The sequence below is a fragment of the Astyanax mexicanus genome, chromosome 5, assembly GCF_023375975.1.
Source record: "Astyanax mexicanus isolate ESR-SI-001 chromosome 5, AstMex3_surface, whole genome shotgun sequence".
Taxonomy (NCBI): domain Eukaryota; kingdom Metazoa; phylum Chordata; class Actinopteri; order Characiformes; family Acestrorhamphidae; genus Astyanax; species Astyanax mexicanus.
The window spans coordinates 31,825,296-31,886,243 of record NC_064412.1 but is presented as its reverse complement, the minus strand read 5'-3'; the positions used below and the strand labels follow the sequence as shown (position 1 = coordinate 31,886,243).

Sequence of the window (60,948 nt, the reverse complement as noted above, 5' to 3'; positions counted from 1 at the left end):
TGTCAGATAATACAGTCAAGATCACATTGTAAAACAAGTTATACCTGCGGCAGGTTAGTTCTTGTTTTTCCTATTTTTTGTCCAAGGACTAGATGTCAAACAGCATTTTACACTGAGGTTGTTACTGTTTATCAGCAGAGTATTTGCTCTGTTGGAGGCACAGAAGCTGATAATGATGATAATGAAATAGTGGAAGGCTGATATCAGTTGCGTATCTTTTTGGTTCCGCAGACTGGCCAACTGTAAAATGTGTCTCATGATTTTTGCCATGTCCTCTGCAGGCTAAATAATGCTGCACTGATCTGTAGGATTTGAGTATGGCGCCTCCTGCATTGCATGTGGATATGATTTTTCAAATTTTACCTGTTTACATGGCCAATTTTAGCCAGATGCCACCAGTCAAGATCATTATTACTCACTTGGCGGTCCACCATGAGTGGTAATGCCTTCTGTTATGCATTCCTGATGAAGGATGCGATGGTAAAACACCCTACGCTCAACTTTGCAAATGGAACTTACCAATTAGTGCCATATGCATGCTGGCCAGAGTTTAGCCTCATTCACAGGTGAGGATGTTCTCAAGCTATCCCCATAGATAGCATCTCATAATCGCGACTGAAAGCATGTAGCTTTTATATCAGCAAAGTTTTGTATCTGCTCTGCTGGAGGCACAGATGCTGATAATGAACTAATGAAAAGCTGATATCAGCTGTGGTATCTTTTTGGTTATGCTTACTGGCTAACTGTAAGACACATTAATATGCAACCCAAACAACCCAGCAATTTTTAAGTTTCATCTGTATGTTGATGTCTTGCATCATCTATAAACGCTAACAAGACCCCTACTGCTTATACAAATATGACCAAAACTCCTCAGTCCAGCCAAAGACCCAGCTAAATGAATTTGACCGCTAAATAGTAAAACATATAAAATGGGAGTAAAAATGTCTAGAACATCTACAAAGCACAGGCTATTCCAGTGTATTAAGAGGGAAATCAGTCATACACTGATAATACATCCTTTATTGCAATTAAGGTACAAAAGTTTTCAGACCTAAGGCACTTCATGCAATAAATAAAAATGAATATCATTCAATAATGATGATTGCTCATCTCGAAGCTCAGTGTTCTAGAGAGGACTGGCATTGTGATTTGATTGCAGTGCAATTCGGGACTTTTCAGATTTTGGTTCTTTCCTAAGCAGAGATCTTTAAAAACATGTTAAATGAGTTAAACACATTCATTCTAACTACTCTACCATCTTACAATGCATTCCAAAACCAGCCCAGTGTTTAAGTCAATGTAATCAAGTCAATTATGTCTTTGCTTCAGAACCTCTGTAGTAAGGTAAGCTACATTCAACAGACTGGTGAGTTTTAAACACAAAGGTCACATACTGTATATGAATCATCTTTCACTCATACTCCGTTTGACCTCAGAAGGCAATGAGTCAAGCAGGCTGCCCTCCACGATCAACCCAGTCAATTTCAGCAAACCACAGTCTCCTATTTCCACAGGCAACGACTCCAACCGGTTCCCTTTCAGCTCCAGATTGATCAAATGAGCCAAGTTCCCAACTCTTGGGGATAAAAAGGCAATACTATTATTGCCCAGCGCCAGCGTCCTCAGCCTTTTACAGGAGAACAGCTCATCTGGTAGAGCTTCCAGGGAGTTGTATGCTGCAGAAAAGTGCCAGAGGCTCTGCAGGATCCCAATTTCAGGGGGCAGAGATGTTAGCTGGTTGTGAGAGATGTCAAGATGCCGGAGTTTGGTGCAGTAGCAAAGCCGCGGAGGCAGATTCCGGATTTTGTTCCAGCTCAGGTCCAGTGTTTCCAGGGAGCGCAGTTTGCTAATTTGCTCAGGGATGAAAGTGATGGAGTTGTGCCAAAGTTTAAGCGTGCTCAGTCGCCGGCAGTGCTGCAGACTCAGGATCTCCTCCACTGTGTTCAGCCTGTTCTCCTTCAAGTCCAGTTCTTGAAGGTTGCTCAGGCTAAAGACAGCACTGGGCAGGCGCTCCAGTTGGCAGGAGGTCAGTTCCAGACTGGTTAGGTTCACTAACTTCTTTAGGCTGCTGAAGGCTTGCAGTCGGCTGCCCTCATTATGCACGCACAGGCTCAGCAGCTGGCCTGCCAAGTCTGCCACTGCAGATGGGATTTTGGTCAGTTTGCTGCGCAAGGTCAACACTCTGAGGTTCTTCAGCTCACGTAATGTGAATAGATATGTGTTGCGGGACAGCTCACTGGACAGTGGACCACTTATATGGAGTTCCTCCAGGTTCTGCAAGGTGCACATCCATACTGGTACCTGCTCCAAGTTTTCAAAGTTGATACGGAGGACTTTCAATGTTTCTCGTAAGTGAGTGAGAGCTGCCAGCTGAAGTTTGACGGGACAGTGGATGAGGCAAAGTTCCTGCAAGGCTGTAAGTTGGGTAATAGTTCCAGGGATCAGGACATTGTTTATCAGTTCCAGTTTCAGAGATTCTACTTCCGGAAGTTCAAACACAGTATCCGGTAGCCCTGGAAGCATGAACAAGTGCAGTTCTAAGCGGTCACTTGTGTTCTTATAGAGACGTCCACGAAGTTTCTTGACAGGCCACTCATGATTGAGGGTCACCTGGCCCAACCTGCTCTCGCTTACCTCAGAAAGAAAGACAGCAAAGCGTTTAGCATATAGGGGGTCATATTGGTCACTGAGGTGAAGAAGAAATGCGAAGTCATTTTTGACGTCTGGGATATCATTGATCCCGGTCTCCAGACGCACTTGTTCGAAAGAGTACTCCTTTAGTGGCCGATGGAACAGCCAGTAGAGGGAATAGATACAAAGAAGTCCATACACCCCAACAAATGAGATGTAACAGTAGGCCAGTTTGGAGAAGAGGTGGGCTTTATTGTTATTGCAGCAGAACAAGCTAAAACCAGTCAGATCAGGCGGGACTATGCAAGTGACCACAATCTCAATGTTTGGCACCAAGATGACATTGTAAATGGTGATAGCTGCAAATTTGAAGACCTTGAGTGATGTCTGGAGAACATACATGAGGTAAAGGACATCTGCCTCCTCTACATGTGTCCGAAACTTCTTCACCTTCTCAAACAAAGCTTTGGCCTGCTCACCTTCCTTCTTGTCCAGGACGGACGTAGCCTGCTCGGACTCATCCTTTTCTGTGTCAGACACCACAGATGTGGACCGGATAAAAGCTCTTGATTCGTCTTCCCCATCAGGGCTTTCCACAGCTGATGGTCTCGCATTGGTGTTCTTTCTCCACACGACTATCCGCTCGTCCTCTCTCTCCTCAGACACCTCACTTATCGCTCGTGTAGTCCAGGGTGAGTCAAAACACTTCCCCAGGACTGTCACAAACAGCTCAATCTTGGATGATGTACCAGGAAACTTGAACCAAAAGTTGCTAGCCACCATAAAGATCATGGTATGTATAACAACCAGGTAGGGAAAGTACTTGGCGTACCAGTGCACAGCCCGTTCATAGCAGATGCTGTTGATGAAAATGTACTGGTGGATGTCCAGGTCATTCTTGCGGCCGAAGACCTCCACAACGTTGGGGGCAATCTGCTTGGTGATGGCGTGCTCCCACATGCTGTCATTCTCTCTGAGCTGTAGAAGATGATTGCAATCCATGTTTTCGTCTGATGTTTCACTAATGCGGTCAGGGAGGCAGGCGATCTTTTCCTGAGTCAGCTACAAAAAGAGGAACATTCATGTGAGCTTTCAAATCTGACATGACAAATCCACAATGTTAACAAACACCAAAGTTTAAAGGTTTGCAGTTACTTAAAGTTTAAATGGATTTAAAGGTAAACATTTGAAGATGTGAAATAAAGACATCCTACTGACTTTATTTCACATCTTCACATTTTTTTCTAAGTTCTAAACTTTTGAATTTTAGTTTAGATACTAGAGGTGTAAGAAAATATATCAATATAACGAAGCATTGCAATAATTTGTGTTGCAATACTCTAATTTTAAGCCTCACTCACTAGACAGCAGTGTGTACCACTAATATGACTTGTTAAAAAGTAAACTTCTCTTTTACTCAGATTTTATAAATATGATAGTGTGTTTTTTTATACTATGACAGTTTCCTAAAACTTGACTTAAACAATCACAATATATATCTATACATTGAATTGTATAGATGTAATTGTATTAGATACAGTGCAGTGTAGAAAGTATTTGCCCCCTAACAATTTATTTTGTTTTGCTTTTTCTTTTATCATACTTACATTTTTTCAGATACTCAAACAAACTTTAGTATCAGACAAAGATAAAGCCCTTTTTAAATGATGATTTCATTTATTAAGCGGAAAATACATTTTGCCAGAAACATGGACTCACTTAAATAGAATCAGTCGGACAGGATAAAAAGCAGGATAAAAGATTTAAAAATATAACACATTCTGAAGAAATTCAAAAACAGATAAGAAACAATTGTCATTTATCAGTCTGGAAAATGTTACAAAGTAATTTCGAAGGCTTTAGGACTTCAGCAAGCCACAAAGAGAGCTATTATTCACAAATGAAGAAAACTTTAAACACTGGTGAACCACACCAGGAGTGGCCAAGCTACCAAAATTACTCCAAAGGGACATGAACAACTCATCCAGGAGGTCCCAAAAGAACCAAAAACAACACCTAAAGAACTGCAAAGAACACAAAGGCCTGTCTCATATTTGCCAACAAACATCCAACAACCAAGTTATTAGGTTAAGTTTTTTTTTTCTTAACAGATTAAATTAGTTGTTTTTTTTATATTTACTCAGGTTATCTTTTATGACATTAAAAAGTGTTTGTGAATCTGAAAAATGCAAAAAAAAAAACTGTAGGGGGCAAATACTTTTTCACAGCACTGAACATAATCTGTATTTGATTAATAGATTATCATCAATCAAGCAGTGTTTATGAATAAGAAGAGTTATTTAAGAGATGTTACCAGTGAGCAATGAAAATACCATCCGCAGACTAATGGAAATGTGTCCAACACTTACCAGCTATCCCTTTGAGTACCAATGATTGGAAATAATGAGTTTGTCCTGCTCACTTAGTCATTTGGTGGTAAAGCTCTGGAGTGTCTGAGCAGAGGCAAGCATGGAAAGGCTGACATAAGATGGTTTGAATGAAATACTAAGCCCTGGAGAGTCACTAATCCAATTCTATTTGAATCTGGGTCAGGACAGTGCAAAAACAGGCAAGACTGTTATGCCTTTCTCATACTTGAAGGTCAGCCTCACTGATAAGTATAACCTGAATAACATGTTTAAGTAGAGAGAGTAGAACTATCTTGGGAGGATGCTGCTCAGCAGAAGATACTGTGTTTTGTTTATTTCACTCTGTGCTTTAATTTGAACAGTGCTGCCCATTCTTCATTGTGAGACCACCCTCTGTTAATCAGTTGCTAATAACAGGTTAGCCTGGTCACACAACTGGTTTAAAAACCAGGGTGAGAAATGTCTTCCAGAGGCAGCAGAGAAGTCAAATAGTCTCCAATTAGCATGACTTAAATTACACTATACCTGGTGACTACTACAATATATGGACAAAAGTATTGGGAAACCGGTTTAATCATTTTTCTTTTGACCAGATTACCAGCTAACAAGAACGTTAGAAGAATTTCTATGAATCCTCAACTCCCCAAACCATACAAATGTGTTTGATGGAGCACCATCATTTCAGAGAATACAGTATCACTGATTCACAGCTCAATACTTGTGGCTTTAAAGTAGAGGTGTGCCATATCTTATTGTACACAATAAAATTGCCAACATTTTTGAATATCATGAATGATGTTATAGCCTGAAATATCGTGCCATATTACTCATCCCTAATTACCACATCAGGGTACTACTTTTTCTCTTTTTAGCAAAAAGAAAAAATTACACTTTCTATTTCTCATTATATATCTACTAGAGACAGATTATATCTATCCAGTATCATTTATTTTACTTCAGTCCAGGATATATGGAGATATTTGGAGTGCATATAATGACATTCTGGATCAATGACTTCTGTTACAAATCTGATAAAATTCTTATTTTTTAATATCTCAATTAGGGGTGTGCCATATCATATTGTAGAGAATAGTTCAATGTAATTTTTTTTTTTTTGGTGTATTTGGTGAAATATTTTTTATTCATTGTTTGTTCATATGGCCACGAGTATAGTTTTAATACCAGGAAAATATCATGAAATATTGTGATATTATTTTATGGCCATTTTGCCCACCTTTACTTTAAACCCCTCTAGTCCACTCCTTTCATTAAGTATGGTGCCCACAGCTTCATGCTTCATTAGTATTATTTTATCTGCAATACTTCTCTACAGAGATCTTTGTCAGCAATATGTGCAACTTGCAAACAACTGACAGAATGCATTCATTAGGAGGGGTGTTCCCAAACATTTAGAATTATAGTGCAGCTTCCAGTCACTGTTATCAACATTAGCATGCATGCTTGTCTGACTGCCCTCTGTAAATCAGTTGCTTATAACAGGTTTACCTGGTCACACAACTGTTTTAAAAATCAGTATAAGATGTTTCTTTCAGTGGCAGCAGGGAAGCCAAATAGTCACTGATTAGCAATTGCTAATTGGTGGCTAATAGCTTTCACTGTTTGTTAGCAGCATTAGCATGTTTGGTTGAATTGGCAACTTCACCAAAGTTATTTCACATGTATTTTATGCTGCATGTCATTTACCTGGGATGCTGTATATAGGGCTGCAACAAACAATCCATTACATTGACTAGTTGGGTCTACAGTGAGTCATGAGTAGTTAAACCAAGATTTGTTTCATTCTTAGTAAATGTACATCTTACTTACATTTAGCAAACAGGTTAGCCCTAACATTTTTCCCTTCCACCTTAAATTCCACCTTAAATGTGTTAGCCTTACCAGCAATTTCAAAACAAGACTCAGTTTTAGTCAAGCTAACGTTAGCGACAAGTTCTATTTTTCCTCCCACTTAGTGTTACTAGAGCCTGCTAGTGTAAAAACAAGCCTTATTTTTAGTAAATTTAGGTTAGCTATCTCACTCGTGTTTAGCAAGTGGTCCCTTCCACCTTAAATTCTACCTTAAATATGTTAGCCTGACCAGCAGATCCAAAACAAGACTCAGTTTTAGTCAAGCTAACGTTAGCAACAGGTTCTATTTTTCCACTCAGTGTTACTAGAGCCTGCTAGAGTGCTTAAACCAGTCTTATTTTTAGTAAATTGAGGTTAGCTACCTCACTCATGTTTAGCAAGTCTGTTCCACCTTAAATGCAGCTGCAGTTAACTAAATTCAGAGTAAAACAAAATAAATCCAATCATTGTTAAATAATAAATTGAAAGACTTTTTCAAGGTCTTTTCTTAGTCTGATGGTGTGTGGATGTGTTTGAGAATCACAGCTAAGTGTATATTTACATTACATACATTACAATAAATATTCCTTTTTATCTGATTAATAATTAATTGGTCGAAAAAATAATCAACAGATTAATTAATTATAAAATTAATAGTTATAATCATTAGTTGCAGGCGTAGTTGTATATCAAAGTTGGGAATGCGTTCCAGTGACACATTTAGATATCAGATATCACTGTTAGCACTGTCTCAGATTAGCATTGTTAGCGATACTAGTTGGTAACAAAGCATTATACGGTACTTTGCACATCTAAACACCAATAAAAATTGCCTACAGGTTGAAGCTGGACTGAACTTTGTGCACTGTTGCTTTAACAAGACAAAAATAGATTTAAGTGCTAATAAACTAATATAAACTGCTTTTACTGATCTGAAAAAAACCAACAACCTGTAGGAACATTTTAATTACATTCCCCACTTGGAACTAGAGAATTCTGAGTTCAAATGGAATGCCACATTAACTATTAAAAAAAAGGCCCTCAGAATTAGAATAGGTGATAAGAAAGTAAACACTACAGAGCAGGAAAGAAACTGTTAGCATATGATAAAAAAAGAAAAGAAAAAAAGGAACCTAATCTCTTAATTCATCTCTTTTGAGATGATTAAACAAAGCTCTTGTCACATGGTTTGTTCTCAGCTCTCAGCTATTAGTACTGAAAACATTGACAGAGTGGGGGAGGTTGGCTGATAGTGAAAGGCGGTGTACCTGAACAGTGCACCCGAACACTCCCATCATTAGCATGGCTATGCACAGGTACTCAGACAAGACGTCCCACCAAGGCTTCAGAACCCGGAACTTGGGGTTGTGCTCCGAGGCGATGTTCCGGAACTCATTAACTGGAATCATCCTGGCATCTGCAAATATTACAATAAATATTAGACCAGCCGGTTACTTTAGGTTAGCATCTTCTTTAGCATTTTAAGCTTAAGAATATTTTTAAGCTTTTATATTTAGAGGTGAAGCCCACTGGTGGACTCTAGAGAGGCAGAGGGGGCAACTGCCCCTTTTGTTGTCTCAGTGGTTAAAAAAGCTGACTACTGCATACCAAGAACATCTTACAAGAGCTGCCTGATGTTTCGAAGATGAGATGTATATTTATCACAATCTGTCTGTTCTTAAAATTTATTTGATTCTTATGCTAGCCCATTTTCTTGCTTTAATTGCGAGTTGACCAAATTTCCCTGAACTAGTATTGTCTCATGACTTTTGACATTCCCCCGGAAGCTAAAGAACTCTTCAGTGATCTGTGATACTGTATATTATCATTATTCAATGAAAAACATTGCATTATGCATTTTAGTTTACTACATAATTTCAACATGCAAACCGTTTCTAACACTGTATCAACATTTCTTGATGAATGGACCAATAGACAATTCTGGCCAGATGCCTCTGGTCATGATCATTACAACTCACTGCACTGTCCAGTGTGGGTGGTAATACCCTCTATGATGTATTTCTAGTACACACGTACATGACACTGTGGATCAAGGAATGTTAAATGTCTATGAAACATTAGAAATAGAAAATCCCATCCATCAAGCACCCACTATCAGGCCTTACTTGAGGCCTCACTTGCATTGATAATTTACATCACCTTGCCATGAGCAAGTTGGCCAGTGTCCAGCTTCACTTACATGATTACCTCCCAACTTGTACAGGTGCTGCATTTCCAGATAGTGCCATGAGTAAACACTTAATGATTTATTACATACAGCTGTCCCACGACTTTTGGCATATCAGTGCATATTCCACACCTTAATATGTGCTATTTAACCAGATAATTCTTGTTTTCTAAAATTAAAGGTGCTTTATTTTACTAAAAGCAACTTCTCAGCAGTTATAAAGGTTAAGGTTTACTGGAAATGACCCCAGTATCTGGTCTTTGAAGATGATGCTCTTGTTCATACACTCCTCAGACAGATGCAGGCCAAAGTTTTAAGTCATTCTTAAATAGGATGTGCCACTGCTTTCATGCTTCATTCCTTGAATGTGTCTAAAATAGAATAATGCAGACAACACTGCTGAAGCAGGAAGCAGGACTTGCAAAACAGCACAGATAAGAGAGACTTCACGTTTAGGGTTTAGGTAAATCACGTGGTTAAGCTGGATTTTTGTTACTGAAAGGGAATGTTCTGGACAGTGAGGAGGATAAGATCAACTTCACAGTCCAAATAATGAGGCAAAGAACTGGATGTCTTCTTTCAGGCGTGCTGGTTGTCATCATAATCTGATCTGAACCTGTATGGCTACATGTGGGATCATTTCAGTTGATATATTTTAAACAGTGTTGCTTTTTTCAAGGAAAAGGTCTCCAGACTTTTCAAGATGTGTTACACCACATTTGTGTTCCGTGTTTCGGTAATGAAAGCATATTAAGTGATACACTGGGTTAATATTGCACTGTAAAACACTGTAATTCTAAAACTGCCCATAATCAGCTCTTTGGTTTTCATGTTGGTTTGTCTTCTAACTATAAAGGTCACAAATGTACAGTCTGCAAAAGCAAACCAAAAATCTGAATCTAAGTGTAGACATTCACCATTATTTACTGTTTGAATAATCCATGTGCATCAGGACACAGCTGGGCAACAAAACACACCTGACAGACACATGTTCCAATACTTTTGCGAGAGAAATGGGTGGGTATAAACAGAAGGTGCTACCTTCTGAACTGTGTATCAGATCCAGATAATGAAAGTTAAATAAAAGTATCTGCCACACTGTTCCAATAGTTTTGGAGGTGACTGTAGGTTAAACAAATATTGAAGTAATTTTTCACACATCAATACACAAAGGATTAATATGGGTGCAATTATCTGTATAAAAAGAGAGTATTCCAATTTACAAAAAATAAAATCAGTAATACTAATATTACAAGATGATTGATCATAAATGCTGTTGCAAGATTAAGTGTCTTAAGTTCTTTTTTCTTTCATTCTAAGTTAAAAAAAAAATTAAGAATTCAATTTTATATTAACAACATTTAAAAACTTTCTCATCGTTGTAAATTATAGATGAAAATGCTACTTTACAAGTGGATAAATAAAAGACAGTGTTTAAAGACAATCTTAGAAAAAAATATGACTTGTACATTGTACATTCTTTTTAATTTTTAAACTTCTTTAAATTTAAAAGCTTTTGAGAATCCAGTACCTTGTCTGGTTTGGTACCAAACCTGCTAAAAAGCGTAGGAATTCGGACGATGTGCTGCAAGCTGAGACTTCAGAACCAGAACTGAGGACTCTTGTCATAAGAACGTTTATTACAGAAAAAGAATACAATTCTTACTATGTATTTTCCTATTTTCCTAAATATACTTAATCACAAACTGGGTGCACCATTACTTTATCAGATATCAATAATACTCATTATACTGAAAAGCAATGTCAATGTACATTTATATACCAGTAATTGTATATATATTGTATATTGTCCAGCGTTTTCCTGTATAACAACTAAGACATAGTAACATAGTGGATAACATCACCACCAGGGTTAAATTAAGAGTCTATAGGCAAGACTACTAACTCTACATTCTTCCTGTGCAACAGGATTAAAATGTAAGTTGTTCTGGAGAAAAACACAAGACAAATGTAGTATAATCTACACTATTTTCTCTACTGTATAACATTATACAGTATTTATTTATTCAAAATCAGAAATACTTGTATATTATCCTGTAGTAAATGAGTTGAATGGATTCAATTTAAATGTGAGTTAAGAGCTGGAAAAGAGCTGTAAATTAAGATGTTTAGTAAAACAATAGTGATTATATATTTAACTACTATACTGTCTCACATATCTGTAATACCTGCCTATTAGCATGTAGTTTTCTTCTCTGCTAATCTAACTTCCTATTTACAGTCCTTTTGTGAGAAACTAAAACAGTATTAAACTAAACACATCTTCATCTCTAACTGTGTGAATCTGCTGTGCTGAGTTATTTTACACCCCTTCTCCAAACTTTTCTCTGATATTCTCTCAGGTTCTGAGTTTCAGGGTGAACACAGTCTGGTGAATTTATAACTGAATTAGATCTCTCAGTAAAGCTCACCTCCTCTCTCTCTGATCTTCAGAAGTGAAGAAGGTGTTCGGGCAGCGCGCGCGGCTCCATGTGTTCACCGGTAGCTCTCCCCGCACGAGCCGCGGACTGAGCCGGATCACTGGTTTCGGTTTATTACCTGCCCGCAAACTCCGGCGCTGATTTACTGAGGGTCGATTCACGAACGAATCATTTGTTGTGAACGATTCTTTTAACGGACTCCGACGAATCGGTTCTTAAGCATCTGAATCGAAAGTCGTTTTTCTTCATTTGCAAACAAACAGTAACTTACAATATTGAAAGCTCGCTTTTCGTTTGCTAAAGCTTATTAAAATAAGCTTTATTTTATTTAAATAATCTTATTTAAAAAATAGCTTAGCCTACAAGCATGCATTGTTAATATATAGTAATGATGGAAATTAATAATAAACTATTATTACTGCTATTGTTGTTATTATTATTATTATTATTATTATTATTATTATTATTATAATTATATTGTAGCAGTTTAAACTATTGCGCAGTATAGTCATTAAAGACATGTTATGCCCGTTTTATAAAGATTTTAAACGCAAACACATGTAATATATAAAAAATAAAATAAATAAAAAAATACGTTGGACTATTATGGAGGACGAAAAATGACATAAGTATAAATAAAGAAATACAAATATAAATGAATAAATAAATACTTCTAGAAAATAAATAAATACACGCACGAATAATTGTATAAATAAATTAATAAATATATATTTTTTATGCGTGTATTTATTTATTTAAACTTGTAGTTTTTTGTCATTTTTCGTCCTCCATAGAGAGGAGTTCCGGGTGGTAGCTCAATTAAATATATAGTAACAAATGTTTATGATATTCTGTAGTATACTGTAAATTGATTATTTTTCATTTGTACAAGATCAATATTTAAAAATTAAATTAGGCTGAAATAAATAACTCTGTAAGTTTTGGGATTGTTGAATGACCATCACATCACGGCTCGTCTTTCTTGCAACTTTTAATCAGACATTTAATTCAACTAGAAGAATCGGTTCACTGAATTGAATCAAACTTCTCATTGCCAATCAGAAGTGAGTTTTCCAGCTAAGCGCCGCTACGCTGTGGAATTTGGTGTCACTCTGTGACTTATTACACGATGAAGTAATAGATTCTCACATTAACACAATCACAAGGCGGAGAGAAAAGCACACTGACTCACTAACAGCTCACTCCGATTCACTCTTGAGGAAGTTCCCGGTTCTGGACTCGGCTCAAACCAAGGACTGTTCAAACCGCAGAGCGTCAGTGTGATACAGTGAACGGAGCCTCTGCGCCCCCGTGTGGCTAAACAGAGGAGAAGTAGCCTGCATTTATGCATTTACTGGAGCTTCATATTCAACCAGTTCTGAACGACAAATCTTCAATAAATAGATCTCTATCAGAATAATTTCATAGGCTTAATCGACAGCGGGGCGATACTGTAAAAAACATCTCAAAATTCTCGATTAGGATATAGATATAAAACAAAAACATTTTTTGTAAACAAACAGCACCATTTAAAGTAATGTTTAAGCTTTTTCTTCCTTAACATTAAATTTCAAAATGCTTATTTTTGTTTTATAATGTCTATTTTATAATAAGAAATAGATTGACCAGAGTTTAAGTTGGATGGTTGTAGTTGGTCCAACATGCATGACCATCCTGACCCTAAACTGGTAAACCAGTGTAACCATCCTGATCAAGCTTGTCCAACTGTATGGCCAAGAAATCGCCTAAAGCCATTAAGATAAAGGCATACACAGTACAAGTCAAAAGTTTGAACACACCTTTTTTTTTTCATTATTTTTAAATGAATGTATTGTAGATCAATAGAAAGAAAAATACAAAAAAAATGTGTTAAACAAACCAAAACATGTTTTATATTTTAGATTATGAGCACCTCTTGCTCAGACAGCTTTGCACTTTCATGGCATTTTCTCAGTGGGCCTCATGAAGTAGAGTCACCTGGAATGGCTTTTAGTTAACAGCTGTGCTGAACTTGTCAAGCGTTAAACACTTGAATTTCTGGTCCTTTTAATGTGTTTGAGAGCATCAGTTGTAAAGTTGTAAAGATGTAGAGTTGGTATACAGTAAACAGCTCTATTTGAGTAATGTTTGAAGAACTTTGAAAGTATCCTCAGGTGCAGTCTCAAAGACCATCAAAAACATTATGATGAAACTGGCTCTCATCAGGGCCACCCCAGGAACGGAAGACCAAGAGTTGCACAGGATAAGTTAATGAGAGTTACCAGCCTCAGAAACCACAAGTTAACATCATCCAGATAAGAGACACCTACATGCTTTTTTTTACTACATGATTTCTTATGTGTTCCTTCATAGTATGCATGACTTCAGTTTTAACTTACAATATAGAAAAAAAAGATAAACAAAAACACTGAATGAGTGAAACACTTTTTACCTGTACTGTATATCTACCAAAAAACCCAACTGAATAGCAGTCATTAGTCAGCATCTGTCAGTGCAGGAACTGGGGTCTATTAGGTCCAAATATCCTTGTTTTTGTGATCCTTCAGATGTCAAATAATACAATGTAAAAGATGTGAGTAAGATTAACCAGAACCAACACAGTAAATTGAAAGTAAAACCATATATTATTAGGAATTAAACACAAATACCTACATACCTGTGGAAAACTGAGATCATTTAAAAATCTAATAAAACTGTAAGGCATTTAAATTCAATTATAGTCATCATCCACCTCTGACCTGACAGGCAAGTTTTGAGGCACTAAACTTAATTTAAAAAGTAAAATGTATGTCTCAGCTCTCTGCAAGTTATAAAAATACAAAAAAATTGTAAAAAACACTAGCATGAGAAACACAGACGCATTACAATAAACAAGCATTTAATATACAATGTGTTGTACAATGCATTTGTTGCTGTAAAATTTACAAAGCAGTCTTTAAATAATCACTGTTAATAATAAATGGTTAAAGGAAATACGCTTCCCTTTTCAAACAAAAAGCCAGATTTAGAAAAAGGAGCAGCCATCTATTGCCCTTACTTTTCAAATGGAGGCGCATGCTCGACCAGCCTCAGGTACAGTTCTGCTTCTTCCAGAGCGGAGAACTCCGATGCAAAGCACGAAGAGACAAAACAGTCCGTCCAAAATAAATAAGTCAAATTCTGTACAGGTCTCCAAAGAGTATCAATGTACAAAAAATCCTGGAAAAATGTAGCTTAAAATGCTGTTACAAATACATTTCTTATTCAGGCTTTCTGTCTATCAAATAAGAAAGATAGGGGTCTCTGTAGTTGGCTTTAACTGGTCAAAGCTGTTTGGAGAATTCTGCAAAGATTTTGGGTAATGCCGCTTTCAGCATCCACTGACAAGAGTTCAGTTCCTTCAGAGAGGAAAAAAAAACACTTCCTATCCCTTTTATGCACTTGGATACATGTATGAGTTTATGGTATGGTGCCACTATGTCCAGATTTGGCCTTACACTCAGAAACACTTTGAAATGAGATAGCATTGGCAGCTCAAGTCTAGACCAGTGTTCCTCAGACACAATTCTAATTATAATGAAATAAGTTATGTTTGATTCCTGTGATTAAAAAACAGGGTTATTCCACCAAATAATTATTTCTGAACTTTAAGAATATGAACCCCTTTGCATTATTTGATTCCTGAAAGCTCTGCATCTTTTTTGTTATTTTAGCCATTTCTCTTTTTGTGCAAATAAATGCTCTAAATGACAATATTTTTATTTGGAATTTGGGACAAACGTAGTCCGTAGTTTATAGAATAAATCAGCAATGTTCATTTTACTCAAACATAAACCTATAAATAGCAAAATAAGAGAAACTGAATCAGGAACTTAAGTGATCTCATAATTTTTTCCAGCGCTGTATATTGAATCTTAACCCCTGTATTGTGATGTGTATCTTTTTGTATCGCAAAGTTCTTGCCAATACAAATCCCTAGTTAGAGTAGACAACAGACAAATATGAAGCACATGGGTTCTCCAAGTGAACCACCACTAGAAATGGAATTAAGACCTTTATTATAATAACATGCATATTAAAGAAAATGCTTCTAATGGGTTCTGAGGAACTAAATATGTAAAACATGTTCCCAGACTTGGATTTTATTATATATAAAAGTTAAGGGAACAGTTAGTGTAATTGATTAAAATTCCTGGTAGCTGGGGCACTTTTTGGCCATAGTCCTGGACTGGAAACTGGACTAAATTTAAGACCGAGAATCAAAGACCTTTGATAAGCCATTAAGTAAGCTAATAATAACCTAATACCATAAATAACTGATTATCTTATCAACAGAGGTAGCCAATTAAAACGTATGTTTATTAGAACAAAACCAAGAACTGGACTGAGGACTGAGATCTCACCACTGGTCTAGAATCAATCCTAACCATGGGTAAGTTCATGCAGTGGTCCCAAACACTGGTCCAGCACATTCAGCTGTGTTTGCAGCTCAGACACACCTGACCCAACCAATCAGCTAATTAATAAGCCATCAAAGAGTTGAAATTGGTTGGCTAGAGCACAGAAAAATAACCCCACCAAAATGTACTAAACAGAGGCACTACAGAACTGGGTTGAGAATATCGGTACCTTAGACAGAAAATAGTTTTCAATCCCAGTCTTGCTATCCCTCAACACTGTGTTCTCCATTCGCCCCAAACAACTTCTGTGATGATCTTGGTAATTTCCTGATGAGTTCAATGAGGTGGTACAGAGAAGCAAAAAACACTGAAGGAAAAAACTAAACAAAAACCCAACACATTGTCCAGGACTGGGTTTTAGAGCCACTCAACCAGCCCATTTAACAATACCAGCCCAAGCTGCCCTTGGTACCCTGGCACTCTTATGTCCCTGTGCAGCATCAGGTCAGCCTTCATGCCCACTAGAGCAGCACAGAGGGTGGGATACTGACGTGGCGGTGAGGCATGATAATGGCACTTAATCATTCGCAGGAAAAAAAACAGCTTTCAAAAAAGGAGAGGTAGTCTCTGGCAGGTCTACCATAACCACCACAGATTTGGTTTTCTTGTACAGTCCCTGACAGAAGTTCTGTCGCTTATCCATGTTGTGGAAACAATAGCTTATAACCGGACTTTAAATTCGTCCATTGTTTTTAGAAATGAATTAAATGAAAGCTAAAACCCTCCCAAATGAGGTTTAATTTACGAAAATAATTTTGCTTCACTGCAGAAATATTGATTATTTAATAAAGACAGAAAGGTCAGATTTTGGCAAGACAAAAGTAATATTTCTGCAGTGAAGCAAACTTATTTTCGTTAATTAAACCTCATTTGGGAGGGTTTCAGCTTTCATATAAGTCATTTCTAAAACTAATGAATGAATTTAAAGTCAGGTTATAAGCTTTTGTTTCCACAACATGGGTAAGCGACAGAACTTTTGTCAGGGACTGCAGAAAACAGGTCAACAATACAACTGAAGACACTGGCAGACTCATATTACTGAATCCATTGTCTGTGGTCTGGTTACTAAACAATTAAACAGGTCAAACATGCCAATTTAGGCTAATGTGGCCTGACTTAAAGTACCCTCAGATACAAAATCAGGCCTTCCTGCATCTCAGATCTGATCTTCATAGGATTTTTAGCATGGAAGAATTCTAAAGACCTGCCATTCCAGCGGAGCATCTTAAGTTTCTCCTAGTCTTTAAATGAACCTTGTGGCCGAGCTGAGCTCCTGATCCTGTGATGGTAGGCATGTGGTCTCTTTTGATGACTGAACTGTTCAGAACAGTCAGCAGCAGAGCTAATGTGCGATCATAAGCCTGGCTGAAAAGGGAAGGAACAAGAGAAAGAATCATACAACAGAAAGAAATAACTCTGAGGCAGGAGGCACTAGAGTTTCTGACAATCCTTTTGGCACGGCTCCATTGTGACCGCCACACCGACCCCACTCCGCCCAGAGGTCATCTTCGTGACCTCAGTCCAGGTGTCCGTTTCAGGGTCATAGCACTCCACACTGTCCAAGAAAGTGTTACCGTCATATCCACCTGCAGAAGACAGAAACACGACCAAGTAAACATGATTAGCTTGTCTGTGCTAACGCACACAGGTGACCAGTCAACATCCTGGAAACCAAGAGAGTCTGACCGCTATTCTAAAAGTAGACTGTGTACAACATTACGCAAGTGTAAACAAGCACTCCTGCCAGTTCTCTGCTGACTGACTCATCTGTTCAAGCCCTTTCAGCTAGTACTATCAAGAGGGAGTGTTTTCTGGCCTCCGCTCAAGCTACTATTAGCTGAAACCTCATACTGGTAAATAAATAACCACTGCATTAAGTTCCTTGAGCACAGTTATTCCCCCGCCACTAGAGGGCGTGAACTATCAGCCGGAGTACATTTATTAAGAAGAACATGCAGATATGCATGTTGATTCATAGTTCTCATTTTTTTGTTATCATACTATACATAAATGGGTGAAAGGTAAAATATCACAGATGCATTTCTGACTGGTTTCAAGTAAAGAAAACTTGTATGTATTCACTTTAGACAAACACACACTTATATTTTTGATTAACGTATTTTCCGCACTTTTAAAATTGTAACATTTTAAAAATCTTACATTTTAAAATTTCCCAAAATTGGCAGTGTCTTATAATCCAATGCGCCTTATGTATGAATTGTACCAGTCAGTTGTACCAGTCAATTGTACCAGAAAAGCCACTCTGCTGAAGTGCAGAGTTATACAGGAGTTTCAGTTTAGTTCTCCAGCATTGAGGCTGAAGCAGTATTAGCATTAGCCACATTTACCATGTTAAAACAATCTAAGTAGAATGAACTGCAAGCTAATAGTGCCCTCGCTTACCGTAATACTCAGGGTTCCTCAGTATAGCGCTGTCGGACAACATTTACTAGCATTAATCGCGGCTAGAAATCTAAGCTTGCTGTAAATAAACAGAAGTGCTTTACTTACCTAAATAAAAAGTTTTCAGGAGAGAAATCTGTATAGATTAACATTCAATGCTTGTTTGACTTTAAAATTATTATTATTTTTTTTTAATTACAGTTTTATTTACTTAGCTTAGCTTTACTTAACTTAGTTAGGTAGGCACTGAGAATGCTCATGCTGCGCTTAACTGGCAGCAACAACTCTCTCATGCCGTGAGTTGTGAGTGTGTTCTTGGTCACTGGCACTGTCGTGCTGTTTATTAACGCTGATTTATGGCCAAGTAGCACAAAGGATAAGCCAGCAAGCTACCTAGGGAGCCATCTGATACTTTCTTTACGCTTCTTTTTCCTCTAAACTGTCAACACAGCTTCACTGTGCTAAAAGCTCTTAATGTATTGTAATGTTGATACTGTTGTTTTAATAATAATGAATAAAAAAAGACTTAAAGAATAACTTGGACTTGCTCTTTCATTTTTTTTTTACTGCAATGCCAAAATATCAGATTGGGACTCGGTATCGGCAGAACACTCAAAACCAAATGACTCGAACTCGGGGGCAAAAAATGTGATCGGGACATCGGGACCTAATTTTGTATCTTGTAAAAAGACAGTGCAGGTGTCCTCATTTCAAATAATGAAAAAAGAATGAAACTTTTCAACTGCAGGGGGGAAAAAACCAACTTAATTTTCTATTAAGCTCCTTAAAATGAAAGCATTTCTTGCACAACTTTGAAGTCAAAATGCCAGCCTGACAGACAGTGTGAGAACTGGGTGGATCTCCCGCAGCAAGGATTAATTAAGGACTAATAAAATGCAGAACATCAGGCTGGTTAAAGATCCCTACCCAAAGCATAGATGCGGCTGTGATGAGTAGTCACACCCAGTGCACTGCGACGGTGTCTCATGGACGAGATGAAGGTCCAGCTGTCCGTCTCCACATCGTAGCGCTCCACTGTGTTCAGCTGATTGGTGCCGTCATAGCCACCCATCACAAAGATATGGTTACCAAGTGCACACACACCTGGACAATAAACACACATACACACACACACAGAGTGAATGAGTCACCGCTTATGAGTGTGGAAATCTTACTTCAGCTGAGAAGGAAATCAGAAGAGGGTGACTAAACTCTTTGTTTACTCTGACTAACAGTGACTTGGATTATCTAGTTTATGGTGGTAGGGTTGCTGGATTGGACTTGCTGCATTTGAATCATGACAGTGCTGAAACAAGTTGTTAATGATTCAACTAGGATTCAAACAGCCTTGAAAAATAAAACGAACAAGGATCATTATAACGCACAGACAGTATTGTATAGTTAGGTTATGCTGCATGCTCTGCTCCAATATGACCCGTAATTATTACTTTGCCAACAGAAAACTAACAAGTTAGTTGTCAGGATGCTGTCAGACCAGAACATCTACTGATCCAAACTTCCATTTTTGTATGGATTTGTTTGGTCCGTTTGGATATGGTTTCTCAATATCTCTAATTAACCTAATAATCGCATCTCTTCCTCTGAGCCAGTCTTAAAATCTACGAATCAAGCAGCTTTTATGCCTCATAATAACACTGGGATGTTAACCATTTTTTAAAATTAAATATATGGGATTACTTTGTAGTTATGAGAAAGAACCTGTTGTATGAATTTATGAGATCATCTTCATTTTTACTTACTGGCTAGTTTCTATAACATCATCTGCCATATAAGTATAGTTCATGTCTACATAAGGAAATACTTAGTTAAAGGATTATTTTTATTTAAAAACTAATTTAATGTTCCATGACATTTGTTTCACAACTTTAATTAGGTATGGCACTATCCATTGGGTGATGATGAAAAATAATTCACCAAGTTGATCTTAAATTGCAGAAATATGTGCTGCCAATGAAGTTAGGTGATTTTCATGTTACACAATATTTATGGCAATAAATGACACACAATAATAATGCTTTAGGAGGGGCAGATTTTTAAAAACTGGTATTCAAGTAATGTTTCATGCAGTTTCAGTACAGTGATTTTTACTCCAATTAAAAAGGATTCACACACTCTCTTTAATGAAACGTCAGTGTTCTTTAAGCACAGAGGTTATCCTTGGTACACTTACAAAAAGCATATTTTATGCCTAGTTAAACGATTAGTTCAGTTTGGTTTCTCTTTAATTTTGCTCTTTATTGCATGGATTTATCTGAATAGTGGAAACGAAAGTTGCATTGTTTATGTTACAAATATCCAAAAAAACTAAAATCTATTCAGAAACCAGTAGGCTTTTTGAGAGAGCCCTTATGAGAATAACTGAGAACTTCCTAAGATTTATGGAGAACTGCATTTAAAAAAACATTCTTATAAACCTATTGTTTATCTTGATCAACCTTTCTTGTAGATTCTGTTTAATTTTTTTTTTGTAAGAAAGCTTCTGTGAATCCAGCTTGTACATCCGTTGCACCTCAAGCCTCAGTCAAGCACTTGACCCTCTCACCTGCTCCACTGCGGACAGTGTTCATTGATGCTGTGCTTTTCCACTCGTCTTTCTCAGGATTGTAGCACTCCACAGAGCTCAGCCGATGAGTGCCGTCAAACCCGCCCACTGCATAGAGGAGGCGATTGATGACTGCCACCCCAACCCCGATCCGGCGCGTCAACATGGGAGCCACAAGCTGCCATATGTCTCTTTCTGGGTCATACCTGCATAAGTGAAATGCACAGAGACAACAAAGTCAGTCAAGATATGATGCTATCAAAGCTAAAGTGTACTTAGAGTTGTGTTTTTCTGAATTTATGGCAATAAGCCCTTGATGTTTCACAAAGCCAGTTGGTATAATGGTCACATAACAGTGGAATGTTTTCCTTATATGGGCATCATTGTTTCTACACTGTTTCTTTCTATTAACCAAAAGTCCCTGGTGGGCGTTCTTTCTTTGTAGATTTTATTTTTATCCACGTCTGTTGATGATTAATGACACAGAACGGCTGGCTGTGCCAACTGCCAAACAGTTCGTTTCTGATTACAGTTAGAAAAATTAGGAAATGCAGAAACAAAGGATTCTTTCAAGCTTCTAGAAATATAAGGAACTACACTAAAATAACTAATTCTTTGAGCTTCTGTGGAAAGGTGTGGGGGTGGCAGAGAGAAGGTAAATTGCTAATAATAGAATGCGTTCTGTTCCTTCTTCCTCTGGATTCAGCTTTGTTCTATGTTAATATCTGAGAGCTGACAGCAGTGATCAAAACACACTTCCTCTTCTTTTATCGTCATATTAAATATCATTACAACTAATAGAGAGAAAGAGCAGGTGAAAGAGGGAGCGATGGATTTTGGTAACATACACTGATGTCTCTTAATTCCAACCGTGGAAGTCTTATATATTATAGTCTTATATATTATAGTTACAATAAAATGATTTAGCAACAAACAAACAAACAAAAAAAAAAACAAATTTTTAAACAAATACCAAACACATCTTTAAATAAGCTTTACCACAACGCTTACCCTGAATGTGGATGAATAATTCATAACTAAATAATTCATAACAGATGCAGAAAAAAAATCATAGTGAATGCTGAATAATTCATGTATTTTCTGAATACTTCACAACAGTTATGAAATACTTCACATCAGATACTGAATACTTTACAGCATATATTGAATGCTTCATCTCAGATCACAACAGATAGGACGTACTATATGATAGATATTGAATACTTCATAGTGGACACAGAATACTTAATACACTGTTAAGTGTGAATAATAATAAAGTGTTCTGGCCTTTGTAACTGAAGACCTGATTAATTCACAGATATCATACTTATCATATTAAACATTTACCATATCTAACCAGCACAGTAACATCACATTGTTATTAAAAATTAGCTATTAATAAAATGTTTATATAACTGTTTAAAAACAGTTTGGGGCTCACACATAGACTAATACTACCACTGAATTCAGCTGTTAGCTTGCATTGAGCCACTAGCTGCAATCTGGTGTGTTGAGGTAAATAGCTAAACTCTCAAGTCAACTATAACCACAATGCACAAAGATTACATTTTTTCGGCGCTGCGTTTGCATGTGTGAATTTTCATGAGCAAGAGCCGAAATCCTGTCTTTCTTCAGAGACCACTAATTCAGTGACGTAAAGGAGGGCTAAACAGAAACACCTGAGCACTTTGTTCACAAAAAATCTCTCACATGGCATTCATTCATACTAGAGACCACAACTAGACATTTTAAAATGGGAAAAAAAAAAAACACAATGAAATGAGACCTTTAAAACATATTTGAGTAGACAGGAATCTCCTGAAAATAACCTTTTCTATAATTGTTTTGTAGTTGTTATGTGAATATAGGTGCAGCTATAATAACCGGTTACTGACTGATGTTTGTTACAGGGAGCCAATTATTAATTCATTCATTTGCTCCTTTCCTAAAATTTAACTGAATTGTACAGTTTAAAATACTTTTGTGATGATGAATGTAAATAAATGTGATTAATACATTGTAAATGGCTTGACAGCATTCATTTTTTATTAGTTATAAAAGGTTTAACTTAACTTTTTGTTAATTAATTCTGTGAGCCGTTTTTATGTAAAAAGTGCTCCGGTGCTCCTGTTTCACAGGCAGCATGCATATGCAATTTGAAATGACCTACTGTATTTCAAGAAGAGCAAGTACTAAAGGGTTTTTAGTGAAATGACATTTTAAAATATAATTATAAGTTATACCAGGGTGTCTCTCTGCAAGTTATATATAAATGCGTATATCATATCATATAAGAGGCATGGACCTATTTTTCTCTGTAAAGCTGCTTTGTGACAACTTTTGTTGAAAATGGGCTACATAAATAAAACTGAATTGAATTGAATTGAATATCAGCAGATATGTTCACGTATAATATCAGATATTGGCATCGACCCAGAATTTCCACATCAGTGCATCCCTAGTCCATAGTTCAGTTAATTTGCAGTGAAGCTGACGGGAATTTAGGGGTTATTCAACGATGACTTGCAAAAGCTCAAACACCGCTGTTTCTGGAAAGCCTGAATGTTCATACAGAAATGTCACCACTCAGGTTTTTTTTCAGCTTCAGCTTGAGAACCACAGTCATGAGCAACCGAATGTCTTTTCTTTATGATGCACAGTCACATTCATGCATTATTATAACCCTAGTTTTGTGTGAAGTCAAATTATGATGGTTTAAGTGGTGCTACAGCTACAGAAATGTTAAGATGTAGTGTAAAGTTATTAAGCATATTGTAAAGTTATTAAGAGATCTGATAAATGCAGGGTTGCTTAAAGAACACTGACCCAGTTGCACATTTAATTACAGAGAGCATAATCGATCCTTTTTATTAGAATGAATGGGACAGGGCCTGCATAGTGTTTTCTAAGATCACTACTGATGCATTTTGACTAAGATCGCATGAATCATCATAAATAATGTGTAGTGTGAAAATGTTTATATATTGTGATACAATATTTTACAATATTGGCCAGCCCTAGATAATATATAATGTGGTAATTCTCAGTAATAATCAGTAATAATCAGTTGATAAATAAAGGTGCTTTCACACCTAATTGGTTTGGTCAGGACTTTTTTTTGCAATTCAGGAACATCCAAACAAAACAAAAACAGTAGATGAGAAATGTGATTAAAAGAACATACTCTGACCTGCCTTCAGTCAAGGTGGTTTTAGTCAAGATCAAACTAAACCATAGTTCAGTTCATTTGGAGTGTGAAATTTTTTTTTGATAGTTTGGTTGTGAAACCCTGAAAAGGCAAAAACCAGTGAAGCATTCATTTATCCTTACCTCTCTACACTGTTATGGTGGATGCAGCCATGGGATCCCCCCACTGCATAGATCATCCCATCGATCACCCCAACCCCAATCCGGTTCCGGGGCACACTCATGGGTGCGCAGGGGAGCCAGCAGTTATTCATGGGGTTGTAGCAGTCCAGCGTGTTGGAGTCCATGTTGCCATCTGGGGCGTTGTTTCGGCCACCCACGGCGTAAAAGAGTCCGCTGATAACGCAGGACGCCAGCCCGCTGCGGGGCACCTGCAGGTCGGCTAGCCGCAGCCATGCACCCGAGATAGGGTTAAAGGCTTCCAGGTAGCAAAGTGACTGGCGGAAGTAGCCTCCCGCTGTGTAGATCAGCTGGGGCACTTTGGGAGTGCGGCAGGAAATAACCTTGGTGGGCTTGTGGAGGGTGAGGTCCTGGAAGATCTGGGACAGGTAATCTTTACTCTGCGCGTCCCACTCGAAATGCTCCAGCTGCCGCTGCAGGAAGTTTGGCGTAAGCGAATGGCAGCGCACAGCCTGCAGCAGAGCCTGAACATACGGCCGGCGGTTCTCACGGTCATACTGAACCCACGCCACACATGCGTGGAATACTTCAGACTCACAGCGAACATTCAGCTCGTCGCGGCTGATCAGCGTCACCAACTGACAGTGAGACAGGTTAAAGAACTCTTCCTGCGTTGCCACCTTTAGGTATAAAACAGAAGGAGAAGAAGAAAGAGAAAGAGGAGTTAAAAAAACAAGGCAAATTTTAACTCATTAATATATATATATATATATATATATATATATATATATATATATATATATATATATATATATATATATATATATATATATATGTATGAATAAACAAAAGTACATTTAAAATTAAAAAGAAGTGGACAGCATGTGTAAACCAACATTTATATTCATGCATGTTAAAAATGAAAACTGAAATTTAAACCAGAAGGCGGCATCTCAAAATATAACAAATTAACCAATGAGCTAAACTTTAAAACTATTTATTTTTGCTTAACAATGTATTTGGTTTTTCATTTTTTTTTCTTTTTGCATTTATAGATGTCTCACGTTTGCTCCTTATTGCAGACAATCATCATAATCTGCAGATAATGAATTGAGATCCAACAATCAAAAGAGCAAAGTAATAGCCAGTATATTACTGTTTATAAAATAACCCGTTTATAACTGTTTCTTGGCAAAAACAGTAAAAAAAGAAAAAGAAAATCAGCTAAGGTTACATTCTATGCCAACAAACATAGCTATAAACAGCTACTTTGGAGGGTGATGCATGAATTTACATAAATTTCACAACAGTAAGTTATCTGTCACCCATTTAAACAAAACAGCTAGTCAATACCTATCAAAACTTGCTTTTTCATGCATGACAAACAGAAATTGTTTCAGCCTTGTGACCCATGTGGCCTATGTCCAGTGTAAAATTATATGCTGTGGAAGGGTTCTGATGATTCGGACAGTAATATCAGCAGTCTTATCTGTGTTTTGACAGAGGGGCTAGAGCTTTACCACAGTCAAACAAACACTGGTGTCGCAGATACAACAATTACAGTTAAGTGATTTATTATCTGTTCTAGCATTTACCATATATATATAAATAAAAAGAAAACAACATATACAATGATAATCCTAGTATGTCTTGATCAACTTCAGTCCATTAGATCATGTCGAGACATTCCTCTTTATATTTGAACTTGCCAGAGCTGCATTAAGCCAATGGATCAGACACTGTTAAACAAACACGAAAATCTAACACTTACATAAAGGACTGAGTAGAACCTGTATGAAGATTTCAACAATGACAGCGTTCTGGCACACTAACCCAGTATTTAGGTTTTGTTAAAGAATTTTAGATGGGTGTGACGGAGGCTTTGGGCCAACCACTGTGTACATTGGATACGTAACTTGTACTACTAGGAGTATCAGTGCCACTCTGGAAAACACCTTCTTTTCTCAGGTGCACACATGGCTTTACTGGCACATGTTCAACAAAGCAGCTAAACAGGTACACCTTTTTTTTTTTTTTTTTTACACCTACATACTTCTCAACTATACTCACAGCTTTCTTAGAAATTATAAAATCTGCCAGCTCAGGCAGAGTCATACCAGGAAGGTTGTAGTTTTCATTAGAAGGAAATGTAATATTTAAAAATCCTCTTTACTGTAGATAAACTGATTTCCTTTCTAATCCTATTAATGTATTATGATGGCATTATGGACCAAATGTCTGAATCCAATGTTTAAAATTATATTCAACTAAAGGGTGTCCACAAACATTTGAACATATACATATATATATATATATATATATATATATATATATATATATATATATATATATATATATATATATACACTATAACACACGTGATAATAGCCAGTTGATTTTCAAATCAGATGGTTATATTTTTAAAATTTTATAAAAAACAGTGACTAAATGTTTTAACATAGATTTATTTATGCGAACTAAATGTTGCAGAAGGTTTCCAGTGCTCTAAAGGTATTAAGCAAGCTGTGTGTGTGCGTTTGCACATTTGTGTCAGTACAACTTACCACCAAGTAGCTTAACACATTCATAAGAAATGTGTCCACTTACATGTGGAGATACTGTGTATGAACAACTGTTATACACCTAATATTGAAAGTGTATGGTAAATTTTAAAAGAAGGGGTCACATCTTCAGAAAATCGAATGCATAAATACAAAAATATCATTAGAGTATATTAAATTTTACAAACTTCCTCAAACACAGACGAGGAATACTGTCTCGACTCCTATTTTTTATTTAAATAGACATTAAATAAATGATTAGGTTTGTGTTACAATTACTGTTATATGGAACATTACAAATGGTTAATGTTGCAAACTTTAAACATTTCAATTGGTAGATTTAGTTTTAGCAATCGCCGTGTAAAGCCTTTAGTAATGAATGAAACCTGTGGGCATCTAACCTGACTGAAGTTCATGTATATGTACTCGCGGGCCTTCTGGTGAAGCTCAGTGCAGCCGATCTGCTCGGCAAAGTTGGCGATGCCGATGGCATTGCTGGGGTCCAACTGCTGCACCAGAAAGTCACAGCATGCCTTCACCACGCTGTCAATCTGATACATCACAGCACCATTCATCACATGGATCACACACTTCTCCCCAACGGAGATGCTTGCTGTGTACGCAAACTCTATCAGGCGACCCATGACCTGGTGGACAGAAGAGAGCAATCAGAAAAGACCTTTAGCAACCGGGCTGAAGAAACCAAAACTTGTGCACAAGCATGACAAGAGATTAACTGTTGACATTATGATTTCTAAATCACCAGCAGCTACCCTGCAATGCATCTTAGTGTTTTATACCTGTAATAAAAAAAGCAGTAAAAAGATTACACCTCAGCACTCTTGCTCTTGCTTGGAAAACCCCAGGCATAATAAGTGGAATAAGAAAAAAAAAGGACCATAGCATTTATAAGACACCTCCTTGAAATTATTTTACCTTCAGAGCAATAACTGCTGGAAAAGTACACTGGTTCAATCGAAGGTCAGAAGCTTTTTTTTTTAGCTTCCATAAAGCTAATGTCATAATTATTGGAAGAACACATGACATTCCCTAGATTACTGAAATCTGGGTTCCTAAATCACAATACACCTCCACAGTGTATTATATTTTACCAGGCATATTTTAATGTGAAAAAGATTGTCAATTTCAATGCCTTCATTTTTTTTTCCCCCGCTTGATTTTTCTAGATTTGTAAATGTGCAGTAGTTTTACAGACAAACTAGACTCAATGGTTTACACAAGTGCTGTGCTTCATGCTACAGAATGTAGGTGAGATCTTCTGAGCTAGTTTGGTTCCACACTTTAGATTTTTTTGTCTGGATTTCGTCCAGAACAAAGCTTGGTTCCAGATTTTTTCTGGGAGGCCTTAGCCAGCACCCAGAGTGGAATTGATCTGGAATTGAGCTTTGGAGATGTTTTATTAAACCATGTGAAGTAAAATCACATCCACAACAGTAAACATATTGTTCTTTTACATTTTCACAGGTGTCTTAATCTTTTGCACAGTACTGTATATTTCTACTTGGTGTCAAATACAATTTTATTGAATTTGAATGTCTTTCTATGATTAAAAACACCTGAAGAGTTTGAAATTTCAGGTCATAAATGTCCATCAATAGCTAACCATTTCCCTTTTCACCTTCCCAATGTTGATCCACTCACCCGCGGGTGGATCCCCTCGATGGGCACCACCTCCATTCCGCACTCTTTCAGGCCGTTGGTGAACATGGCTCGAAAGACAGGTGAGGAGGACGCCAGCACCACCTTGTGTGCCACAAAGTCCACAGCCTCCAGGTCATTATACTTCACACGCAGAGTGACATCACACAGCTGCCTCTCAAGCCGCAACTCGTTCATGATGGCAAAGGCGGCGCCGGTGTGGCTCTCCAACGTGTAGCTGAAGATGCGATGGCCATTGCTTGTAGACGGTGTCACCTCCGCCTTGCACTCAGTCATTCCTGACGCCGCGTACATCCTCACCGGCGACTGCCGCCCAGCGTTCGCATCTTTGCTCGCCAGCTCAATGGCCAGACAGGGAAGAGTGTGCAGATGAACAAAGGATGGAGGTATCCTTTTTTTCCTTTAACCCCCACAACCTTTCAAGTCCCAGCCAAGTTATCTTAGCATTGGAAATGACAGAGGCAGCATTGAATTAGCTGTGCTAGGTGACAAACGTCAGGTCCTTGGGGAGAAGAGCTGCCTTCTTCCTTGTGACTAATTCCTACAAACAATTTTTCCAGTGATTGACAGTGTGCTAAAAGCACTACCTGTTGCAAGCTTGAAGTCCACGGGTAGACTCCATATCAACATGTAATTCACTGTCCTTTTATGATCTCAAAGAAACACGAGATGCATCTTTATTAGAAAGCCTAGGTGAACTTTTCACATTCTACTTCGAAACATAAACATCCTGCTGTTATGTAAGGATTATTAAGCAGGAAAAATCTTGAACTGTCTCCTACAGCCTTAGGTGAACTGGCTTTAAAATTAAGCAAGCCAGTTTGTAGTGCCCCAAGCACATTTAGGTTGCCAGTACAAACTGTTCTACTGGTGCAGAACACCAGAAAACACCCAAAGGCAAAAGGAAAAAAGGAAAAAAGCAAAAAAACTAAGGTCATAAAACAGACAAAAAGAGAGTCTGCTCCTAAAGTGCCCTAAAAGGAGTTTTTCAATGAAAGTATAAGAACTCCTTGACTTGGAAAAAAAAATAATTTCCTCTCGTTGTAGCATAAGGTTTTCTAGGTTAAAAGTCACCGTTTCACCTCCGTTTGTAAACTCGAAGTCTAGCCGACAGCCTGAAAGATTACAGACATTCAGGTCAGAAGGCGTGTGAAAGGTGCTAGAGGTTATTTAGCCTGTACAGACAATCTTCTCCAGGAAAACAGCACAGCTTTACACAGCTGATCCCGCCAGGACTGAAGGTCTTAAAAGTTCTGTGCCCTGGAATCTGTTTTCGTCTGCCGGTCGCTCAAAGACCTGCAAAAAAAAAGAAGTGAGAGAGTGAGCGAGAGAGATTTACGACAAAGATCAACAGGGTGAAATCACGGACATTCTGTCCTGACACAACAAGTACATTCCTGTTGCTTAAATGACACACAGTCAGCACACTGCAATCAGACAGCATAAACTAACTTTAATCATGCTGATAAAACTAAAATAAAACACACAAAATATTGCAACAGAAACACATATAACAGTATATGCTGAGAGTTCAGAGCTAAAAAAAAATAGTCCAAAGGTCCGGTAGTTACTTATCAGTATCCATGGATATGCCAAGTCACAAACAAGCCAACCAGTCTGCTGCTGGATGTGGTGTTGTGGTAGTGAGCTGAACAACACTGTTATTTAAGACCAGTGACGCGCACACACACTGGTTGGTTTCAATCAGGTCCGACTCCCCCCTCGTCATCGTGACTACATTTTTCTTTACGTCAAATTATCTCGCTGACGTCCAAACAACTACAAACTTTTACTCCACAGGTGTCTTTCTCTGCACTACACAGCTTAATACAACAAAAGCATTTGTTGTTGACATTTTGTTAGCATTAGTGTAAACTGATGAAATGTTACAATTGGTCAGAGAGAGCGAAATAGTCGATTTTAAGTTGTAATTTTAACACACCACAAGTAAAAAAAAATGTTTTAGCCAATGTCGACTCTACATATCAATGGTCGCTTGCCTGTTTGTAACGACACTTTAAAAAGCAATAAATATCAGCGTGGAGAGTAAAAAATAAAACTAAACAAAAACCAAACCACAGGCCGCGAATCCCCGGGCTTGAGTTCGAGCCCCTGCGGGGGACAGTGCTGCCAAGGCGGGAAGCGATTCTACTGAAGAGTGGGTCATAATGAGCCAACCAACCTCAGGAAACTTCGCCGTTCTCCAGCCTCGTCCGTTCAGGTTTGAACTTTTCAGTCCGCAGAGCTTTTAAAGAAGCGTTTCTAAAGGGTGGATAACATTACAGGTATATCGTGTAAAACTTTCTCTCGCTTTAATAATTAAACTAGCCACAGCAGCTCCTTTTAGGAGCTAACTAGGTTACCTAACGCTAGGTTATTTTACCAAACAACGCGCACCTTATTCAAAACAATTACCGGCGAAGGGTTTGTTTAATTTAATCAGGTAAACACTGGCACAGCTAGCGGAATTTTCGGTAAAACAGTCTAACCTACATAGCTTATCTTAATTTTACATCTTAAAAGAGAATACAGAGAGTTAAGGCATGCCGTCAGCTGGATAAGGAAAGTAGGCGATCGTGTTTCACTTTATTAACCCCATGAACCCCGACTGGATTATTGTGGGTCTTTAATACCTTTCACTACAGCCATATATTATTGTAAAGAAAAATAATTTAACACTGCATTTATTGTTTACTTTTATTTTATTGTTATCTAATCTTTTAGGCTTAATCCTTATATAAACACTCCTTATATAAAACCTGCACCATCTTTTAAACGAGTAGAGCTACTGTATGGGTAGTGGATTTCTTCATGATCCATGAGTCCATGATTTTCAGTGTTAAAGATCTCTGCATGAATCACAGCCCCAAATGCTTTAGATAAACAGTGGGATTTCTAAGACTGCGACCCTACACCTAAAAACTAACCTATGTTACCTAGCGGTCTGTGCTGTTCCAGACAGACAGACTTATGTATCCTGGCAAAGCTCGAAAACACTCCTCAGCAGTGCACTCTGGTGAAGCACGGGCAGATGAATCACTTCCCACCGACTCAGCGTGCAACACGATGATAAACAAAGAAAATGCACAGAAAAGTGCAGCTCTAACGAAACACAACGACTCGTTTTTTGCAGTGCAAAGGTTTTAAGGTTGCTACTCACGCGTCTTGTGAGGATGAAGTCTGTCAGTGCTGACTAAAGGCCAGATGAGAGGAGAGGGGGGGGGACAGAGAGAGAGCGCGAAGCAGTAAGTCACCATGACTAAGCACTGCGACCGACTAGCGACGGTCGATTCAGGAACGAATTGTTCTCCATGAACCGAGTCAGATGAGTCGATTCGCAAATACTAGATTCAGACTCGGATTCAAATAGGCAATATACTGTAGCTATCGAGAACATAAATGGTCAAACATTGCAATAACCGTGACTACAGTAGTGTCAAAAGAAAAAGTAACACCAAAAGTACTGAATAAATGAAATAATAGCGTAATACATGACATAGTGATATCTTTAAAATATATACATGTTTTATTTATATAACCCAACCAACTCTTATTTTTCATTGAAAGTACATTGTATTCACGGTAAACAAGGATTAAAGAGAATATATATATATTAATTTAACAAAAGCAAGCACAAAAAAACAAGACTGGAAGAGTAAAAAATAACAATTTAAGGCTTAATTAGTAAGAGTTAAAATATATAGATAGATAAATGAATCAGTCAAGCAATCCAAATTACATAAATACATTTCGGAATAAGAAAATAAACTGTAAAATTATTAAAATATATGTGAACACTAACTTTGAACTGAAATAACAAAAAAAGAACATTTAAAACAAAAGTATAAAAAGAAGCAACATTAGAAAAAACAAAAAAAACAATAATAGAATAATAAATAATAATAAATCATATTTTATTAATAGAGATGTGACTTATTTAACTACTTTCTTATGTATCACAAAACTGGGAAAGTGGGTGGTTGAAGGTGCGAATATCTTCTTTGTGATACTAAACTAAAAGGAATCGTTCAGTCATGTAAAAGGTTCTTTCGAATCGATTCCGAATTGAATAGAGCAAGCTTCCTATTGCCACAACAAACCTCACAAGAACAACACCCCCCCACCCCCCCACCCCCGCACACTCCCCCCTCTTACACACTCGTTACACAGAACTGTGTCTTTTCACCCTGCAGCTTTTCTGCCTTCCTGTCATCATATGCCAATCATCTGCAGCCCAGGGTTGAATGTAGGATTCGACGGTGGCTTAACACAAAGCTGACAGAACAAACAATCAGCTCCTTTCTTCCTTCTGTCAGAGTTACAATTAAAAGCAACTAAGAACATAATAGTTCAGCCTCGCGACCTTCTGGAAATACTGGCACATCGAGTGACTGCAAGCGTGTTTAGCAGTCAGTGCACGAGCTTTCTGCTGCACTGATCTATGTATCACTCACGCAGTAACCTGTAGCGTGTGAAGATGTTTAATGTGCAAATGCATTACGTAATTGTTAAATTCGCAAATACATTACGTCATTTTAAAAGTAGGCTTCCCACCCTCCCTGCTCCCTGCGTGCAGTTCACAACACAAACGCATTACTAGGCGCGCGCAGACTGATGTGTGCGTGCATGATAATGCAAAACTAATATGCATATTTCACCAGGAACATGGGCTCACACAGAACAATAAAATCTAATTTTGCTTTATATGAAGGCTTCCGTAAAATGCGGTTGTTAGATTATCGTGGATTTTGGTGCCTTAACTGACTGTGCAATGCCAAACACAATCCCTCCACTAGATGGCACAATAGGCCTAGATGTCAGTATAGTTACACCAGATATCTTTGTTTGAAATAAATTATCCCAAGTTACTCTCACCTCAACTATCTATGACCAAAAAACAAGTGTTAATATACAGCAATCAGCCATAACATTAAAAACATTAAAAAACGTATAATATTAAATCCCCCATGCAACAAATCAGCTGTATATCACTGACGCATGGACTCCACATGACCTCTGAAGATGTCCTGTAATATCTGGCACCAACAGGATTGGAGTTTCCTTTAAACCTTTTCACTGTTTCGTTGTCATTTGCACAACATGTCAGGACATTTGTTTATTGAAATGCATGCGGTGAGACTCAGGCTGCTCTACAGAAATATATACCAATAATATACCTAAAAAATAAAATATATTATTTATACACAAAATATTCAGTCTTTAATACTTATATGATAAGAAATAAGAAAAATAATAAATAGTGTCATAATGCCTGTCATGATAATTAGATCATTGACTTATCGTACACAAGTTTTGATAATTGTGATATTGTCTATTGTGTTCACATATATAACAGTAAACTGTATTTTAGCCAGTCATGCAATGACCAATCCTTCAATACCTGTGACCGCATACACACAGTATGGACTGCACTAGGTGAAGAAAAAAGTATTTATTTCCCAAACTAGGGGTGCGCGATATGGCGCTAAAATAATATCACAATATTTCATGGTATTTTCACACATGGTATTTTATATTAACAATACTCTTGGCAATATGAAAAAACACTGAATTAAAAAAAATATATTTAAAGAATACACTACTGTAACAAAATGAATAATACATTTTATTATTGAATACAATTTGATATGGCACACCTCTAACTGAGATATAAAATACAAGAATTTTATCAGATTTGTAACAGAACCAGAATGTCAGGATGCTAATAATGCACTCCAAATATCTTCATATATCCAGGATAAAAGTAAAATAAATGATACTGGACAGATATAATCTGTCTCTAATAGATATATAATAGGAAATAAGAACAGTGTGAATTTTTCTTTCACTAAAAACAGCAAAAAGTATTACCCTGATGTGATAATTAGTGTGGGTGATATGGCACGATATTTCAGGGTATAACATAGATCATGATATTTAAAAATGTGGGCAATATTGTGTATGACATGATATGACACACCCTATCCCAAACTATACTTAATTACAAGTGTGTTGAATTTAAAAGGGTATGAATGCTTGGCTATTTTATTATCATGATGTCAGTGAATTAAAATGCCTTGTCCAATATACAGGCTACAGGTGTAGGTGATAGCAAAACCCTTTTTTTCTGCAGTAAAATAACCTATTTACAAGGGCTTTGAAATCTCCTACAGGACACTTGGAGAAGCTGCCTGTTCACTCTCTACTCCACTTAATAATTCCAAATGAGTAACAGGAATTAACCCAAATTCTGCATGTTTAAAAATAGAAGTAAAAACTAGACAAACAAAATGAAACTAAAGGTTTGGGGGACATTAACTGTTTGATTTGTATTCAGGAAAATATTAATTTTAAGTTCAGGATTTTTTTTATTCATTATATTTTGACATTACCAGATTTACTTAAATATTTTTTATATTTTCTATTACAATTACAGTGAATGTTTTCAGTAATGTTCCTTTTTACTAATGTTGCTTTTTATGAAATGCTTGAACAGACATTACCACTAAGAAGATTTAGTGGTAATGTCAGGCAGACAACAAAATTCTGGCCTGTTAAGGGGTTAAATAGTCTTAAACTGACAATTTTTTTTGTTCCACAAAAAATGTTATGGTGACAGGTCTAGTGACATGTTAATTGTGCATTGTATTATTAATGCAACTTATTGGTTGTAAATCACAGTGATATTATGTAGTCATAATAAAGTACTGTTAATTGTGGGATGCATCCTCCATAGATCACATCAATGACCCAGTTCCTGATTCACAGGTTGTATTTCCTTTGACCATTTTTGGTAGGTTCTAACCACAGAATTCACCCCACAACCCTTAAGAACTGTCTGTTGTTTAGGAGAGGATCAGACCCAGATTCCAAAGAAGGCCCATTTTCATGCTTTTCATGCACACATCAGCTTCAAGAAATGACTGTTTATTTGTACCTACAAACAATTTTCTAAATGTGTTGTTCCCTTCTTACACCTAGTTAATCAAATCACTTCTTTTATAAAGTAAATCTGGTAAGCTGCTGACAGAACTTAACAAATTCATACAGTATAACTTTACTGACCAACAGAACCTCATGAGACTTCTGAACTGATGATAGATCAGTGTTTATGCATATATCTGCAGCATATAACCACAGCATGTTTTGCCAGTCTGAGTTTTGATTCAACAAGCATATCTTTCAAATCAGTTTTGAAACTATTGTGTAGCTGTGAGCAGACTGCACTTCTCCACGCTCTGCACCCATTTCTCTGCTTTCATGTCATACAGAGCTTTGATGCAGCGTGCGCTCAAGATCTGCACCTGTGTTTTTTTGCTCTGGGCGAGTGAGTAATTATTTTCTAAGATGGTAAACCCTTAAATTAATGACTAATTACAAATTCCTACATTCACCATGCAGGTACATGAATGTGGACAAAAGGGGCACAGCCTGTGCAAAGCAAACAAAGGAAATCTTTTTACATTAATAAGTAAAATGGTCCATATTATAGGTGAGCAATATGACAGTATTTTATTAAATTGTGGTAAACTTTATAATTTTTCTGACAGTATACTTTTTAAAGCATATTGAGAATATCATCAAAAAGGATGCTTAATGACCAGTCTTCCAACTGTAGATTTCATTGCAGAAAGCATAAATAGTCCAGTTTAATTAAGTAAATTGCAGTATATTTTAAATACGTCTTTAAATAAATCACTACTTATGCATGCTAAATGTGATCATGTAAATATTGTGTATTAAGAAAGGTCTTTAAATATCATTATATAATATTTTTAATAACTATTTGTGATTATAAATGTGATCATGTAAATATTGTGTATTGAGAAAAAGTCTTTAAATATCATGACATAATTTTGTTAATCACTACTTATGATTATAAATGTGATCATGTAAATATTGTGTATTATGAAAAAGTCTTGAAATATATGACATAATATTTTTACCATATCCAAACAGACCTAAAATAGAATAACATCTGATTACACTGACATTGGTATTAACGCTGTATATCATCGTTGTCTAGTAAAAGACAAGTACCTCTTAAAGAGCAATTTACAGGGAGAGGTAAAATCTTGTTAACTTTTAATTAAAGTCAATATACAATTTTAAATTTAGATAATTTTGGAGAATGTATATTGGTCCATTCATCAAGAAATTATGACAAAGTGTAAAGGGACAACTGCATTCAAATTATGTAGTAAAATAAAGATCTACACAAGTGGAGATACTTTTTTTTATTGGACAGCACTGACATGCTTTACTATTTATAATGTACATCAGTCAGTCAAAACATTAAAACCATAGACAATTGAAGTGAATAACACTGATCATCTGCTTTCAATGGCATCTGACAATTGAACAGTCTGTTATGGAAGTGGATGTGTGTCAATCTGGAAAAAAATGTCAAGCATAATAATATAATCTACTCTGACTGGAACCAGAACATCTCCAAAAGTCTGGGCAGGTCTTATGACCTGTTTCCTGTATGTAGTGGTCATACCTGCAAGTGTTTGAAGGAAGGACAACTGGTGAACCAACGACACAGTCAATGGTGCCTAAGGCTTACTGATTTTATCCAGACTGCTTACATGAGTGTTTTTGCCAGATTCCACAAGACACCTTCAAAGGTCTTGTGGAGGACATACATTGATGGGTCAAAGCTGTTTTGGCTAAACGAAGGGGACATACACAATACTAGGGGGTTGTTTTTAATGTTATGGCATAATGAGGCATAGTGAGAGAGAAGCACTGGCTGAAACTAAGCTTTAACCACTTCTGCTACTGTTTTGATTGTTCATGTCACATAGGGTGGCAGCGCTTAACATGTAGGCGCTATGTGTGTGTGTGTTTTTGTGTGTGGGGGCTGATGAACACGTGTTTCCCACACTTCAGTCTCATGCCTGTGGTTGGTTTAGAGCAGGGGCTTTGGTTTGCTAGCTATGCGTAGTTCTGAGAAGCGTACGTGGTCACTGCGTGTGTGTACGAGAGTGTTTGCGACTGCATTTACGAGCAAACAGGGGAAAAACTTAGCCGAAATGAGGTTTGCAACGAGGGCAGCTTTCTTCTACCCTCTGACTCTTAACTATTCCTTCACCATTGGCTTGTCATGGAGAATCAAAATGGTATATTCATGCCTGGCGTTCAGTGTGGTTAGGCTAAAAGGAAGGCCCGTGACCTGGCTTGACCTGAACTCATTAATGTTCATTGAATAAATAGGCTAAAGAAGTGTCGAGGCATTTTCATACCTCAGAATCTAGACCAGAGTCCAAATCAATGGTCATGTGTTTGTTGTTTGGTTTCACACTGCAGTTTAGCATTCAGTAAGCAGACTAAATAAATTTCCCATGTACTGTCATCATCACCTATGTGTCCTGTGTCTCTCTATACTTGACAATGACTCAAGAATGTCATCTATTCGGCAAGTTGCCTTTCCAGGTGTTGTACCAAAAGCGACTGACCAAACTTTAACAACCTGCATGCATCTCAAGCAGCAGAATGAGGGTAACAGATTAACCTCAGATCCCTTTTCTAACCCTGTTTATACAGTGCTGGCCAAAAGTATTGGCACCCCTGCAATTCTGTCAGATAATGCTCCATTTCTCCCAGAAAAGTATTGCCATTACAAATGCTTTGATATTAAAATGTTCATTTCATTTGTCTTTAATGGAAAACCACAAAAAGAATTGTCAAAAAGCCAAATTGGATATAATTCCACACCAAACATAAAAAACGGGGTGGACAAAAGTATTGGCATCATGTGATGCTTCTCTAATTTGTCTAATTAACAGCACCTGTTACTTACCTGTGGCACATAACAGGTGTTGGCAATAACTAAATCACACTTGCAGCCAGTTAAAATGGATTAAAGTTGACTCAACCTCTGTCGTGTGTCCTTGTGTGTACCACATTGAGCATGGAGAAAAGAAAGAAGTGTGGCTAACCTCCCTAGATGTGGACGGAAAAGAAAAATTGACGAGAGATTTCAACGAAAGATTGTGCGGATGGTGGGTAAAGAACCTCGACTAACATCCAAACAAGTTCAAGCTGCCCTGCAGTCTGAGGGTACAACAGTATCAACCCGTACTATTCGTCGGCGTCTGAATGAGAAGGGACTCTATGGTAGGATACCCGGGAAGACCCCATTTCTGACCCAGAGACATAAAAAAGCCAGGCTGGAGTTTGCCAAAACTTACCTGAGAAAGCCAAAAACGTTTTGGAAGAATGTTATCTGGTCAGATGAGAAAAAAGTAGAGCTTTTTGGGAAAAGGCATCAACATAGAGTTTAGAGGAAAAAAAACGAGGCCTTTAAAGAAAAGAACACGGTCCCTACAGTCAAACATGGTGGAGGTTCCCTGATGTTTTGGGGTTGCTTTGCTGCCTCTGGCACTGGACTGCTTGACCGTGTGCATTGCATTATGAAGTCTGAAGACTACCAAAAAATTTTGCAGCATAATGTAAGGCCCAGTGTGAGAAAGCTGGGTCTCCCTCAGAGGTCATGGGTCTTCCAGCAGGACAATGACCCAAAACACACTTCAAAAAGCAGTAGTAAATGGTTTGATAGAAAGCACTGGAGACTTCTAAAGTGGCCAGCAATGAGTCCAGACCTGAATCCCATAGAACACCTGTGGAGAGATCTCAAAATGGCAGTTTGGAGAAAACACTCTTCAAATCTCAGGGACCTGGAGCAATTTGCCAAAGAAGAATGGTCTTAAATTCCAGCAGAGCATTGTAAGAAACTCATTGATGGTTACCGGAAGCGGTTGTTCGCAGTTATTTTGTCTAAATGTTGTGCTACCAAGTTTTAGGCTGAGGGTGCCAAAACTTTTGTCCGGCCCATTTTTGGAGTTTTGTGTGAAATGATAATTGATTTGACTTTTTTTTTTAATTCTCTTTTGTGTTTTTTTATTGCAAGCAAAATAAATGAAGATATTAATACCAAAGCATTTGTGATTGCAATCATTTTCTGGAAGAAATTGAGTATTATCTGACAGAATTGCAGGGGTGCCAATACTTTTGGCCAGCACTGTAAATAAGGATTAATCTACAGTTACAGTACATACATGAGTCACAAGCTAATCTGTTGTGTTTTTAGTGCTGTATGACACACATACACAAAAAAGAGTTGAATTTTGGCACAACGCTGGTTCTTTTTCTGCTTTTATTGCTGAATGGTTGCCAAAAAATCTGAACCATCTAAAAAAGTGTTCACACTACAAATGAACTTTTTTGGTCTGACTAATTCTGATCCTTTGGTCCACGTCCACACTGCGGGTAAAGGCCCATTTCACAACGGTTATTTTGGTTTGTATGAAAGTACTGTCAAACTTCTCTCTAACAAACATGTTTCCTCATGGAACTAAAAGTGGTTCTTACTTTGTGTTGGATCTTTTGGTGCAGCAATGGAATATTGATACAGGCTACACCCAACAGTGATAATAAAGAATGTACAGAACAAGTAATACAATATACTTAGTTAGTTAGGGTGCTACACTAATTAAAAAAGGTCTTGAGAAAGAAACTTTACTCAAGAAAAATATAATACAAACAACAAACAGCAACATTACATACAAAATATCAAAAACTGTACAGCCTTTATATTTTAAAAAGTCAAAAAGTCCCATGTTTTACCTTATTGTTTATTTATGTCCATAGTCCTTCTTCTTTTCAGTTCACAAATAATTTGGGCAAAAAACAATGTTACTAGGCACAAACACTTGTTTAATGGTCATTTTGTTCTTGTTTTCCACAACTGATTTTTAACAATGCATATAATCTAACAATAATATATCTTGTTCTTGTTTTAAAAGAGAGTTATTAAATAAGCTAATAAGCTATTGTTCTTAAATCTATTTTTATGTTTATATTTATGGTTTGTAATTTACTCCATATTTCTTTGGATCTATAACATTTGGATCTATAATCTATCAGAAAATGTAGCTACTAATGTTTCGTCATTTTAACAGTTTGGCATAGGGCATTTCACTGTTTTCATAAAACAACTCCACTTTATTACTGATGTAACTGGTAATCTCCTGACAGATATTAAACATGACACATCTCTTAGATTTTCCGATAGAATTTTATTATTAATATTGTCACATACTGTTTAATATTCGTGTGGCTGCAGATCTTTATATATTACCATATCCACCACCTTCCACAGAAAAAGAGATATGTCTACAGTTATGGGGCTAAATTTAACACTCAATTCAACCAAACGTTCATATATCTGCTCATACCATTTTATAGCGGATAAACGGACACCAGAACATCCTAACCCCCCCCCAAAAATTGGATTTCGGTTCTGAAGCTATAGTAAAGCGTGTGTGCTGTGAGGTTTACCTGCCACACACACCCTGTGATCCTGCACTCGTAGATTAGCCATAAAGCTAATGTAATTTCCAACAGATTCACAGAACCTTCAGAACTCTTTTCTGAAGAATTCTTTAGAACCCAGTTTTCCTCCGCAGAATGGCACGGACATACGTATTGTAAATTTGTTACATTTACCTCTTCAACAACACACAGCTCCTCTCCTCTGGAAGGCAGTGGATATAAGATAGCTAATCTAGGTTAGTTAGCAGGCTAGCTCTGATTAGCATTCCTATTTTTTTGTGTTGTGTATAAAAGCTGGTTAGCTATGCTTTAAAAAGTTGCAAATAAGGTTAAATAGCCTGCTGGAATGCTAAGTTGGCATAGCTAGCTGCTTTATGATCACATCCCATTTTACATTTTTTAAATACCTATATAGTGAAAAGATTTTCAAAACAGAAAAAAAATCTAAATTGTTGACTAACAACCCCTAAGCAGTACCACTGTAGCCCACTGGGTGGCTGCGGCCCACAGGATAAAAACAACTATTTTATGGAATAACTCAAACAACCATTTAAAATACTGTTATTCTGGTGTGAAGTACAGAACACTCCAGTACTGAATACCATACAGGACTGCACTGGGGCTTTTCTGGTATATGTCCCACATTATACATCAGCACAGGAAGGAAAGTCTATTATACCCAAATCTTCTTTTCCTTTAGGTCTAAAAGGTCATATAAGAATAAACCTCAAATCAAAAAAGTCTGTTAGGTTCTCATTGTGAATAAAATAAACTGAGCTACATCGATTAAATGATCTGGACCAGAAATAAAAAAATATTGTCTTCAGAAAAACAAAAATTCTGTATTCTTATAAAATAAAGTTTACTATAGTTACTACAGAGGACCAGTGTATCTGGCAATTATCTATTATATTGTGTCAAAATATCATATTGAACAGACCGATAGTTGCTCCAAAATGACTTGGAATAAAATATTTTATTTTGACTTCCACTGAAAATGAAAAAGATTTTTGTCCAATTACTGTAAAATGTGGAGATCCCAAGTTTTCATCTAACAGCAATGATTAATATATTTTTTGAAATGGTCTATTTTAATATTGCACACATACAAAGAATACATATGCATTTACACTTGTCTTTCACTAAACTTCTGTTAAATCAAATACATTTGAAAAGTTGGCTTTAATGTGCACAGATAGAGAATACTAATTACTACAGTATCACTTTTGAAGATTTGTATTTTCCTTATAAATATTATTAAAAATATTTAGTAGTATTACAATTAATTGTCTAATTTTTTTCTCAATTACTTATGTGAATTAAAGAAAACTTGTTAATTGTTATTTTATGTACATAATATTTATTTTTTACATTTAAATTTAGAACTTTAAAATACAAAGTAACAATTTTAAAGCAGAAAATCATCCAACCAATTGCATAACAGTGTGAAGTGAAACTGCGTATGACTGTACAAAGACTGTACCACCTATTAGTCATTGTTCTGCACTCCACTGGGTCACACACCACCAATCAAACATACATTTCATATGTTTAATTTTTTAACTTTTATGTATTTGAGTATATTAAATATATACTTTAATGATGTTGCTGTATTAAACAAATAGTATACTGTTTTATATTCACATCAGTGTGAGAGCATCATGAAACCCACAATATGCAGCACAAAATGCCTTTGTGTCACAGATCAGTGGAGACGTGTTGTGAGTTGTGTTTTTTATGATCAGCTCTTTTCACTAATAACTGGATCTATCTTAAATTTCTTCAGCTAAACAGAGACAAGACAACATGTGTATATATATGTATATATATATATATATATATATATATATATACATATATATATATATATATATATATATATATATATATATATATATATATATGTATATATATATATATATATATATATATGGCTCCCTTAAACAGTACCTAGAACCAGAACTAACACTTTGAGGCAGCCTTCAGCCGTAATGCTGCAGTCAGCTGAAATAAACTCCCAGATGCTGTGAGATGGTCTGATCAGAATGTACCCTCTTAAAAACGAGCTGAAAACATATCTGTTTACATGTGCTTTCCAAATGCTAAACTTGCTCTACTTGACTCACTTTTAGCACTTTAGTTCTTTAATTTTAGTTATCAAATTATTAGGACTTTATGAAATTATTGTGTATTTAATTTCTTTTTGTTCTTAGTTTTCATTACTTTTTATTGTTTTAACTTTATTTTAACATTGTTCTATATGTTTTCTTAATATTTGTCTTATTTTTCAATTCTGTACCTTTTAATTCTCTGTTTTAAATGTCATATTTTGTAATTAGATTTCTTTTGTACTTAGTTTGCATTCCTTTTTATACTATTAATTAATTTTTATTTTGTATAACTTTTTTCTACTTGTTCTGAGTCTTAAATCTTTCTGTAAAGCATTTGAAATTGCCTCTGTGTATAAAAGGTGCTACACAAATAAATTTGCCTTGCCTTCTGGCTGAATCTTCTGCAGTTTGACTCTGCAATATGTAGGGCAATGCTATTACCAGATGTACAGATGAGGGGGCCGTGCTTCAACTGCTGTATCTTTTACTGCTGCCACATTTAAGCACACCAATTCTAATAAAAATATTGTAAACATTATTTAAAAACAAGAAGAGTGGTAAATGTCATTGTGATGTTTGTTTTTTTTAGTATAATACTTGTACTATGAGTCCTACATAGCTAAAAAATATAATAGAAACATATACCCACCAGTTATCACTATGCAAACGGCACAACGCTACATAAAGAGTAGTATTAACTACCTTAAAATTGTGTGGTGTTATAATTCTTTTCTAATTATAATGCCATTTCTTGCATTACACACACACACACACACACACACACACACACACACACACACACTCACACACACAGTGTGTAAGACTGGTGGAGAAGAACATGCCAAAATGCATGAAAACTGTGATTATAAACCAGGGTTATTCCACCAAATATTGATTTCTGAAGCTTTATGAATATGAACTTGTTTTCTTTGCATTTTTTAAGCTCTGCATCTTTTTTGCTATTTTAATCATTTTCTGCAAATAAATGCTCTAAATTACAATATTTTTATTTGGAATTATATCAATTATAAAACAACAATGTTAATTTTGCAATGTTCATTTTACTCAAACATATATCTATAAATCGCAAAATCAGAGAAACTGGTTTAGAAACTGAAGTGGTCTCTTAATAAGTGTGTGTGTGTGTGTGTGTGTGTGTGTGTGTGTGTGTGTGTGTTTGTTTCTGTGCGTGCGTGCGTGTGTGTGTGCACAAACACCAATACTGTTTTTGTGCCTGATTTCTGTGCTAAAAATTCATATTACATTTAAAAATATAATTTATACATATTTTTACATGTTGCACTTTGTATGTTTACTCATGAAATAAACAAAACACCATATGTAATTTAACTGGGGTGCTCAAACATTTCCATATAACTGTATGTGTGTGTTTATAGTTTATAGTAATATAATGCTAAACAATAGGATTTACATCATGAAAGAAACATACAGTTCTGGTTGTATAGAAATGTTTATTATTAAGATAATACTTATTATTTCGAAGTGTTAGGTATAATGCATATAAGTACATAAGTTAGGTTCAGTTTTACTTGACAATAAAAAAATAGGCTTAAAAAAACATTTGAAAATATTAAACACAATTCAAAACAAAGTATGTAATGCATATTTGTGGTAAGAGATGCATTGTAAAGGCAAGAGAAACTGTACACAGTGCCACTTACATACAAAAATCATGTACCTTCAGCAAATAAAGCCAGTAATGATGGTGACAGTTGATGGTTATCAAAATAATATTTACAGTGCAATACATTGTGCATTTTGCACCACTGGGCTGAAACACTGGTGTTGTTTTCTGTCGTGCCTGAAATGTATTTCAGTATTTCAGTAGCCCTGATATGGCAGTGCCTTCATCACAGCAACAGTGAAGCTAGAATAAGAGAGCTAGCACTGCACGATTCAAAAGATACCTAGACTTCAGAGACAGACAGAGACAGGCAACATGGTACCTTAACTAATATGGTAGGCATTTCTTTTGGTAGCAATGTCCATGTAATATAGTGGTCATGTCTTGTAAAAGGCTCTTTCAGCATCTACATTGGTCCCAAGTGCTAGCAAAATAAGCTTCTCTTCATAAACCTCCAAAGGATTATTCCATTTTGGCTCCATTTTCTGGTGGCTTTTTAATGGCTGTGCATGAACATTCGTTCCACAGTTCTCAATATAAAATGTATTAATTAGTCTCAGGTTCAGTGGATTTTCGAACCAGCGATACCCATATTTACAGAGACCGTTCTCATCTTTGCAGTCTTTATCATTCTTTCGACTCGGTTACAGTTTTATTGGGTGTCACCATGTGGTTGCAAAGGTGTTACCTGAAGACTGTCTGTTGTGGCGACACTGAAATCTGCTCATACCTGATTTGAAATTCAAGCACCTGCTTTGACCTACAGTTTTCTCACCACAAGTTGACATTCAGTCATGTTTGGTCCTGAAATCCTTGTGCCCTGCACAGGGTTTCCTTGGTGTGGGAAAGATACAGCTTCTCATGCATGTACTGACTGTTCTCAATTAGAGTACAGATTTATTAGTTGATTACTCAGTGAACTCACGCTAAGGTGACTGATCTGTCTGTGCTTGTGACTCGCTCTGAGAATGCTCAAACATGCAGCTCACTCCCAGAGGCATCATTCACAAGGCTAGAACATTTTCTGGTGCCTTAAACAATTTTGATGCCGCATGATAACACCTGGGCTGAGATCAAGCGATCATGATTTGACTGTAAGCTTGTCTGCTGCTTGCAGGTATTCCGCTTGCTAGTTCTCAGAGTTGTCAAACAGCGTTTGATCACTCTCAAAGGCTAAGGACACCTCACAGGCTTGAGGTGTTCCTGGGTGCCTAAACAGTTTGTTATCACAGTTGAGAAGCTCACAATTTAACAGATTGCAGCCTGACCAGTTTTGGGTAGAGGATTCTGATTGGGGAGGATGTCCCATTCCCAGAAGAGATGGTCGTCTCCAGGCCACGGTTAATAACCACGTCCGTCTTGGTGAGACTACACTCCAGGAAAGGCACCCCGATCTTCTTCACCTGTCCGTCTTCAGTGATAAGGCAGCGGCGGCAGAGCAGTTTGATGATGGCCTTGCGCATGTCCTTGCTGGTCAGCGTGTAGATAATGGGATTGATCAGTGAATTGATCATGGCAACTCCCAGGAAGTAATCTGCCTTGAAGAGAATTTTGCATTTTCCAGCTGGGCACACAAAGTCCAGCAGCAGGAGCACAAAGAGCGGCAGCCAGCAGGCGATGAAGACGCCTAGGACGATTGTCACTGTCTTCAGCAGGGCCATGTACTTCTGGGAGCGGCGTGCTAGTCCCTTGCGCTGCAGGCTACCCAGCTTCTTTGTGTTAGCCTTGACTGTGTGGAAGATGCGACCATACAGCACTACAATGGCCAGCAGTATGGCGGTGAAGACGGACACACAGCAGAGCACATAGTACTTGGAGTAAAGCGGCAAAACAGTAGAGCATATCTCTAGCTTGCCTATACAGTTCCAACCCATGATGGGTAGCACACCAAGCAAGATGGACAGTGCCCAGCTGGCACTGATTAGTGCAAACATGCGGTTACGCTTGGTGCCATGGTAGGGTTGCATTTTCACCATTGTGACATGGCGCTCAATGGCGATGGCCAAGAGGCTGATCACTGAGGCTGCCAGCGTGATGAAAACCCCACCCTCCCTCAGGAACCATAACAGAGGAGTCAGCTTGAGGGTATAGGGCCCTGACATCATGATATTGACCATGTAGGTGAACCCAGCCAGCAGGTCCGATAGAGTCAGGTTGCCCAGGAGGTAGTACATGGGCAGGTGAAATTTCTTATTCTTCCAGATGGCCACTAGGACAATGGCGTTTTCCAGCACGATGAGCATACAAATCAGAAGGAAGGTGATGGCCTCTGGTTTGAGGCCATCCTTGTATTTGTCCTGCTTAAGTTTCCCTGTGTAATTGTAGTGCTGTTGGATGATGTCACAGCTTTGGTACTTTTGGTAGAGTTCTAGAACTCCAGAGGAGGTGATAGTAGTGGATGCAGTGAAGGGCAGAGATGTTGGAGAAGCTTCGGATGCAGAGTGAGATGCTGCCATGACTCTGCAGTGAGACAGGTAACTTGTTTAAGGAGCTATTCTTCAGTGCTTTCCAATAGTCCTTTGGCTTAGCATGGTCCACGACCTGCTTAAGGACAAGAGTCAAGGGTAGATGAAGATAAGGAGACCAAAGAGCCAAAATGTTGCAGTTTCAGGTTCTTGCTTGAAGTGTCCAGAGCACCAACTTCATGAGCCAGGTTCCACTGGTGTACAGAGGTGTTTCACCACTAGAGAGAGCCAGTTAGCAACACTGCCTTGATGTTCCAGTCAGGAAATTTGAAATTCTGCAATGCCAAAACACAGAAAAACTGGAATTAGTATGGAGACCTTTTTAAAATCCAGACAAATTGGTTAAAATCTAAATTAATCTAGGTTCATTTAAGTTTTATTTCTAAAGCTTTGTACATGGACTACAATTACAACAGTTTTATATTTCCTTTAAAATAAATGTTATACCACTTTTATATAACAATCTATACATATACAAATTATTTACAGTTACAGTATTGCATTATATATAAATATAGCATTTTCTGGCCAACTTGGCCGACTGTTGTTTTCAAATTCTGGCTTATCTAAAATCTCTCTTCCCAAGTACAATGCAATTCACTGGGCGACAGCACCCAAACAAAAGTTCAGGAATGTTTCTCCACTTTGCGCCTCGCTTGCACACATGGTAGCATTTTCTATTCTCTTGTTGCAAAAGTTCAGTATGTGAAGTTGGAGTCTATACTATGCAGAATCAAATACCAGTGTTCACCACTCTAAAGTGATTTCAAACTATGTAATACTGATTCACATGCCAAGCTCATATATGCTGTATAGCTTGGCTACAGCCTACACATGTGTGCAATTTTCCTCACTGAAAGATCCCACTCCAGACAAGGAATCGAGAAGAGTACAAATAAATGTACCTTGCTACACTGAACAGACTTATAACACTCCACTATTAAACTCCAACTATGGAGCGATGGATGAGGTTTGGAGGTTAGAGAAGTTGTTCTGTCATTCATCAGATCTCTAATTCTGTAATTAATTAGTAATCAGTGTGAATGTTGTTGAAGTAAAAGCAGAAATAACAATTTAAACTTAATTTAAGCAAAAAAAAAGGTGTTAGGTATAAAAGTGTTGAGTTCTCTGTAAAGCTGCAGAATTGGGTTCCAGTACATCTTCTTTCATTGTAAACACATTGTAAAATCTCAAAGTGTCTTTGAGGTATGAATTGGATAAACTCATTATTTCGCATTGGATTTTTCCAGTAAAATAAAAAAAAGGTTAAACAGATTGTTACAACACAAAACAATGTTTTTAGATTAAACTGACAAATCACAAATCTGTCAAATCTTAACTTTTTAGTTGATTTAAAATTGAACAATAAAGCTCCAACAAGTCTCTCAGAAAAGTGCATATACTGCTATTTCACTTAAAACACATTGAATCTGAGTAATTGGAAGCAGTTAAAAGCAATTCAACATCTGGTAATGAGCAAACATAATAGCTTTAAGTTGTAATGCTGCAGTAGAATGCCAAGCAAGATCTCTATTCACATATTTATCTCTAACAACTGGATTATTAAGAAGCTACAAAACTTGGAACTTACCACTGATATGGAGAAGAATGTCCAGCAACTCGTCCAGAAAGAGGGAGTGTATGACTTACCCAGACATTACAAAGTCTGAGAAGCACAATGACACAGATAGGATGGAATACAAGCTGAAGAAAGAAGTGGGCTGGGCTTTCTTTCTGACTCACTCTCTCTCTCTCTCTCTCTCTCTCTTTTGCTCTCTCTCTCTCTTACTCTCTTTCTCTCTGGTTTCCCTTGTCTCCTCCCATTTTGTGGTCTTTTGAATTTCAGAATAAATACATTGGAGGGAGAACATAATTCAACATGACCTACATGAAATGAACACTAATTAGTTGTGTCACTCTCGCATGCATATACCCTCTATGACATAATGATGGGCCATTTAATTGCAGAGTGCAGGAAAAGCATAGAAAAGCTTGAGGCTTCCAGCTGTTCTTGATTAGGTTCTACATCATGCACTGAATAATGCACATTTTAAACTTTAAACCATCCATTCATCTCCTTATCCTTTTTTGCTTTAATATTCATTAGGGAGGTGGGTCCAACAACTATCCAGAATCGTTGGACACAAGGAAGGAATACACCCTGGACCAGGTGCCAGTTTATTGCAGGGATTAAATAAATGTAATAAAACTTAATTTATTTATCTATTGATACTTAATATTGAGCTTACATCCTCTATCCTAGTGAGGTTGATGGGTGGTCCAAGAAATGCTTACCTGAAATATTTGGCTGCATTGCATAAATACCTCTGGAAAAAGGACACCAGTCTATTGCAAGGTTCAAATAAACTTCAGAGTTCATCAAATGTACTAAAGCTTTTGTACAAATTAAAGATTCTAAATTTTTACTGTCATGTCACAGAGTACAGGGGTACATGTGAGTGAAAAACTTGGGTGCAGATTCCCACAAGTGCAGGGTTCCCGCTGGTCCTTAAAATGTCTTAAATTAAAATGGGTCTTAATTTCTGAAATTTACTGTAAATTTGCTTCAGGTATTACATTTTCTAATGGTCTGTTTAATGCCAGTGGGAAAGCACATATTAACATTAGCGGCAAGTTAGCTAATGTTACCGGCAAGAGAACTAAGTTTAGCGGGCGCTAGCTAACATTAGCGGCAAGCTAGTTAACGTTAGTGGAGAAAGAACAAAGGTAACGGAGAGCTAGCAAATGTTACCGGAGAGAGAACTAACATCAGTGGCAAGTTAGCTAACATTACCCTGGAGAGAACAAAGGTTAGCGGAGAGCTAGCTAACATCGCCCGAGAGCTAGCTAGCAGCAAGCTTGCTAAAATTAGTGGGGAGAGGTTACCAAAGAAATTATGACTAAATTTTTGGGCCTTAAATTATATTTATTTCTTAAAAAGCATTAAATTTCACTTTTAAAATGGTGCAAGAACCCTGTAGTGTGCAGAGAACAATATTTACAACAAGTAAAATAGTAAAATGAAATAGAATATACAGATAACTTTACAATATACACAATACGCACAATACACACAATAACAATACACATAATCACTTACACTATAGACATACCATATTGACATATGATATTGCACAGCGATACTGTATGTTAAGTATGATTGTATATGTATATATATATATATATATATATATATATATATATACATATACAATGCTATATAGATGTGCAGATATCTAGAGTATGTGTGTGAAAGTGAGGAAATAGTCCTGTAGGTAACAGAGTAATTATGAGTGCAGTGCAGGTACAGAATGAGTTGTGTGGTAAGTACAGGGTGCAGAATGCTGAATGTGGGATACGTATGGATATATGGAATAAGCATTTAGGCTAAAATTTTCATGCATTTGCATGCATAATTTTCCAATGAATTCTTCCTGACATTACCTGGGAAATAAAGATGTATCTGCTTAGTTAGAACTTTCTAAAGAACTGTGTAAAAGATAAACAATCAGCTTTATTGGATATCATTCAGTTGTTGTTGATAGTGGCAGCAGTTCAAGATCCTGTTATTGTGCCCCTGCTTTCCAAGCTGTCGTTCACTGTGTGTTTCAGTTATGGTAATCTTTCCGCCACAGTCTCAAGTTCAGACTTGTCCTTAAACTTTCTTCCACTTGGCTGGGAATTTTTGAGCATGGGTGATGTTGCAACAATTCCCCTTTAGGAAACCAAACCTGTGTGAGAACCTCTCTGCAAGCTGCAGGGCTAGGAGAACTACCTGTTTGCACACCTGTGTATGGGCTATGTTAGTGTAGTGGGTGGAAGTAGGTCATTGTTTTCACAGATGGGCATTTTAATTAAATTCAAATGTCTCTAAATGCGATAGGCCTTATGCCAGCCACAGTTTGTCAGTTTGGCCTTAGTGAACGCTTAGTGCCTGCCTGTTTCATCAGTCTGTTGGCTATATTTAAAGTGCCTTTATAGTTTAAATGTTTATAGTCTAGGTTATAATCCATGAGTAATATAATAATAAACATATATTAAATGTTTTAATATTTAAATAAAGATATGAAGTTTTTATAATGAACAGCAATGCCATCCATTAGCTACTACCATCCAGGTTAGTAGCTGCTGGAGTTTTTTTTAAAACCTCAGTGTCACTGCTGAACAGCATCCTGAGAGGCAGCGTCCTGTGACCACTAATGAAGAGCTAGAGGATGACCAACATGACAAACTGTGCAGCAACAGATTCAGAGCTGCTCCCTCTGGTTGTACAAGCAGCTAGGTAGCAGTGTGTAATAGAGCGGACAGGGAGTAAAAAACTCAGTGTTTAAAAACTCCAACAGCACTGCTGTCTCCATTTGTACCAGCACCACGACAGTGTCACTGCAGAACTGCAGCAGGGCAAGAATGACCCACCACCCAAATAATAGCTGCTCTCTTTGGCTCTCCTGTGGGACTTGACTAAAGTTGAAAAACAGGGTGAAAGAAGGATAATAAATTATACATAGAAACAGAAGAAATATAGTCTGTCATTATAAAACTAAAGAGTGCTCCTGTATGCTTTAGAAGACTTAACAGTTAAATCTAATGTCAGATGTTTGAGTGTTTAGTGTTTAGTATAGTGTTTATTCCAACCTTTAACTTTAGTACAGCTTCCATTCTTCTCAGAAGACTCCCTTTCAGTGTTTTTATAAAAATATGCAGGGCAATCTTTCCACATCCCCAAAGTTCACTCAGAGGGGGCTTTAACACCTGACTGGTTTGGTCTAAACTAAAAATGCAGGTGTTAAAGGTGCCACAAACCACAGGCCAGACCTAAAAAAACAAAATTTGTTCACACCAAAAGAGGTTGTCTTGGTCGGGATCAACTAAACCATGGTCTGATTTGCTTCCACTATGAAAACACTTTTTTTTAAACATGTTTCAGACTTCTGGACCAATTACAGAAAGATAAGGTAGGCTGTCCTCACTGATTCAGTAACAGAAGAAGAAAAATAAATGGTGCTGTACTTAAATTCGTAATTAAATTTGACATGCATGCAGTAGTATGGACAAAACGCTTATGATTGAGTCCTGTATTTACTGTGACTATAGATTAAAACATATATATTTATAAACAGAAATATAAGAAATCTAAGGGTAGAGGCTTGAGGTGGGCAACCTCTTCCCTTAGTTAAAAAAGAGACAGTGCCCTATTGGCTGCCCTTCTTGGGGGAAAAAAAAGTATAATGTGTCCCATCTATTGTTGCCCTTCTGCCCTTCCAGTAGAAAGAAATGGGGTTGAAAAAAATAGGATTTTTTTTGCCCCCACCCTTTAAAAAACAAAGTCTGCCAGTTTTCAGTGGAATGATGGAGGACACAATCATCTGTGGGTGTTTTCAGAACTGAAATAAGAATAGAGTTTGATTGTCTCTTTCTTAAACATGAAAGTAATGTTTATCTGATGAGGGCAGTGTTGGTGGTCTCCCAGGTCCAGCAGGGTAGTTAGGCTTCACATTTTTTCTGTATCGTTGAATCAGTTTTTGAACTCTTTTGAGCAGTTCTGGAAACTCATTTTTTCAGTCTTTCTTTTGAGTTTCTCTTTCCTTGTGCAGGAGGATTATCTCAGGTCTGATCTTCTCAGTTAGTATCTTCTGAGAAAAATAAATAACATTAAGCATTCAAATACTTTATTGCGAAAACAGCCTGTTTGGAAGGTATACTGGTTGTGACATCACTATCACATGAGCACAGGAAGATTTTACCTTGTGAAGGTTACTGCCAATAAAGGTTGCTGAGGTTGCTGTGGACACAGCTGGTTCCTCTTTTCCCCATGGCTAAAAAGCCTCTAAAATGTGCCATCTATGATGATCAGTGATGGCATAGTTACCTTAAAAAGTAACCTAATTGCTAATTTCTACTTTAAAATGTATCTTAATTACTTTTAAAATCAATAAATAAATAAAATAACTTAGATTACATTCAGCAGCTGCTGACAACACCCTTGAAAGCTAAATTTCACTTTGTTGCCAGCACAGAGTCTACAACTAAACTTAAATGAAAACGCTGGTGTAAAATTGACTTTGGTGGTAGTAAAACATGATAAAGATTACTAACTTTTTTAAATAGCCCATCCCTGTTCTCCTGCAGCTTTCCAAAATCCAGTAGTTTTGTACTTTTTGCCTAGCACTCTTTACAACGGCCACTTCTGGGCATATTTTGCCCAGATAAATCTCTTTTTACACCAGACTCAGAGGAGCTCCACACCTCCTTGGTTCTGACATTTAAAATGAGGCATTAATAACTTTAAAAGTGCACAAAACGTTTATTAAAACCAAAAAAAAGCAAAAATGTATCTTTTTAGTAAGAAAAATGACAAAAATAATACAACACAATGACTTGATGAGTAACTTTAATCTGATTAGTAGATTTGAAACAGTAACTCATTAGATTACTCATTACTAAAAAAGTGGTCACTGGGTGGTTACTAATAATGGGTCTCTGACATCACTGATGATGATGTGCCCTCTAGACCATTAAAATGTCATAAAGTGCCTTTACAACAGAAAAGGATGAAGCTTTAAAGGGTCTTATATGCACACCCTGTTTTTTTTTTTTCATTTTTAGTAGGGAACATGGGGCTGTACAGAGATCTCCTACAGATGAGAAAACATGGTAAAGTGAACAGTTAGGTGCCCCTTTAATGAAGAAGTCCCACCAATGTGCAATTTTATTAAACATGGTGCATCATACACTCTAAGAAACAGAGGTACAATATAAGTACTTTTTGTACTCAAAGATACATTCTTTATAATTGTATCCTCAAAGGTACAATATTGGTCTTTACATGGTCAGACTTGTTCCATCTAAAGTACAAAGTCATTCCTAACAGCAATAAGTACAGATTTGTACCATTTAACCAGACAAAAGGTACATTCAGTATTCTCTATCACTGTACTAATATACAATATATATTTTAATTGCACATTGTTTCATTTGAAAGCCAGACAATTTTGGATCATCAAGTTCTTGACACATATTTGGTTAATAATAATGTTTATAATCTTTACTGGCACAAAAAATCATGGGTACAAAAAATGACTTTCACTAAAAGTTACTTTGTTGTACCTCAATAAAAGGTACAGCCCCATCGACAAGCTTTATACTCTTTTAAGTACAAATCTGTACTTCTTGGTGTGTAGCTTTTTGAGAGCTGGTTGGACCTCATGTCATGTAGTAGGTTTTCCAACACTGGTTACTGCAGTTGCTGAAGATATCCTAAAGAATTCAGTCCCGCCAACTGTACACAACACAGGGAAGCGAATCAGAACAGAGGCTAAGCCTGGTGGTCGCAGACATTTGGAGACCACTTGGATGGATGTATGGGTTCTGAAGCTTCTCAAGTCAAAACTAAAGCTACTGGAGCTGCAAGACTTCCTCAGGTTCCTCCATTCAGCTTCAGCTAAGCGGATTAACTGATAGCGAGACACACTGATAGTGTGTAATCTCCTGATGGACAGATAGCAGGGATTGGGTCTGGCTCCTCTCTCCCCGTTAGTGCCACTGTGTGTGAAGAGGCTTTAAGGCCAGGCCTCTGTCTGCCCTGGTGTGTGTAGAGTATCTTAAAGAAGCACTGTTGACATACTGGCAAGCTCAGACTCTCCCAAAACATAAACATCTCTAATCGCCTTCTAAACTGTGGACCCTCCAGCTGCCTTGAATGCAAGAACATGGCTTTAAATGTTCAACCAGGCTATGAAGCACTCAATGGTGGCATAGATGTCTTCTTTGTTTTATACGTTTCTTGAAATCTTTATTCTGTGCATAAGAACATCTCAGATTTCATTGTAATAAGGATCACTTAATTCTTATGTGATTCTTATTTACTATTTATTGTGTATATAAATACATTGTGATGCGGTACAGATGATAAATGTTACTTGAGTTTTTACATGTGAAAACAGATCCTCTTGGCCAAAAATGAACACATACAGTGCTGTGAAAAAGTACTTGTCCATTTACGGATTTATTTTTGTTTGTTTTCAGATAATCAAACCAGTTTTATTATCAGACAAAGATAACCTGAATAAAAACAAAAATAATTTAATAAATGAATATTTCATTTATAAGTAAAAAACCTATTCAAACCAACTTCCCCCATGAATTAACTGTAATGTGAAAAAAAAGGATTTTCGAAAGCTGAGTTCATTTTCATTAGCCAAACCCTTAGAATCAAGAAATCATTTAAATAGATATATTATATATATATATATTATGCCCCAACCTGAGGAAATTCAAAAACAGTTGACAAAGTCATTGACATCTATAAGTCTGGAAAAGGTTACAAAGCCATTTCTAAGTAATGTGCTACTATTGAAAAATGGAGAACACATTGAACACTGGTAACCCTTCCTAGTAGTGAATGGCCTACCAAAATTACTTCAAAAGTGCATGGACAATTCATCCAGGAGGTCACAAGATAACTCAGAACAACATCTAAAGAACTGCAGGAGGACTAAAGAGACCTAAATGGTGAAAATGGTATCCAAGGCGAAAACCACTGTTGACAAAGGCCTTCTGTGATATTCTGTGAAACTTTTTGGAAGGCCTATGTGTCCTTTTCTACAAAACGTTATTTTTCTATGCTGCTTAGCTCCCACACAATGGACTAAACTGACACGTTTGCTTTAAATGTGTATACCTTGTATACCTTTAAATGTAATACCTTTACAATGCAGGTTGTCACCAGTGAAGAACTTGGCCTTTAAATTTTTGTTACTTATTTAATAGCTTTTTTAAATTAATATAATTATGGATTTATTGGTGAATTTACATGGATGAAAAAAGCTAATTAATCTATGTAATGTCTTTTGATCTTATTGGGGCATCGTTTAAGAGTAATATCCTGCAAGAGGGACTGCAGTACAGCTAGACATTAAAAGACCAGAAAAGGAAGTGTGTACGTGTGTGTCTTTGGGGGTTAATGATTTTCCAGATGCTTCAGCAGCAAGTGACCATGCATGAAGCCATCGTATCCTGTCAGTCACTCAGTCTCAGACGCTCACTTGCTCCTTCCGTCTCCTCCAGCTTTCATCTTTCCGTTCAGCTCCATGTCCCGTCCCGGCCTTTACACAAATCTCTCAGAACTCCAGAGAATGGCTTTTCCAACTGTATATCCGTTATTTCTCTCTTGGGAGAGTGAATGTGCCTTTGTGATGGAATATCTAAACCAAGTGCTGAGCTCCAGCGACCACATAAACTGCCTGCTTTTATAGATATACAGTGTATTATTAGTGCTGACCTGATGACCTAATAAACCATCAGACAACCCTGTTGTTGGCACAGGAAAACCAGTTAAACTTGCTTTGTATTGTCGGGAAAGACACCTTTTGCAAACAAGCACAAAACTCCACCCAGCAGAGATGGCCACATCTGCACAGTGTACACAGTAACGGTGGGTAACAAATTTTTCAGTGGGTTTTAATGTGAAAATCATGTGCCCTCACATTATAATTAATGTAGGACAGAAACTTAATATCTTTGCAGCAGCAAAACATATTTAATTAACAAATCTAATTTAGATATGTATTAGTTCCCATTGTAAGATTGTTGTAAAACTGTTACTCAACTTGATTATTCACCTTATTTCTAGTCTGTTTTTGCCTAATTTACAGCAGCATTTTGTGAGAATTGATATTTCTGTTCCCGAGCTTCCCCTACAGACAGTGTAATTCACTTTTACTCTACTGCAATAAATACAAATTTTGCATTGAGTACCTACTCCTACACAGCTGTGCACATGCACCTGTTGACAAGCAACATATAGATGCAATCTCTGAACTGAAGTGGTAGTTACATTAGAAACTCAGGTTATGCAGCATTTTGCATTTTTTGAGGCAAGAGGCCTCAACCAATTCCAAGTTCTATAGTGTAGTTGGAGTGTTCACTTAATATTACTAACAACTGTAAAATATATTTTATTTAGCAGTTTTCCCTAATATTGTATCATTTGCCATTACAGTACCTCCAAAAATGGTAACAAATGCTAGCAAAATGCTAACAACATTGGGAGAGACAAACTGCAGCTAAAATAATGTCACTAGACATCTTACACTCTAGTCTGGACTTTACCTAACTCAAATTTTGCTGCCTTGGTAACTCTGTAAGAATGCAAACACAGTTGAAATGTTGAAATAATTTTAAATAAAACTGCACGTGTTTACTAGTGGCTGGGATATACACTACTAGTCAAAGGTTTTAGAACACCCCCATCTTATCCCCTTTATTTTTGCCATTTTGGCTTTTTAGGTCCAGTCAGTAACCGGAAATGGTACAAAATCCACTGTACAAAGTTTTTATTCTCCAGTTGGAAACTGGAGAAAACTGGTACAGAAAGAGGTCTGGCTGACCCACATGGCAATGACTTCGGCTCAGCTTAACATTGGACTAAGTCTCAGTTTTAGCAGTGAAAAGAAGAATTAGAGGCCTGCAGGTGAAGTGCAGTATTAAAGTCATTACCTAGCTAAGGTTAGCCAGCCTAAGTGAGCCAGGATGGCTAAGAGAGCTTCTCTTGAAATCAAGCCGGCACACTTCTTCTAATAGTGTTTAGTTGAACTCTAGGTAGTAGAGTGTCCGTAGATGTGATGAAAGAAGTGGCTCCAAAGACTGTGTATACAAACAAAACTGACCAATTTAAAAATACATCACAAACACACGTCTATTGCAGACATTTTTCTTTATGTAGTCACTCAAAATACCATATGGAGACCCTTCATTTTCTCACCCAAATCCTGATTATTTATATTAACCAGAAGACTAAGCTGAGCAGACACTGTCCATCTGACTCCAGTCACAGTCATACGCACTCATTCTCTTTCTCTTTTGCTCTCTCTTTGTCACACACACACACACACACACACACACACACACACACACACACACACACACACACACACATACACACACCACACACACAGTTCCTCACTGCTGATAAGCCTTCAGTGTGGGTCACAGGGGCAGAGATAAAGGCCACATTCCCCAGCCGACCGTTACCACTTCAGATTTTGTGCGTCATTCTTCACCTCCACTCCCCTGCACTGTTTCAAATGACTGTCCTCACGTTCTCGCAAGCTTCTTCTCTGTGGTACACCGACCACTAAGCTGCATGAATTAAAACAGTTGACTCATCACAGGCCTGGGTTTATTTTCAGCAGAACTGAATAACCTTATGAAGCTATGCAAGAAGGACTTATGAGGGTTTGTCTGGTTTATGTACCCTTAAGCAGTGGTTCCTGATTGAGTTCCTACTCTAGCTAGAGTTCTGAACTACAGTGCGAAGGATCATTTTACTGAAAGTCATTAACAAACCGTTATTTATTCAGCCAGTATACTTTCAATATATATTTCAGTCAGATCAACATCAAGTTGAATGAAGTTCTCTGTTCTCAGGAGAGATGTCTGAGCATATTACACTGAGGAAAATCCATAATCGACAATCAAAACACTTTTATTCTTGACAGAGAAAGAAAATCAAGCTCTACTCTCAATGCTTAAGATATGAAAACATACACAGCAGTTTGCATCCATCCTTCTTGCACTGTGGAAAGACAATCTCAATGCTGTGGGTCTGAGAAGATGTGGAGCAGATCAAACTAACAGACTCAAACTGCTGCAGCTGTTTAAGATCCCAGATTCCAGACCTCAACATCATTGAACGCGTTTGGGAGGACTTAAATAATGAGATGCTGAATATGTGCCTAAAACTTTGGTTTACCATAGTGGAGTTTTGGAGGAGTGGAAAGATATCCCAACAGATTTATGCACAAACACAGAAAGTGAGTCTTCTAAAAAGAATGGAGGCTGTAATAAAGGTAACTTGGGCCTTCTGTTCTTCCCACTAGAAAAAAAATACTTGCATTAAAATATTGAGGATTTCAAATCTATCAAGTTTCCACCTGCAATTTTTATAACATTACATTTGTTTGTGTTTAGTGCTTCACCCATTAAAAACTTCAGTCCTTTACTCTCAGAGCTACAGTTTTGTAATTATGATTGTCAGTTTCATTGGCTTGAGAGCAAAACCCTGTGGAGAGTAAAACACTACAAGATATGCTATATCAACCAACAGTTCATTACAGCTTCTCCATTACAGTTAGCAGCTAAATAAGGTAGTAAACACGGTATTTCACTGTTTGACACTCTTGTTTTCCTCTGTCTAAAACCTTGAGGTGTTTCAGTATAAACACTGTTAACCAGCAAAAAAAACACACATCTTATCATACTGACTTACAGACTGCAAATGTGGGCAATGTGGATTACACATACAATACTGTGTATAAGTATGTGTGTGGTACACATGTTCCTATGAAATGTCCAATTCTTTAAAAAAATGTACGTGGTGCTTGAAAGTTGAAAGTTTTAGTTTGGACATCTTCATTCAGTGGGGAGACTATTGTGTTTGTTTGGGGGGACTTTTATTGATTGGTTTCCCTCCAAAATGACAGAAGGCGATATCACAACATTTCCTGTTTGGTGCTATTTAAGGCTGTATGAGCTGTTTGAGCCTATGGAGTTATGACTGTATGATTTCTTTTGTTAAGCAACTTGCAAAAGGCAAATCAATGTAAATATTCATTTAATTATTATAATTTTTTACACTTGGAGATCTTAACAAAGTGTCCTCCCATGTTTTTCTCCTGAACCTTCACACTCTCCTCACAAGACAAAAAAGGGAAACTGTTGCAGCGCGAGAATCATTTGTGAGCGCTGACTTGTGAAAACGATTCCCATCCATCAGGAAAGAAGTGCTTAAAGACCTCATTTACACAGATAACACCCTGCGGAGAGAGACACTGAGGGGGTGTGTGGGAGTGTACTTTGTGTTAAAGGCCATCTATGTACTCTTTTGAATGGCTTTACCTCAATGTAATGTAATAATCAGCCAAGACTCCAATGCGCTGAGAGGGAAAGACTGTCAACTTTCGGGTAATGTTAGCTTATAGCTAGCAAGTTAGCCTCAATAATCATACACTCACACTAACTTAGAAAATGTTCAGCACTGCAGGTTGGTATCTTCAGCACTTGAACTAGATTGCAACTAACTCATTGCTGTCCTGCAAAAACTTTGTATCTCCATTTTTGCCAATTTTATTACTTTGACATAATGTACTCTGACATTTGTTTTTATATTGTCAGAATTTCTTGATAAACAAAATGCTCCAAAATTATTATTTTTTGCTTGACACTAACAATATGCCAGTCTTAAATGCTAAAATGTTGGCTAACCAGCACCAGGCCAGCATTAATCATCTTAGACCTGGAATTCATGCTGATTTGAGCTGCAGATATTAACATGACCTTAAATGGACATCTTGTGCACAATGCCAGGCCTCCACCAGCGTGCAAAAACCAATGATGAAAGCAGGCGATATGGGTAAAGGGTGAAATGTGATTGGGCCTTAGTTAAAGTGTACAATGTTAAATACTAATGTGCTTTATTAAATTGATCAAATATTTAATATTCAGCAGTTTGGCAGTTTTAGTGGTGTTTGTCCTATTTTTCATATCTTTTCAGTGTTAAGTGTTCAGTTTTGTCTTGACCCAATCCCATTTCTCTTTTCTACACTGATCCCTTGTTTTTGACTGTAACCCTTTCCCTTGAAACAGAGTTACAAAAGGAAGAGGTGAAATATTCCCCTAAGAATTGGGATAACCTTTCACGCACCCGATACAGATATAGCTATAACAGTGGCGCAACCAAAATGCTGATTAACTAGTTAACTTTAGGTCATTGTATGTTTTCAGAAAGGGGGCAGGTTGTTGTCCATTCCTTAAGTTTTTTATTTTCATTAAATGATGCAGCCTCTGCAATCTAATGCAGCATTTAAGGTGGAACGGGAAAGTAAAGTTCACTAGTTAGTTAGCTAGATATATTATGCGTGTTATGAAGAAAATGGC

At 37.2% G+C, this 60,948-nt stretch overlaps 3 protein-coding genes across 6 annotated transcripts; all 3 read right to left on the bottom strand.

The window, feature by feature from the left end:
* Positions 1-1,003: 1,003 nt before the first annotated feature.
* On the bottom strand, positions 1,004-11,838 carry si:zfos-323e3.4 (volume-regulated anion channel subunit LRRC8E). The gene is made up of 3 exons (XM_007231307.4): positions 11,472-11,838; positions 8,120-8,268; positions 1,004-3,696 (listed from the first exon to the last, which is right to left on the bottom strand). The coding sequence occupies exons 2-3, from the start codon at positions 8,258-8,260 to the stop codon at positions 1,408-1,410; spliced, it is 2,430 nt and encodes an 809-aa protein (XP_007231369.3). The 5' UTR covers positions 8,261-8,268; positions 11,472-11,838; the 3' UTR covers positions 1,004-1,407.
* A 2,503-nt stretch (positions 11,839-14,341) lies between these two features.
* keap1b (kelch-like ECH-associated protein 1b) lies at positions 14,342-31,747 on the bottom strand. Of its 4 annotated transcripts, none has more exons than XM_007231308.4 (7): positions 31,614-31,747; positions 28,436-29,749; positions 27,175-27,420; positions 24,216-24,892; positions 20,886-21,091; positions 19,250-19,426; positions 14,342-17,505 (listed from the first exon to the last, which is right to left on the bottom strand). In XM_007231308.4, exons 2-7 carry the CDS (start codon positions 28,745-28,747, stop codon positions 17,351-17,353), a joined length of 1,773 nt encoding a protein of 590 aa, XP_007231370.1. In that variant the 5' UTR covers positions 28,748-29,749; positions 31,614-31,747; the 3' UTR covers positions 14,342-17,350. The 4 variants fall into 4 exon arrangements, with proteins under 4 accessions (XP_007231370.1, XP_049335308.1, XP_007231372.1 ...); XM_049479351.1 differs by lacking the exon at positions 31,614-31,747 and adding an exon at positions 31,390-31,605; XM_007231310.4 differs by lacking the exon at positions 31,614-31,747 and adding an exon at positions 30,636-31,117.
* A 12,614-nt stretch (positions 31,748-44,361) lies between these two features.
* On the bottom strand, positions 44,362-48,752 carry s1pr5b (sphingosine-1-phosphate receptor 5b). The gene is made up of 2 exons (XM_007231312.4): positions 48,605-48,752; positions 44,362-47,288 (listed from the first exon to the last, which is right to left on the bottom strand). Exon 2 carries the CDS (start codon positions 47,002-47,004, stop codon positions 45,790-45,792), a length of 1,215 nt encoding a protein of 404 aa, XP_007231374.2. The 5' UTR covers positions 47,005-47,288; positions 48,605-48,752; the 3' UTR covers positions 44,362-45,789.
* Positions 48,753-60,948: the final 12,196 nt, after the last annotated feature.

Bases quoted from the DNA above. Each gene is read 5' to 3' on its own strand.
- si:zfos-323e3.4 (XM_007231307.4), bottom strand. From the start codon at position 8,260: ATGATTCCAGTTAATGAGTTCCGGAACATCGCCTCGGAGCACAACCCC. The intron at 3,697-8,119 runs GTACACCGCCTT...CTCTTTTTGTAG, and splicing joins TGTTCGGGTGCACTGTTCAG to CTGACTCAGGAAAAGATCGC.
- keap1b (XM_007231308.4), bottom strand. From the start codon at position 28,747: ATGTACGCGGCGTCAGGAATGACTGAGTGCAAGGCGGAGGTGACACCG. The intron at 21,092-24,215 runs GTAAGGATAAAT...TCACTTATGCAG, and splicing joins CACCATAACAGTGTAGAGAG to GTATGACCCAGAAAGAGACA. The intron at 17,506-19,249 runs GTAGGGATCTTT...TGTCTTCTGCAG, and splicing joins CAGCCGCATCTATGCTTTGG to GTGGATATGACGGTAACACT.
- s1pr5b (XM_007231312.4), bottom strand. From the start codon at position 47,004: ATGGCAGCATCTCACTCTGCATCCGAAGCTTCTCCAACATCTCTGCCC.